This window comes from Stegastes partitus, unplaced genomic scaffold (assembly GCF_000690725.1).
Source record: "Stegastes partitus isolate 25-593 unplaced genomic scaffold, Stegastes_partitus-1.0.2 Scaffold408, whole genome shotgun sequence".
NCBI lineage: Eukaryota > Metazoa > Chordata > Actinopteri > Pomacentridae > Stegastes > Stegastes partitus.
Window position 1 is genome coordinate 429,091 of NW_007578139.1, and position 71,752 is coordinate 500,842.

General features: G+C 41.5%; 4 protein-coding genes and 1 non-coding gene across 6 annotated transcripts in view; all 5 read left to right on the forward strand.

Moving 5' to 3' along the window:
• cavin2a (caveolae associated protein 2a) overlaps positions 1–5,286 on the forward strand; it is a 19,718-nt gene extending 14,432 nt beyond the window's left edge. The window contains exon 2 of the mRNA XM_008285549.1: positions 720–5,286. Within this exon, the coding sequence (XP_008283771.1) occupies positions 720–1,595 (876 nt within the window). The 3' untranslated portion in view covers positions 1,596–5,286. The remainder of the gene's footprint in view (positions 1–719) is intronic.
• Positions 5,287–7,792: 2,506 nt separating this feature from the next.
• Positions 7,793–7,874, forward strand: trnas-cga (transfer RNA serine (anticodon CGA)). The gene has a single exon. It is a non-coding gene; the product is annotated as a tRNA-Ser (tRNA).
• A 566-nt stretch (positions 7,875–8,440) lies between these two features.
• Positions 8,441–12,721, forward strand: nabp1a (nucleic acid binding protein 1a). The gene is made up of 6 exons (XM_008285550.1): positions 8,441–9,534; positions 9,778–9,916; positions 10,050–10,121; positions 10,528–10,612; positions 10,722–10,791; positions 11,361–12,721. The coding sequence occupies exons 1-6, from the start codon at positions 9,441–9,443 to the stop codon at positions 11,561–11,563; spliced, it is 663 nt and encodes a 220-aa protein (XP_008283772.1). The 5' UTR covers positions 8,441–9,440; the 3' UTR covers positions 11,564–12,721.
• A 3,724-nt stretch (positions 12,722–16,445) lies between these two features.
• LOC103359963 (C-X-C chemokine receptor type 2-like) lies at positions 16,446–18,412 on the forward strand. The gene is made up of 2 exons (XM_008285551.1): positions 16,446–16,521; positions 16,687–18,412. Exons 1-2 carry the CDS (start codon positions 16,515–16,517, stop codon positions 17,757–17,759), a joined length of 1,080 nt encoding a protein of 359 aa, XP_008283773.1. The 5' UTR covers positions 16,446–16,514; the 3' UTR covers positions 17,760–18,412.
• A 3,249-nt stretch (positions 18,413–21,661) lies between these two features.
• Positions 21,662–59,581, forward strand: spegb (striated muscle enriched protein kinase b). 2 transcript variants are annotated; one of them, XR_520336.1, is made up of 42 exons: positions 21,662–22,760; positions 31,967–32,050; positions 32,586–32,646; positions 32,815–34,358; positions 34,521–34,664; positions 34,766–34,948; positions 35,827–35,993; positions 36,257–36,345; positions 37,718–37,893; positions 38,084–38,344; positions 38,457–38,615; positions 38,828–39,017; positions 39,142–39,371; positions 40,018–40,137; positions 40,287–40,391; positions 41,215–41,421; positions 41,501–41,624; positions 42,091–42,263; positions 42,357–42,469; positions 42,664–42,832; positions 43,380–43,476; positions 43,691–43,891; positions 44,090–44,147; positions 44,233–44,310; positions 44,481–44,653; positions 44,744–44,770; positions 44,913–45,065; positions 46,031–46,073; positions 46,196–46,264; positions 46,372–49,105; positions 49,214–49,363; positions 49,936–50,052; positions 50,431–50,598; positions 50,751–50,873; positions 51,037–51,201; positions 51,487–52,285; positions 52,720–52,959; positions 53,100–53,323; positions 55,151–55,226; positions 55,501–55,650; positions 55,828–58,329; positions 58,360–59,581. XR_520336.1 is itself a non-coding variant. In XM_008285552.1 (41 exons), the coding sequence occupies exons 1-41, from the start codon at positions 22,343–22,345 to the stop codon at positions 56,081–56,083; spliced, it is 10,818 nt and encodes a 3,605-aa protein (XP_008283774.1). In that variant the 5' UTR covers positions 21,662–22,342; the 3' UTR covers positions 56,084–59,581. The 2 variants fall into 2 exon arrangements, 1 of the variants encoding a protein (XP_008283774.1); XM_008285552.1 differs by having other exon boundaries at positions 55,828–59,581.
• Positions 59,582–71,752: the final 12,171 nt, after the last annotated feature.

Genomic DNA, 71,752 nt, shown 5'->3' on the forward strand with positions numbered 1-71,752 from the left:
GGGGGTTGGAAACTCTAGCTCATAAATCCCCACTGGAGGGGAACATTGGATGTGTGTGTGTGTGTGTGCCCGCATGTGTGTGTTATTGTATGATTGTGTGCAGATGAGTGGGCACCGAGTCAAAGGGAGGAAGAAAAGAAGACGATAAAACATAGAGAAAAGGCAAGAAGGTTAAACAAATTGAAACTCAGGATATTGAACTATTCCTCTCCATCTCACTCCATTTATGGTGATCAATGCGTTTAAAGATGGATGTTAGAGGCTGAGAGAGATATAAAAGAGAAAATAAAGAGAAGCGTTTGACTCCTGCAAAGAAACAGGTGGAATTCCTCAGATGTCTTGTGGAGAGAATCAGTTAGGCATGCAGAGACTGGTTTCTTCAGTCCTCAGGAGGCCGACCAAGCCAGCGTTTCTTTAACGCAAACTTTTAATTTGCAGTGAATACTTCTTTGACCATGTAAAAGTAGAAATTGCTGCCTAAGAAATATGCATGTGTACAAATGTGTGGTTGAAAGAAGCGTTACTTAAATCACCTTGGTTTACAATTCCATACATAAGATTCATGGCCTAAAGTCTAACCCCTGACCATAACCGGTTTAAAAAAAGATAGCGTTAAAGTCATTAAGCTAAACCTAATTCAATCAACTATATTTTTTGACAACTTAACCAAATGACTGCCCTCTAAATACAACTTCGTCTGTCTTTTTGTTTCCCAATAGGAGGAGAATGAGATCCCTGCCAGCGTGTTGGTCAAGGATTCCCTCAAGACCCCACAACCAAGCCAGTATGATGCAGAGTCCACCCGGCCTAACCCATCTGTCACAGGTTCTGTTGATGGCCTCCGTACCCACGAGGAGGGCCTGCAGACCGTTAGCCTGTCCTCAGATGAGGATGTTGAATATCCAGGACACCGCATCGATGAAGATTACCTGGATTGCGATGCCGCGATGGCCAGTTCCCGTACATTTGAGAGAAGGGCCGACAGGTTCAAGCGCTCCAGCCTGAAGAAGGTAGATAGCCTCAAAAAGGCCTTCTCGCGCCAGAGCATCGAGAAGAAGATGACCGAGGTCACCAACAAGATTGTGCCACCAGAGAAGCGTGAGAAGCTTAAGAAGAGCCTCACCCCCAACCACCCCAAGAGCCCGACCGCCAAGTCGTCCTCTTTCAAGGTGTCGCCAATGACCTTCAACGTCAAGAAGGTCAGAGACGGGGAGACCCCCACGCCAGACATGGGCTCACCTTTGGAAGCAGCCCATGTGGAGATTCCTCCTCTGGGAAGCATGGATGGGGAGATTCCTTTGGCGGAGGTGCACACCATGGAGGGTTATGTGGAGGAGATTCAGGAGATTCAGCTGAGTCCCTCCACTCCAGATAGCATGAAGGCAGAGCTGGCAGTAAATGGAAAAACACCAAGCATCGAGTGTGAGATGAATGGCGATGGTGTTGCTGGCCTCGCAGTTCCGGAGCATGACGAAGATCTTGGCGAGGACATGGAAGAGGAGGAGGAAGAAGAAGACAAACAAAAAAGCCCTGTTGAGATAGCTGCCGATGTCCAGATTGCTGGAGCAACATTTTCCGTGGAGCAAGCGTCTTAATATGTTGAGATTTTGAGCATCAGTCCTGGTTTCCCTTTTTTTTTTTTTTTTCTTTTCTTCAAGTTTCAACGATTACTGAACCCCCAGCTGACACAAGTTTTGCCTTACTGTAACCAGTCCTGTGTTATTGTCATTAGCACCCCTATACACTAGAAACACACTCTGGACTTCCTGACCCTGGACCTTTCCTACAACCACTGCCTTTAATTATCACCAGCACAGTCCTTGACAAACCTTGACATGGTCTGCATTAGCGACTACACCCGACAGTGCACCTCACTAAACGTTCAGAACAAAGCATCCAGTGCGAGTGCTTTGTGAATTGTGTAGTTAAGTGGTCCAAGGAGGACAACATTGCAGCAATACGCCATAACTTATTCTCGTCAACCGGTGCCCACCACTTCAATAGGTGCACATCTCCAGGGCGCTGGACCAACTATCTCCCTCCTGCTGTGTTTATCTGCCTCTGGCCCTCTCTTTCTCACTGACAAATAGCCTCTTTTGTTCTTTGTATAAAAAAAAAAGAAGAAAAAAAAGTAAATCTTTGGCAATGGTGGTACTGCCCACAGCCTGTTGAGGCAGCGTGTTGCCAGGTTGTGCAAGAGTTGGAATGGGGAATTTCTGCATTTTCAGTGAAAAGGCCCTGGGGTGTTTTTTTTTTTTTAGTAGTGGACTAGAGGTTGTTTACTGAGATCTTAGGGCCTGCCCTGCAGAAGCCCTGATCTTAACTAGCAGGTGACTTCAGTAGTCTGAGTGGCTCTATCTTGCCTCCTGTCCTTCGCTCCCAGGTGGGAAATTACGCGTTAGTCCCACAGTGAGATTCGTCTTTCACCTTTCATTGATACATGCAACAATAAATGAGCTGCATCCTATAAAATATACGATCGCCATTTGACCTCAAGCAACTAGCAACCAACATTTGCATCATGGAAAAATAAAGTGGAATAGAGAGGATTTGAACTAGTCAGAACTGTCTTGAAAATCACACCTATTTGAGAAAAAATGTTTAAAAATATTAGGTTACATTATGTTTAGTCACACGGATGCCAATGAAGGACATCACTGCAGGATAGAAGCGACTCTGGATGTAGACAACAATATGTTAGTGACGCAAAGGACCGTGCAGGTTTTAATAGTGAGACACTAAATGTCACTTTTGCAGCTCGTATTCTCCTTTTTGCAGGGCTGCTTTCTATGTTTATGTACAGAAATTGTTGCCTTTTTCTATGTGAGGCACACTACTCGCTAGGTATTTACAGGTTAAACACCATAAATCAGTACAGTACCTTTTTGCCTGCCTTGAGTGTGTGTTCTTATACAGTAAATGTTGTATCTGTGAATTATTTTTTTTTGCTTTACTATATGATTCTCGGGTCTTTATAAGTCGTATTCTTTCAGGCGTCCATAACTTACACGGTGAAGTGTTTACTCAGTTTCATGTTTAAGACACTATCTTTAAAAAAACAAATTGCCAGGGCACCATTACTAAAGCCTCTCTGTTTTATTGCATACACAAACATACTCCTACGGTGCCTTTACCTTGTGCGAGCTGGTGTGAGTAATTGCACTCCTACAGCGATGGATTCCTATGTTTTTGTAGATAAGAGTGAAGGTAAAACATGCCTGAAATTTTTTTTTGCTTTTCTGAGGAAGCCCTTGCAGCTATGACTTTCCCAAGCATAGTGAAGGTTTTTACACCAACTACATAAAAAAAAAAAAAAGTTTAAAGGACGTGCAAATACATCGGTCACAATCAACTTTATGTTTGAAAGTCATGTCTTGAAAGTCGCTATAAAGTGACCTTCCTCTTGTTGCTCACTGTCAGAGCGTTACCAGCCTCAGCTACAGGCTGTCTTGCGCTGTGACTTCCTAAAAATAATGTAGCGAAGTGATACCAGGTGCCAAGGATCCAGATACTAGAGAGGTCAATGAAGTGGATAAAGGCAGAAGGCAGCATTCCTAGCTTTGACGGATGACTCCTGCTAAGCCCATTTTTCATGCTCTTGGCCTCCTTGTTGAGACAGTGCAAAGGGAGGAAGACGCTCTGTGGAGCCACAGGTGTTCTGCCCCCGTAGAAGCTCCTGGGCATGGGCTGGAAGTGGAGGGAGGACAAGGGTGTTGGAGGGGAAGGACTTTGGTTGTTGGAAAAGAGGATGAGGTTGGTTTAGGCATATGTGCGTCTTAGCAGAAAGGTGTTTAAACTGTGAGAGTTTGCAACGCATTAGCTAAAATAATGGGAACTAAAATATGTTTTGTGGATGTAAGCCCGTAGCTTGCACTGCAGGTTTGGGAAACCTTTTTTTTTTCAGTGTGACAATACTCCACATCCTTTAAACTGCTTCTGAAAAATGAGAACAGATAGACAATAGATTCTTAAGTTGGTTTTATTGTGAAAATATGGTGCCCAAAATACTTTATATTTAAACTATGCAAGAAAATTCACTTGTCTACTTAAACTTTAGAGTACAAAAGTTACCCTAAGTGTAAGAAATAACACATTTATATAGCGACTTACTGCTAATTACAACTAAGTGTGTCTGATTGACATGAATGCTGAGAGAATGAATAGCCAATCACATATGTATTGATCTGAACCTACTACATCTCTGCCTTATAGTACATTTAGGGAGGAAAAAAAGTATGTTTTTGTGTAAGAATATAGATTATAATTATATTTTTAAAAATGTATTTTATTTGTGTAAAATCAATGGGAGTAATTAACACAGGAAAGGAAAAAACAATTTAACATACAAATATATGAGTAGGAGTGAAATAATAGGAAAATGGCTGAAACAAAATTGATTTTATTCTTGCTGTTTTACGCTCTTGAGAAATGTAAAAGAAATAAATAATGGTTTATTATTTTTTATTATCCGTCAGGAAACAGGTGTGCTCCGCTCAGCTCTGTCATTGAGAATCTACTCTGCAGCTCTCTTATATATAATGGCATTATTAAGTCAAAAAGAATTTTAATACATAGTTTTTTATCATTCAGTTTAGAAGTCAAAGTGAAGGATTTTCACCTTTATCTTTCACTCAAGTCCAAACCGGACAAATACAGAAGCTGGCAAACACAAGAGAAACGCAGCGCATGTTTTGTCCCTGTCCTTGTCAAAGTGCCTTATATGTTACAGAAAATAAACAGCCAACTTTCTCAGTGGGATCTGTAAGAAGATAAATATATAATTAGACATATATGCATTTAAATTACTTGTAAACTGTGTTTAATAAATGTGCTTTATCATTTTGTGGATTTTTTTCTTTTTAATTCTTCTTCTTCTTCTTGTGTATATCACCCAAGTTAAAACAGATCGAACGCTAGGCTCGTGTTTTTTTTTTTCTGCTTATCCATGCAAATGTCTTACTTGGTGATATTCTGTCTCCTCGTGTTATAAAAAATAAATATATACACGTGAATTTGTGCAAAAGTCTGCTTTTCTTTTGATTCACACAGTTAGTTTGGGTCGTTTGTGAGGACCGTGTTTGCTAGAAAGTTCCAACATTCTTTAAGCAATATCAGGAAGTGATACTGTACTAATGTTTTAGCCTGTTCGTTTAGTCCACCGGTTAAGCCAAAGAAGTTTCCCTCGCAGCAGAAGATTCCCTGCCATCAGAGTGTTTCAATGTGCAGGCATTTCTTTTCAAACTTTAGTACTGTATACATCAATAAAGCTTTTTTTTTTAACACTGAGATGTTGTTTTTGGGCTTTATTTGCAGCTCTCATGGCAACAGGTGATGATGTCAAAGTTACATAAATTACAGTCGTTCACGGTCTGTGCGTAATTCATGTTGTGACCTACAGACTCCAGGAAAACATGTAGTTAAACTTGCTGCAGCTTAACCCGCTGCCGGTTTGGAAATTACCGTAGGTCTGGGTGCTGTACTCTAGTGAACCAAAGAGCAGGTAATGGGGCAGTGGAGTCAAGAGAAAGGAGCGGTTCAGCGGCACAACCCTTATTTACTTTACATGGATTCAGAGTGCTCTATAAGAAATTAAGATTAGATATAGGTGATGGGACCTGAGCCAGGGTGGAGATTTGCTTCACAGAATATCATTTTTATTACTTAACCACAGCACTATCGAATCATAAAAATAGCTGAGGTGTTATTTGCTGACACGTTGACATCTGTTTCCGAAATTTCTGCTTCTGTGCCATTGCAAAGTAAATAGAATTTAATTTGCTCTATACTCTCAGAAGTGTTGCAGCAACCTGTCTTTGCATAATAAAGCAAAGAAGCACACTAAACTACTTCATACTTAAAAAGCCCACATGCAAGTCTGGTCCTCTGGGTTTGGTGGCCCCAAAACACTCCCAATGCATCACCAGCTCATTCACCGTGCTCATAACTGAATGAACCAACACACCCTAAACCAGGGGTCTCGAACTCCGGTCCTCGAGGGCCGCAATCCTGCAAGTTTTAGATGTTTCCTTCTTCCAACACACCTGATTCAAATGATCAGCTAATCATCAAGCTCTGCAGAAGCCGGAAAACGATCCTGATCATTTGAATCAGGTGTGTTGGAAGAAGGAAACATCTGAAACTTGCAGGATTGTGGCCCTCGAGGACCAGAGTTCAAGACCCCTGCCCTAAACAAAGATGGCCGAATCAGCAACAAATCTCTTCCTCTATGTAAAAACTATGTATGTTAGGAATATAAACATTTTGAAACGTGAAGCAATTAACTATTGCATTGTATTTGAAATAATACATAATAAAGTCAACATGTTTAAACTATAAAAGCAAAAAACCTGCAAATAACAATTAAGATAAGTAATGGCAATGTGGATGCAGTGGTTGATGTAGAGGGCTCTGGTCATTTTCTCTGCTTCCAGGCCCTAATTTTATTTTCAGAGCCATTTGCATGAAGTTACTTGGTTCATCCGGATAAGCTGCACATTAAGATTTATTGCCATATTAACCAGCAGACTCAAGAAGTCCAGATTGCGCTGCGACATGGTAATGAAACATTATGCTAGGAGTGAGCAAACACAAAATTTTGCACTGATTTGGAGTCCCCCTCCATAGTGATTGTGGCCCTAAACAATTATTTGTGTTTATGCCAGTGGTTGGCTCTGTCCAAATGAAATCTATTGACAGCAGGGTCTGGGGATTACTTAGAGGATTGAGGTGCTTTCTGGGATATAAATTGCTGCTGAATTATTAAAATGTTTTTTTTTTTCTTTCAGTACAATATAAACGAAATCCCATTAACCCCTAACGGTGTGGGGCGGCAGCAGAAAACTTCAGCTTTTTACATTATGAGCAGAGCTAGTGAGACAATATTTAGTTAGAATTTGGATGGTCCTGTAATATAGAAAACGTTTGCAAATGTGGTTTGCTGCAAAACTACACTTTAAAAATGCTATTTGACTGTTTCACTGTGTGCGGATGGCAATTTAACATGTTCATTTTGTTTGCTTCTTACAAACAGCAATACTGGGAGGATGAATTTTCTCAATTGTGCAACTTTTGACTACACTCAAAATGAACTACAATTGCTTTTGATTCTTTCTAATTCAATTACTATGTGTTCTCCAAAGAAAGTTATCTCAGGTTTCTCTTGATTGACAATGACAGCATCACTAAACTCCCAGAATACGGTGCTTCATTTACAAACACAGTTATTCTCCTCATTTGTGGTTCATTTAAAGTATTAGGGGCCTTTTTGTACCAAAAGAAGAGGCTGGTCTTGGGCAGCTGGTTTAAAAATATATGCTTTACTGGTCACCCAATTTCTGTTATCATACAGACAATAAAATCCAAAATAAGAGCTTTATATTAGAGACACACCTTCACTGTGTGTAGGGAATAAATATGTATTGATGCAAGTGTGAATTTAACAAGAAATCTGTCATTAAAAAATATGCATCCAATTATAAGCATGCATTGGATTTAAATCTTGAATTTAACATATTTCCATTTGAGATTTTTATTTAATTTTTTTCATCTTCACTGTCGAGGTGTTAAGATGGTGTTTGTCTCCCTCCTATGTCCAAATTGACGCTAACACCCTGTTCTTCTTCTACTACATTGCACATCGTCATTGTCAGATTCACAGTTTTATCCATCCAGGTTACAAATACAAACCTTTGTCGGTGATATTTTCCCTTAAATATAATCTGCAGAAACAGTAATTATCAGTCAGCCTTGTCTGCCTTTAAAATCACTGCTGGTCGCCATATTAGTTTGTATAGTCACGGTGGCCGAGAGGTTAAGGCGTTGGACTCGAAATCCAATGGGGTTTCCCCGCACAGGTTCGAATCCTGTTCGTGACGATGCTCCTTTTGCTTGACGGACACACATCACGAAGCCAATGCCACATGTACCAAACTCAGTATTGTTGTACAAAAAAAAAAAAAAAGTAACGTAGTGAGGTGTATTATACAAGCACACAGCTGCTGCAGATCTACTATTTTATCGTATTTTGCACTCCAGCCTCTCTGTGCTCAAACAGGCATACATTTGACAATAACGGCCACCGTTCGTCCAGATGACCAAAACTAATTAAAACCTTCATAGATTTACGCCGTTACTTTTATCGTTAAAGCGGAACTGTCACGTTTGCTCTCATCTCGCGTTGTTTGTGAGTGGAATCCAGTTGGTACGAACCAACTACTTTCTGACCTAACTTTAAACAGCTGGACATGTTGTCTGCCTACGTTTGTGACTGCAGTGTATTTACAACAATAGACGCTTTGTTAGCCGTGTCTCTCTCCTTGGACTTGTCTGTACAAGAGCACACCAGAAGAAATGTCCACCGGGATACCCCTTCTCCAAGCGCAATCATGGAACCGGCCGAGTTGAATAAAGTCGACCGGTTGTCGACGCTGACGTAGTTTTTGGGGCATTGTTAAAGTAGGCTGAACCCGTGTAGTGAACAGCTAGTACTGACTTTTAAATAGCATTTTGGAGCTTTAGTATTGCCTAGGTATAAAATAACCAGGACATTTAATATATAGCTTTCGAATAACTGCAACGTTGTAGGGGGACACAGGTAGACACACTGGTCGAGTAACAAAGCATTTGGCCAGACTGCGCGCTAACAACGCTAACAGTTCCTATACTTACAAGAGCCACACAAAGGAAAAGCGGTGGATTGGTTTGAAAGCATTAACGCCAAATTGACTTGCCGAAGAATACTGTTATCTCCAAATAGTTGGCAGCACAGACAATCTATCAAGCTGTAGTGATACTTGGGAGTCAGAGGAGTGGTATTTGTTAAAGAAACACTTCAGATCTGACAGCGAGTCTGGATTTGTCAGCCTGGATTGGCACAGTTTCATCTGATTTAGGTATTTTGCCCAAACGCATTGTTAAATCGTTACCAGCTACATTAGTGCGGCTTTCACGTTAACTCCTGCTATGTGAAGAATGAAGCTGCCATTATGGCGATAATCGTGACAAGCGACATGTCCAGAGACTCGTATCTTGAAATTAGAAGAAGGTAGCTAACTACGACCTAGCAAATATTTAGCGAAGTGTTCCTTAGCAAAGCTAGCTAGCTAGCAAATTTAGTCGCCCTGCTAGTGTTGGTTAGCAGTGAGGAGGGCAGTTATCTTTTAGCTCTTACGCCCACTGTCACTGGCGTTTTTAGTATTAACTCGAATGTAGTCGATGTCCGAAGAAGCTGACCGTTGTTTGTAACGTTATAAACAGTTAGAGAAAGTTGCAGTGAGTGAAGCGGGGTTTAGGTAACGTTCGGCTAGCAGGCTAATCGCTTAGCCGAGCTAAAGCTAACGCTATAGCAGCCCATTACAAAGTAACGACAGCCAGCACTCATAGCTGCTGAGTTTAAGTAACAGGAAGGGAACCGATAGCTTTTTTTTCTCTCGACAATAACAATGGCAGCCCCAACAACCGAGGCCTTGTTTTTGATAAAGGATGTGAAGCCTGGGTCAAAAAATTTAAATATTGTTTTCATCGTTTTGGAAATAGGTAAGTAGATGCTCTGGGAGACTAAAGCGGTCTCTCCCCAGTCAACTCGTGTTCTCTTTCTTAAAGCGACCGCTTCATATTACTTCACCAAAATCACAGTCAAATACCGTCAACAGGACTTTGCTTTTTAAATGACTTCATAACGTTTCCATCTAGAAGTTGGTAGTTTACCCCTGATCAGAGGTGTTCTAAGTACGTTTGCTCTCTTGCCTGACTTGTCCTTGTTTTGTTATGTTTTATCAGGAAGAGTGACCAAAACGAAGGATGGCCATGAGGTGCGCTCATGCAAGGTGGCAGACAAAAGCGGGAGCATAGCAATCTCTGTTTGGGATGAACTGGGCAGCCTTATTCAGCCAGGAGACATCATCAAGCTAACCAGAGGGTAGGGTTGTTCCTGTGCTTGGGTACTGAGTACATAAACACTACTTGCTCTGTTTAAGTTGTTAGTGTTCATAAAAAGATCGTGCGCGCGCATATATGTGCACACTTAGTTTAACGTGTGATTTCTGTGGCAGCTATGCATCCATATGGAAAGGCTGCCTGACCCTGTACACTGGAAGAGGAGGAGACCTCCAGAAGATTGGAGAGTGAGTAGCTGGCCATATATCTATTTATACTTAAGTAAAGTACTTGTCCCTCTTGGAATCCTGGTTGGCATATCTCCCCTGCACAGCCATTATAAAAGGCCTGAGCATTCTGTAAAGTGACACCAACATATTGGTTTGAAAACACACTTTAAGAACACCAATACACAACTTTGGTTTCATTTTTGAGTTATTAAAACGTTTAGACAGCTTAACGTAAATGATGTTGACACTTGATTCACTGTGGCTTTTAGTTCGTGAGCAGCCTGCTGCACAAAATCAAGTTTTAACATTTTCTTTTTTTGTAAAAGAGTAAAATTGTCTTTGGGTCAACTAATGACTGAAATGTCAACTCCTACCAAACACATCCTACCAGATCTTTAAATATTATGTTCAAATTATTTCCTAGGTTCTGCATGGTGTATTCAGAAGTGCCCAACTTCAGTGAACCAAACCCAGAGCTGCTAGCCCAAGCGAACCAGCAAAACAAGTCTGTGAGTAGCCATTCAAAACTCGACATCTAATGTCATCTCCTCCGTAGTGGGTGGGGATCAATCATAACAGTGCAGCTATGTTGAAAGTGACATTCTCTTCTGCTAACAGGGTAAGCCTGACCAGAACCAGAGAGGAAACTCTCCACCCAATCAGAATTCAGGTACACCTGCCCCACCAGGTGAGTATATTCTTCAGTATGCAAATAATGGCTACACTACTAGCAGCAGCATGTTCTGTGCAATAATGCTTTTCAATGGTGTTACGTGTTGCTGTAGTATTATATGAAGGAACTTGAGAAGCTAACTGTGTTTGTATCGATAAAACACTGACTCAACAAATCAAACCAAATGAAATAAAAATGTGACAAATACAGCTTAGTGCTGAGTTTAAAAAAAAAATGTAAATATATGAACACTGAGAGTCTTTAATGTGAATAGTAAGCAAAGTAGGGTTTTTACAGAAGACAGTTTGACTTGTCAAAGGAGATAAAGCTTTTGTGGGTTACGAATGTCATTATCAGTGTTGCTTCAAAAGACGTATCTCAGTCAGCCTTGGCAGCGTCATTGAGTCAGCGTGCACAATACTAAAGACCCTGAATCCAAGGCAGTTAAATAGACCTTAGCAATCATTATTATTTACATCTTTACTTCACACACTTCTGGTTCAAAAAAGAAAATTTCATGAAGGTGTAAATGTCTTAGGTTGCACTTTTTCTACGAGCACTGACTTGTACCTCTCCTCCCAAAGGTAACGGTGCCATGCCGCCATTTGCCAACAACAACCCACCATCTGGTGCGCCTCGTGACCCTGCGTTTGGGAACATTGGGCGGCCCAATGGCCGGTCACCTGGCAATGGAGCACCTCCAGTTACTGCTGCTGGACCCCCAGCAACCACAAAGTCCTCAGTTACCATTAGCAACGGCAGGGATCCACGACGTGCCAAAAGATGAAATTGGGTTTGGGGGGGATCATGTGAGAAAACTATGGACATCCCCGTTTTCCCCTGCCCTTTTTAACCCGTTTTTCCACTCCTTCTCCACCGCAGCCTGTGTCGGCTTTCAAAATACATAAAGTTGGGGACTATTTGCATAATTTTTATACAGGCTAACATAGTCAAATGTTGTTTGTCATGCATAGTGCGAGTAGTAGTGCTCTCAGTAAGCAGCACAGTGTGACTATGATCTACCACTTGATGCACTATCAGCATTCTTCTATAGATGAGACCTGGTGGTTATGTTAAGGTCAGCTTCTCAGTCTAAACCCTTGTCGTGTAAATCTCATTGCAATTTGCCACTTCTGTGCCAGTGTTACCTCTCGCCACACCTACCGAACCCCTACCCCTCTTGTTTTCTTTCAGACTATACACCCTACTTGAACACTTGATGCACTTTCTTCTCTTAATTTATGTTGAGGCTTGGCTGTCATTTGAATCAGGAAATCAATTTCTGCTTTTTTTTTTTTTTTTTCCAATCATAGAAAAGGCCTTATGTTGGTGAAAATGAGTTTTTGGACTGAATGGCCGAGTGAAATTCTTCAAAGGGTCTTCCCTCTTTTAACCAAACTGTATCCGAAGTGACTCTGTGAAAGGAAAGGTGTTAGTTTTGAATTTTTAATGATAGGTAGGTAGATTGATATGAAACTGTTTTTTTTCATAAGACTTGTTTTTCTTGTTTGCCATCAACTGTACCTTAATGAAGGTGGGACCACTTAAATACTGGCAAAAACGGTTCACCAAATAAATTTTAGAGTACTTTTGCTGCCACGTTGGATTTTCTGTAGTCTGTTTGAGAGCTTAAGTTACTATTAATGTCAATAAAGTGTATGTCATGTTGCTGATCCTGCACTTAAGCTGCCTTGTATATGGCAAAAAAACAATTCTTACATTCAAGGATGTTAGTTGAAATCCGTTTTCCCTCAGATGCGCACAGTTTCACCAGTCAAACCCTGACATGAGAACAGCGCAGGGAGGGTTTGAATACAAATCACCCCTAAAGCCCCACCATGCTGTGAACTGCCACATTCAGAGCTTCATACTGTTACTATCCTCTCATGATGATTTCATTGTACAGCACCATCTAGTGCCTAGAAAAATAAACTACCATTTGTTATTTTGAGAGGAGCTCCATGATAAGTGCTGTATCCGAGCTGTGGGTTGTGTACTGTTTGTCTGTGCTTTTTTTTTTAAAGCAGGTTGTGGTAAAATCCCACACTTATGCAGAAGTAGAAGGGCATATTTGAGCTTTTGTTTGTCACAGTGGAGTGAAGTCAATCGTGCTCTCAAGCAGTGGAAGCATTAGCATTAAGTATTTCCATTTTGAAGCAATACATTGCGTACAACAGAACCCCTTGTTTCCTCATATCCGTTGTTGCACCAAGCACCTAAACATGACGGCCTCTAGATGTTGAAGTTGATCCATTTTTTTTTACTTCTGACGCACTTTTTCTTCCTGTTGAGTCCGTCGAAAGGGTAAAGATGCTCCTCATATTTGATGAATGTACGCGTGACCTACATTTCAAGTCGCACAAAGGCGTCTTGTTTGTATGAAGCCGTGTTCCTGTTGTGCGGGCATAAATGGAACAACATTCTGAAGTGGATAGAAAGTGGCCAAGTAGGGCTCATGTGAAATGAAACCATCTGTCGTACTGATTCATCCGTGTGCCACTTCAGCGACATGACGAGACAGAAATAGGGCTTTATATGGGAGCAATTTTGTCTAAAGCTTTTGAGAAGACAGTCGTAATGTGACATCTAACGGGGTGATAAAACTGTCCACGGATCTTTTAAGGATGTGGGTTTAACAGAACCATGACTACATGCCTTTTTTTTTTGGCACCTTAAACTACTTCTTGAGCTTTAAGATGATAAATGTGGCAAATTCTTATATATTTCTTGAACAAGGCTCAGGCTGGTAGAACAGCAGTTACCCTCCCAGAGTCTCCCTGATGTTACAACACACCCTGCACCTTGGTAGCATTTACATCTGTAATTACCGCACGTCTTAATATTACTACAAAAAAGGAATTCATCCTCTTGTTCAACAGTCATTCTTCCAACCCTCCCTCTTTAAAGGAGTCCTCGCTGTCATCTGGTTAAGTGCCTGAATATTTAAAATCAGCTGTAGTACAACCGTTTTTTAAAAAGCCAACCCCTTGACCCATCCATTTACAATAACCTCCACTCAAGAGTCTAAACTTCCCTTTTAAGGAACAAAATAGGTAGCGAGCAGATCATTGATTATACAAATGGCAACAGGCTCTTTAAATAATTTCAGTCGGGTTTTAAGGTGAGCCACAGCGCCGAGATAACGCTTTTTTAAATCTTTAATGATGTTCTTTTCGCTGCCAGCCAGGTCAAACATCTGTTACATTGCTATAGATCTTACTGCGGCTTTCCGTACAGTTGACGCTGCAGTTTTAAATGAATGTCTTTAACATCTAGTAGGCACATCAGGTACAGTTTGAGTTTGGTTTTATCTGTCTATGGTAAATTTGCCATGGCTAGTTGTAATTCCTTCCCTCTTCCAGATCTATTTCTAATTTAAATCCACCAACAAGATAAAACAAGACAAAACACAACCCCACCTTTAATCCTTCTATAACCTGTATGTGCCCAATCCTGGTCCTCGAGTGCCCCTATCCAGCATGTTTTAGATGTTTCCCTCTTCCAACACACCTGATTCACATGATCAGCTCATCATCAAGCTCTGCAGAAGCCTGAAAACGATCCCGATCATTTGAATCAGGTGTGTTGGAAGAGGGAAACATCTAAAACATGCTGGATAGGGGCTCTCGAGGACCAGGATTGGATACCCTTTGCTGTAGAGGATCACAGGGCCTGACATTTGAGGAGATGCAGGGTACATTCTGTACACATCGCCAGCCAGTGGCAGAGCTAACACAAAGAGACAAACCATGCACACTAACGTTCACACATAGAGCCAAGTTAGAAACCACTAATTAACCTACTAAGCATGTCTTTGCAGGGAGAGCACACAAACAGAAAGGCCCCAGCTGACCAGCATGTTTGAAGCCAGGACCTTCTTGAGGTGAGTGCCAACCACTGCATCCACTCTTAATTCAATTCAAGTTGTTTTTTTGTTTTATATATATAGCACAAATTCGCAAGATATGTCATCTCACAACGCTTAGCATAGTGAGGTAGAGACCTTACAGATTTGGAACAGAGAACCCAACAATCCAAAGTTGCCTTTGGATTCAACATGAGCAAGCAGTCGGCAATGGTGGAAAGGAACCAAAAAACAACAACAACCCCCTAATAGGGAGGGTGGGGGAAAAAAAAGAGCCAGGCTCAGAGAAGGCGGCCATCTGCCTCGACCGTATGTAGGGAGAGTGGGGATGGGGGAGTGGGAGATAGCAACTTACACTCTTACATCTTACGGTGAAAGCTGGTTTTCTCACAACCTTCTTCAAGCAAAGACACATTAATCAGAAGCTGTGAGGCCCAGAATCTTTCAATCCAGGTGTTACCGTTGATTAAAAGGTTAATTTTGGGGGCAGATCTGTTGCTTATTCCTGCTTCTTCTTGTATCTTCAACTGGTCCAATGAAAGGATGCACACAGCAGCAATGTTAGTGTCCCTCCACTGGTTACCTGTAGGCTTTAGGAGTTAAAAACAATGATTGCTTTTAAGAGGGTTGGCCTCAGATTATACCTCCAGTACTTTCTTTTGAATGACATCCTCTAGCAGAGGCGAACATAAGGTCAGACAGCACTTTCCAATTGCATTCTTTTTTTTGTCTTGTGTTTGTTTTATGTCTTTACTTTTTTTTTTGTTTTTCAAAATGACACGTGGCTTCAAATCATATGTTCAAAACATGTTTATGTACTTCCACAAACGCTTAGCCGAAAAGCACCGCACTTGTGACACTGGAAGTTGAAACACATGAGAAGTGTGGCAGGAAATGTGATGCTAGACACTCATGTGTCAACAAAGATGCATGTCATGAGCTGGGAACTTCCTCTCAGCGGCAGCGGTCAATCAGAAGTGTCGCTCCATCATGTGCTTTGTGATATGCAGAATTTTACTGAGCTGACAGAGGTCCACGTAGAGGCTGACCAAATAAGCTTTAATCAACTAAATGGATATTTCCCAAAATGCATGTAGTAATTATGCATGCTATATATTTTTCTTTTATTTATTCTCCATAGAAACAATAAACAATTTAGCTTTTCCAACTGTTTTTTTCTGTTTTCTTTAGTTTGGTTATTCTGTATACTTGTATTTGCTTTTTTTCTATTTGTTTTGTTTTTATTTTTAACATGTAAAGCGTCTTTGAGTTTGTGAAAAGCGCTCTATAAATAAAATGTATTATTATTAAAGAGCATCAAATAAAAAAGACACATGTTGGATAACGTAGACAACAGGCCAACCTGTAATACCAACAGCACTAATAACATCTGACATACAGCATTACTTAAATATCTTCTTCAACATCACTGTGTTTATTTTGAATTTATAGACCTCATGACCTAATACTTTCTGTTTCAGTTTTGCGTATAATGTGATAGCTCATCTCATGACACCAATGACTCACAGAATGGACTGGGTTTGTTTTGGGGGAAGTTCTGTGGTTTAGGAACGACCAAACAATGACTAGTAAACATGATCAGCAATGATGTATAAACAAGAAATAAAACAGAATTGATCATTAAAAATCATTAAATATGAATAGATATAAGGATACAAAAATAAATCACGTCATCGTCTACATAAATCAAATGGGACAGGAAACATCTTCCTCCTTGACGTCTTGAGAAAATCCTAATCTGCATGCGTGAAGCAAACAGGAAAACAAGCCATGTGGGAGGGGTGTAGAGAAATACAGGTTGCTCTTGTCTCCTTGTGACAAACTCAGTGCCTCCTTCAGAGAAGACACCACAATGACTGGTGAGTTCTTTCATCCTTACAATAATAACTTACATAATAACTCACATTTTTGGATTATTTTGATGAACATATCCATAGCAAACAGCCACTTTGTAGCCCATAATACCTCACTCAGTTATGCACTATGAAATGAATCTGATATTTAATCTTGATTTTTGTCCTCAGATCCAAACATATCTGCCTTTGTCATCGACTTTGGCTCCATCTATGAAGAACTCAACTTCACCTACAATTACACAGAGTTTGACATAGACCCTGCCACACAGCCCTGCACCTTCGACTTCCCAGATGCTGTGATGACTTTTGTCAGTCTATTTTACATCCTCATCTTTCTGTTGGCAATTCCTGGAAATCTGGTCGTGGTGCTGGTGATTTGTCTCAGTAAGCAGGCCCTGACTCCGTCTGACCTCTACCTTCTCCACCTGGCAATTGCAGACATCCTCCTGGCCGTTACCCTCCCTTTCTGGGCCACCGCTGTCACGCGGGGCTGGGTGTTTGGAGACGGCATGTGCAAGATTGTTACTGTCCTCCAAGAGCTGAGCTTCTACTCCAGCATTCTCTTCCTCACGTGCATCAGCATGGACCGCTACATGGTGATCGTACGAGCTATGGAGGCCCGCAAGGCCAACCGACAGATGATCAGCTGGGGAGTTTGTGTTGCTGTCTGGGTTGTTGGAGCGTTTCTGTCCCTGCCGGGGCTCTTCAGTTCTTCTTCCTTGTCTCCAAACAGCAGTCGCACAGTGTGTGCTGAACAATATGATCCCAGCAATGCTGACGAGTGGAGGCTTGTCACCAGAATATTTCGCCACGCTTTGGGTTTTGTTATCCCCTTGGCCATCATGCTCCCCTGTTATGGAGTAACCATCAAGCGCCTCTTTCACATCCGTGGGGGATTTCAGCGGCAACGAGCCATGAAAGTGATCGTGTTCGTGGTCGTGGCCTTCCTGCTTTGTTGGACTCCGTACCACATTGCTGTGATGACGGACACTTTTTTCAGGACAAAGATAGTGCCCTACCAGTGTCCCGCCAGGTTGGCAGTGGATCAGGCCATGTTTGCCACCCAGAGTCTGGGCCTGCTTCACAGCTGTGTAAACCCACTGGTGTATGCTTTCGTAGGCGAGAAATTCAGAAGGAGGCTGTTGCAGATTATGACGAAGATGGGCCTCGTGGAGAGAGCATCAGTGTCGAGAAGCAGCAGGTCTTCGCTGTCATCAGAAGTCACATCTACATTCATGTGAGAAAGCCAAAGGGACACAATATCAAAACGTATTGTACATATTTTTTTTTGTCTTGGGTTGCCTCAAACACAACAAAGAGTTTTTTGATGCTTTGTTCTTCTTTATAATCTTATTTAACTTGGCATTCCAGTTCATACCAGAAAAGAGTTACGCTTTAACTCTTTGTTGATAGCTATTTAAATCCCTTCTCTTTATGCAGTCATGTCTAGTTTTAAGGAAACTGTGAAAAACCTGTCTGTCAAAATAGAATTTCAAATGTCAAAATATTTCAACACGATGATATTTGGTCACATCTGCTGATGAACACTTTGACATGCAGGTGAAAGCTGTGGGAAATGCTTCAGACTTTACATTTCAAAAATTCAGTGTTAGGTGGTGAAATGTTTGGCCTCTGTGCAATCTGTCAGACTGTGTATGATTCAAATTCCTTTACTTACTCTCCTTTTTTTGTACTTCCAGCTCAAGATGTATAAATTGTAGTATAACATTTAAAATGTCATGTACCATGTTAAGCTCTATGTAATTTTTCATACTAAGGATGTATTACAGTCATTTTTGAAGACAGCTGGCTGTCATTCACAGGCCAAACAATTGAAGTGTCTGTACAGTTGAAATCGTTGAAATTTAATTAAAAAACAACAACAACAAAAAAACGCCCATTCTGCCTTTTTGTTTGTGATTGATAAAACATCATGGAGTCGCTTCATATTTGTCTTTTGCAGTTCACGTGGACAGTTTCTCAGGAAGTTTATCTTTCAGGTTGCAACCTTACAGCTTGATGAGGGAAAAAAACAGAAGTTCTTGTGGCAGCAAAGCCACAGTAATTAGCAGAAAGAAGGTCAGAGAGGAAACATTTTCCCCCCTCTTGATTACAAAATGATCACTGAGAAGCGCAACTGACGAACACTGCAACTTATGAAAAAGAAGAAGTCTTATCACCATAGTTTAATATCTCCCACAAAATCAGAATACTCGGGTGGTTCAAGACATTTAAAGTCTTTGTTTTAGATTTCCTTTCCGGACATAATATAACAGTTGATCATGTATTTGATATTTAACAGGAAAATCCAAAAAATAAATATGTCGACCCACACAAAATGAATTCAACAGTACTGTGGATTTTGTGTTGGCGATAATGTATTGAAGTTATTGCAGTTGACTCATTTTCCAGAGGAACTTATACATTGTTTACTACCACGACTCGTTAATACAACCATCACTATAGCTACAACAGCCCCTACCACTACCAGCTGATACTGTCACTACTGCAAAAACTACCATTACTGTAATGCCGCTGTTATCAGTCATACTAATAATTAAATAATACAACTATCATTACTACTACCCCTACCCGTGCTCGCAAATACTGTCACCACAGCTACCACTACCACAGCCATTAGTAGCTAATACCACTACAACAACTACTAGCTATGACTATTGCTATAGCTGTGACTACTATTACTACAGCTGCTACTACTATCACTACCAGCACTAGAGTATACTACTTTTGCTATAGCTACTATTAGTACTACACACCCACAACTACTAGCTATTACTACTATTACTTCTACAACCACTAATACCAGTAGTAACTACTACTATTACTATTACAATTACTAGAACCACAACTTGCTAACGGTATTATTACTACAGCAACTACCACTACCAGTACTAGCTAATTCTACTACCACTACTCGCTATGAATATTACTGGCTATGAGTACTATTACTACAGCTACTACTACTATCACTACCAGTTCTAGAGTATACTAGGGGCGGCTGTGGCTCAGGTGGTAGAGCGGGTTGTCCACTGATGGCAAGGTTGGCGGTTCGATCCCCGGTTCCCCCCACATGCCGAAGTGTCCTTGGGCAAGACACTGAACCCCAAATGGCTCCCAATGGCAGATTAGCGCCTTGCATGGCAGCTCTGTCGCCATTGGTGTATGAATGTGTGCGTGAATGGGTGAATGAGAGACATTGTAAAGTGCTTTGAGTGCCGCAAAGGTAGAAAAGCGCTATATAAGTGCAGACCATTTACCATTTACCATTTACTACTTTTGTATAGCTACTATTAGTACTACACACCCACAACTACTAGCTATTACTATTATTACTTCTACAACTACTATCAGTAATAACTACTACTATTACTATTACCATTACTAGAACCACTGCTTGCTAACGGTATTATTACTACAGCAACTACCACTACCAGTACTAGCTAATTCTACAACCACTACCACAACTACTAGCTATGAGTATTACTAGCTATAAGTACTATTACTACAGCTGCTACGACTATCACTACAAGTACTAGATTGTACTACTTTTGCTATAGCTATTATTAGTACTACACAACCATAACTACTCACTATTACTATTGTTACTTTTACTACTACTAACTCCAGTAATAACTACTAATATAACTTTTACCATTACTAGAACCACGACTACACTACAGCGACGACCACCACCAGTACTAACTAATACTACTATCACTGTGGCATCTATGGCTACTTCCACTACCACATCTACTAGCTAATATTACTATTACTACATCTACTACTACTGTCAGTACTAGCTAATGTTATCCATAGCTACTCTACGAACACATCTGCTGCTAGCTATTACTATCATTGCTACAGCTACTGAATTCCACCTTAAGTACGTTTATCTTGTCCCTTTCTTTGAACTTTAACAGTTACCAGACATTAAATCTAATATTTACAGTCAGCTAAGGAGCCTTAATGGTTACCACACACTGCATGGACTACAAAAATTAGTTTTCAGTCCTACTGAACCGACATTTACAAGCTAGTTAACGTTGTCTGACGGGTTTTCTGCTTGTTGTTTGTTTGTGAATGTGCTTGTGGGGCGTGCTTTGATAGCTACAACATGAATGTAAAATTCCCTGCTTTTCTTCATGAGGTAAGTCTAACTTCACGACATTAAAATGTTTAATTCAGGTACTGTATGTTGGACTTTTTGTCTCTATTTGTATAAAGCAACTAAGACCAATATTAGGCACTTCTTGTTGGGAGTAAGGTTTGTTACAGCTAGCAAACGTGACGTAGCGTGCTAGCAGCAGAAGCTAGCAATTGGTCTGGAGTTATCAGGTTTTGTTGTTTGTGTTTCTCCTAGAAGTTTGATAAGTAAAATAATTAATACCAAATTTGTTTTTGCTTTTTGTGAGTTTTAATTTTTACTCGTTTTATGGTACAACACTGAACTGCTGGATTCAACTCTGGTCAACGAAGTATGTGTTGTACTAAGATAGCGATTTAAAAGTACATTCTAAGTTACACTAGTATGTTGAAATTGAGTTTTGAGCCATGATAGTGTTTTTCTTAATATTTTTATTAGACTTTAAATCCACATTTGTAATGTGTAGTTGTAGCAATGTTCTCGCAGTAGTTGCACTTGTTTAGCTAAATGAATGGTAACATTAGAATATATGTTGTTGTGACCAAGCTCGGAAGATTTTTTTTGGTGTGGTAAATACAGCAAATTGTGAAAACGCACTTGTTTTACGCCATCAGTGATACTTGATTAAATGTCATAAAGCTCCGGCTGCTGCTTCACACTGTTAAGGCAACGATAATATTGTCTTTCTCATGATATCTGACCACCGACACAACTGAGAGACCAACGTCAGCTCCTACATGTGACCTACAAATTAAAAATCGGCCTGTTCCGACCACCCCCCAACTCCTATGCGCCAAGTGTTGCGCCCTCTCACATGTTCTACTGACCTCAGGTTGGCTAAAAATGACAAGAGGGCGGGAGCGCAGCAGTGACTGGGCAGAAGGATCACCATGCAGCTGTCATTGTAAGGCTTGCTGTGCTGTGACTGTCATTTCCCCCGTCAGACTGACTGGCAGAGGTAGGGGGAGATCATGAGTGGGGTGGTTTAACTCAGGGGACTAGGAGTGGGGGGGAACTGCTGTGCAACTTGCTGGACAGGACTTGATGCATGCATTCAACAGAAGCCGAGGGAGAACAAATCTCAAGGCCACCAGGGGGAAAAAAAGAGGAAACTCGTCGACGACCATGCTTTGCGAAGAAGCTACACGCTCCTGGGAAAAGGTTTAAAAAAGACGGAAAAGTCAGAGAAGATCAGAAGAAGGAGGAGGGGGAGAAGCAGGGCCGTCACTTCCAAGAGACAAGTCAAGGGAGCTGTTAATGCAACATGATCCAGTGGGTCTTGCCCTAAAAATACCTCTGGGCAGAAGAGTAGCAGCTATCTCGATCTGCTTAATTACCTGGTGATCAACAATTTCTTTTTCTTCTTTGGACAACAGCTGAGGTCAGACACCAGCGATTTGCGGAGACTTAACCGTTGCAGATATGTTTCTAAAAATCCTAATTTGCTTTCACAAGTACTAGAAACTCGTAGCTAATCTGAAGTTAAAAAATGTGACAACCATGTTGACCGCAGTTTATGTGTAAGTCTTGCTCGTAGACTAATGCCCTGATTGGATTTAGATTGAAATCACTACAAGAGGGCCCAGCTGGTGTTATAGTCACCTAGCTCAGGTAGACTGTTATAGAATCTGCTGTAGGGTCTAACAAGTTGGTTGAACCATGAGAAAAGCCGAGGTGCAAATGACCCTGAAAAAGGGGGCAGACGAAGCAGGGGCCCCACCGAGTCCCATCATCCCCCCGAAACGGTCCAAAGCGAGCCCGGAGCAAGCGGTTCCAGAACCTCGAGGACCTGGTTATCCCACCCCGACGCCGCCCGTTTTCGTGCGCAAAATGAGGAACGCCGCCGTGGGGACGGGCTGCGATATCCGTCTCAAGGTGACTGTGGTCGGGGACCCCCAGCCCTCTCTGTACTGGTACCACAACGACGACCTCCTCAACATGGAGAACCAAGAGTACGGAGGGCTATGGATAAGGGATTGCAAACCCAGTGATGCTGGTCTCTATACCTGCATCGCCAACAATCACCTGGGAGAGGCTCGGAGCAGCGCTGTGCTGGCTGTCTTGGATCTGGGTGAAGGTAATATCAGCAAATACACTCACTGCACAGATTCACTTGCATTTAAGCGTAGAAAGTGTTTCTAGATTGAGTTTGTTGGACTCCGTGTGTCCATCAGCTACCAGAGGAACAAATTAGCCAGGTGTTCACAAACCTATGGGTTCATTTGAAGTATAGCATATAATTTATTAGACTATCAGCAGCATCAAAGCCAAGATGGCTGTTATCAGAGTCACCAGAAATCTATTTTATGTCATTTCTATGAAAATTACCCAGCATGCAACTCTCATCCAAAATACCCACCCCCTTGGTTACGACAGAATGTGTGCTTGTCTAGTGTCTCCTTCCTTTTTCTGCTTATAAAATACCATCTAATACTTTAAGCAAGACATGAGCTGCTATATCCGCATCATTCCTATATGATTGTCATTATATCGCCCTGTGCATTTAGATGATGGTCTAATGGTTTTGTTCAAACATGTAGGTACAAGTCATCATTGATTTTATTCAGATATTTCATTTTATTTATCAGAAAGTGGCCCAAATTAAGAAAAAATACTGGAAACACAACACTTAAAATATACAGTGTTTGCATTTAATCAGATATTCAATCATAGACTTCTACACAGTTTCCACATGCAGTCTATTTATACATGGAACTCGCTCAAGTGCCCATTTTTGCTTAACAAAATGTGTTTCTCTTTTCTCAAATACACGTTTCTCTCTGTATTCCAATCTGCTATAACAGGACGTTACTCCCGCACTGCATTTCTTCATTTATTTCTTTCAAGGCGTACAGTTAGATATTTCACCTGTGAGGGCGTGTAGCTGTTTGAGATTAGAATATATCAGATTTCCGCCGCGCATACTGAATTAATTCATTGCTCAAACAACCACTGCTTTTGACAGATGTAGCCGAAGAGAGTCCCTGAGTGCGCGTGTAGTCAGATTCCTCAATGTCTAGCCAAGGATGCTCAGAAGGCCAATGCGGCATGCATTCTGATCAACAAAACCTCTTTCCTCTATGCTTCTTATCTTCTCCAGCACTGATCTAAATTCAGCTCACCTGAGTAGTTTGACCACCTCAGCTGCTTTGAAAAATGACATTACCAGCTCCTCAAATATGCCCTTCATATATCAGCTCAAGCACTTTGTCATTGTTCTGCGGTGCTCAGCGTATAGTGGAAACTCTCTTCCATTTGGAAGTGCCTTTTCCTGCTGATAGAATATATGTGGCATGCATTTTGCATGCACAGCGATGTCAAAACTCATCACTGCAGAATACTGTTCAATCGGTTCAACATAAGTGAAATTCTGGCAAATGAAAGCTTTCTCTGATGTTGTGGAAAAAAGGGACTGTGTGCTTGCGTAACAGGCCCTTCTGATTTCAAGCAATAAGATGCTTTATGCAAGCCGAGGACGCAAATTAGGAACTAAGAGCTGTGATGTCTGCAGACTGAACAACATGATGGCAAAGTTCCCTTCTAGTGTAGGCAGGAAGGAACCACAGTGTGTTACATTTATTTTCCTATGTAAATGCTGGATGAGAGTCCACATAGGAGACAATCAAATGTGGTAGGACTCCACCACCTAATTTCAGGAAAACCAGTAACAAAATATGTTTATTTCAGCATGATTGTTGGAGTAATGGTTGAGATATTCCTCTAAATTTCAAATATTTCTTACTTAAATGTGAAAGACGTATTCTGTTATGAATGTAAATGAAACACACCAATGAAAACCTACAAATACAGGAATTCTGATGTCATTTTGCTTCGAGTTATCAACTTAAACAGATGTTGAGCTCGACGAGACTTCAACGGATCCTTGACACGCAACATCGCACATAATACGACAGGATAAATATGTTGCTTTCAATTTTTAGAGTTCTATAATTGTGTCAGCACTTCGCTAAAGCGCCGCATGCGTCAGGTCGGGGCGGCTGCCTTATTTAGAAATACACTACAATGGAGAACTGCATTTCGAGTGCTATTTCTTCGTACCTGCATGATACATGTATATTAATGTCTGCAGGGATAATATTAGAAAAAAAAAAGTGGTTTCATGAAAGCAGGCAACACAATCGTAAGTCTATCAGGTTTCCAACCACAAGAGCTTTGCTAGCATTTACAGTAAGTGAGGATTATACTGGTCCTGTGCTACTGGGGTGCTTTATGTTGGGAAGTTTCCCTTTGACGCTCCATTTTAACCTTCAGTTTGATTCAGCTCTCTGCTGCTTCGCCATGTGCGTAGTCTACAGCTGTCACATCACTCAGTGATACTGCTTGAACCCTTTCTCTCTCTCTCCGTCTTTGAAAATGTCTCTCTGTCCCGCCCCCCTTGTCCAACAACTCTCCCTAGTTATTTATACAGTGGAATGTGCCAGGCCTTAGATTTTTGTGATGTTAGCAGGCCAGCATCTCTCCTGTTACACAGGAAGACATCACTGCTAATTTTAGCCCAGCCCTGTGTGACTTCCCCCCTCCCGCCTTCGCCGATCAGAGAAAGGGCCCAATTTGAATCCACATCACCTGAAGACACAAACATAAAATGTCTGCCGCATGTTGTGCGACGCCGTGCAGCTTCCACGATCCGGATCATTTGCACAATAACATCTCTGCTCTCTATGGAGTTCTAATGATCATATCTAGCTGTATATCTGCACAGAGCCACACCAGCATTCGTTTGTAGATGTGTTTTTGGCCACCTGATGAACATAACAAAAACATTCATTCTCGTTTTTTAACTTAGTTACTACCATCCATCTCCTGTGTGAAACTCTTAGCTGTTAAATGCTTCCCTGTGTTCACTCGCTAACTCTGTCAGTCTGTCATCTGGAGCTGGTGAGGTGGTGTATAGTCGGTTTATCAGTTTTATGTTTTGTAAGTTTCAGGTATAAATCAAACAATAATAAGACACTATACAGCTGCGTTATGAATCTTTGTACAGTCAAATTTATTCAGTCCCTCCCATTAAAGAAGGAAAACAAAACAGCTGTCACTGAAATAAGTTGAAATTGACAAAAGTAATAATAAATACAAATTGTATGAAAATCATGACATTGCTTTTGAATTGTGGTTCAACAGAAATATATATATATAAAAAGAAAAAAACAAACATGATGGGTAAATTAATATTCTGTTGAACAACCCTTTGAGCCAATCACTGCAATCAGGTGTTTTCTGTAACTCTCAATCAGACTTCTGCTATTTTGATTTTGGCCCACTGCTCATTAGCAACGCGCTCTAATTTATCTGAGACACTTTTGTTTTTTTTTTAAATTATTCTTTTCAACCACAATTCCAAAGCAACATCTTACTTCACTAAATTGTAATTTAGCAAATTTTTATTTATTATTATTTTTTCCACTTTCTAGCTATTTGAGTGACTATTGTGACTTTTGCCTTTTCTTTAATGGAAGGGTGTGAATACACTGTAGTTGTGTCACTAAATGACACCTTGATCTTTATACATAATCATTTGACCCGATCAGCTTGCAACCTGCTTTAATGGCTTTTTTTTTGTGCCTTTTTGGGAACCGCAGACTCAAAGCTGTAAACACGACGCTGACATATCATCAACCTTTCGAGTTGATGTGGCAAACCTGTTAGCCAACGTTTGTCTGTTGACACATTGGGCAGATGCGGAACATTAACTTTCCTTTTGAGCTGTGCTTTCTATACGAGTGCGGTGAGACTGAACCAAACAGCACACCGCAGCCTGCAAATCGAAAATGAGCTTAAAGATGCTGAAAAGGTGCACGGGCGCAAAACTGCGGGCGGAAAGCCGACTGATAGTGATTTCATGAAGCAAATTATGAAGCCTGTCTAAAGGGGGCAGAGTAATTATGCGACTTGGCAAGGCTCATTTCTGGGAACTTTAGATGTTGCCACTGAGCGTGACCGTGGCCCCTTTCCAGTGCGTTTGGATAGTTTCCTCACCATGTTGTCTTCCTCCTGAACCGTGAATGTGAGTGAACAGGTGGGGCCCACAGTTACTCTGTGGAAATCCCCCGCACCGCCATGTTGCTTCAATAAGGAGATCAACAAATAATGTTTTTCTTCACCGGACAAGAAATCCTGAAGGGTTTTTAGGGAAACTACTCAGAGGCTGGGTTCTGTCAGAATCACAGTTGCCCTAAAGCTGAGGGGTTTTTTTTGAGTGTATTAGAGGTTTCTATGCTCACATTCTTTAAAACATAATACCAAAGCAGTAACAACTCATAAAAAATAGAGAGAGCATGGCTATGAGTAAATGTGGCTGAAATACTGAAATGTGTCCCAGGGCTTGAATTATTAAACCTCTCAGAGACCAGTGGCCATCTTCTAAAGTGGGGATAGAAAAGTAGCTCATACATCTGTGTTGTGTGTGATAAATGCTGCATTTAATAGTGGTTTTCCCTTAATTTGAGTAAGTAATTTGGCCTGTGTGGATTAAGTAAACACTGTGTATGAGAATGATCGTCTTTTTTCTGTCACCGATTCTCTTGGAGGTTTGTTGTATGGTATTGTATGCTCAAAAACATGTTGAAAAATAGTCTTACAGGCTACTTTTTACCCTCACAACTGCAAGTGAACAACAGTAAAACTTCCTCATACTTAACCGTATTATGCAAGCAGTGCTGTTGGGTTCCTCCATCTGTGTCGTGGTTTTAATTTTCTGGACATTCACGGACGAATCCAAACAAGGCGAACATCTCATTCATCTCAAAGACAAAACTGATTTTGCTGCAGCACCCTGAAATTTATTTAATTTCTTCCTTTTAAAATTAATTTTAACGCCGAGCACATAGCACACACTTTTAGCTTTTTGGGGAGTATCAGAAATAAGTATCAGCTGGACGAATCTTACAATCAAAACTAAAGTGCAGAAAGAGGCTGAAAATATCTGTAAAGATAACAGGGAATGCAGAATTTGACAAATCCCCGTGGGCTCCAGAACCACTTTCACATTTTTATTTTATCAGCCTTTAATAAGATTTTTTTTTTTTGATTAATACTCATTTCTAGTATTGTAGCATGAATAAATCATTCAAACAGTCCATCACAATAAAACACCTCAGAAGACATGCTCTATATACTGGCAGCCACCAGCAGGGTAGAAAATAACACGCTGTGAAGCATCACGTATAAATGTACAACACATTACTGAAGCCATCTCATATTTTATACAGTTACAGTCAGAGCATGTGACTACTCTGAGCGACTATTTGCTGTGACTAACACGATAATGTTCAAATCAATCAGTATATTAAACAAAAAAACGTGCAGCTGCCACGGAAACAAAAAGGCACTCTCCATGACCTGACATTACATAATCAACAAACCATGTAATTAAGCCTGTGGGCATATATTTTATAACTTACAGTGTTTTTTTTCCCAGCATAGGTTTGTTTAAAAAATGCACATTTCCCACAACCTGCTGGCTGCTGTGTTATTCAGTCCTGAGCTCAGTGTGATTCTCTGTGAAGTGAAATGTCCTTTTAAAGCGTTGCTATTTCTGATTTATACTCGAAAACGAAACGTGTGAGCAGGATCCCGTCAGAAATCTTCCATCCTGAGCCATTCAAAACACAACATGTAGTAACGGAATATCCTACAATTACTGCACCAAACGAGTCGAGCATCAGCAGAAACGATCGCGTAGAGCAACACAGTGCCTTCATCGTGTTTTAAAGGTACAGCAGTGAGTGCAGCTCTCGTACTCGTTGTGAGCAGCCAGTAACACGTTTGCTGTGAGCTAGCAGTGTTCCGGCAATGCAGAGGAGTGAGGAGGTCCCTTTAGCTGTTGCAGCGATTCTCTCCCCCCCTCTCTCTCTCTCGCACAACATCGGCTCATTACACCAGTTGAAGAATAAGACACAGACACATGGGGAGGAAGGGAAAAATGAAAAATGTCAACCAATGCTGTAGAACACTGATCTCAAGAGGGCTGGATCACTCCCACTGGTTTTTCTGCCTATCGGTGTGCACTGCCTGTGGGGTGGAACACAGCGGGGGAAGATGCTCACACTGTCGCTGGCTATTGTGTGGACATGGGGGCTCCCTCAGAGTGGATGATATGCATTCAACAGACATTTCCACCTGCGGATGGAGGTCTATGCTCTATGCTTTCCAGAAACGGATTCTCTCAGAAGAACTGCTGAGACTCTGACTTGTTATATAATGGACCAAAGTGCCTTCTTTTCATTTTTTTTTTCTCTTTGCGTTTGATTGAGAAGCTTTTACCTGTAGGTTAGCAGAGTTAGAGCAGATTACTACTTCCTAATTGCTGATATCTTCATAGAAAATCTCCATATTTAGGCGCATAGTAATGGCTCGGAACCCCCAGTGTATCTCGGGGAATACCCTGCTGCTGAATGTAAGCCAAGACAAAAAATACCTGTCGAGGACATACCAACAGTGGCCATGAACAAAAATTCAGACCAAAGAAAGAATCAGGCAAGTGCTATCTCAATTTATCTTTATCTCTTTATTTTTATTCTGCACTGGTTTGACCATTTTCTTTTTGCATATGGAGCATAAAACCTTGTAAAGGATTCCATTTGAAATGTTGACAGAAGCATTTTATCAACATTACAGCAACCGGTCACACAGTGTTTTCTCAGCTGACAGTGCCAGATGCAGTGGCGGTGCTTAAGGGAGCTAAAGCTGCTCTGTTCAGCCTTCATTGAAGAGGAGCAGTTTTACTGTGCGACATAATCGTATTGATCAGTAGTCTTCTCGTTAAATAATGACCAAGCTCAAAGCTCACACTTAGCTTCGAAGCAACTTCAGAGAATTGCAGAAAACTTTCCAAGTTTCACTAAAATGTTGTCAGACAGCACTGTGCTATTAGAGGGGAAAGTTCTCAAGTCTCTTATTGCACTTATGTTATTATTTATTGGTAAATATAGTATCCTGAGCAGTATATAACAGAAGAGGGAAACTTAAAATATATGTATATATACATGTCACTTAGCAGAATTTGTTTCCTTGCACTTCTCTTAACACCGTGAGGTTGTACTCACCAAAATATAAATCTCTTTTTGGAGGCTGTAACTTGAGCGTTGTGGTTTTCTGCAGGGTTACAGAGTCACAGGCTTATGAACCACACTGTCCTGGGACCATAGTGGGTTATTTACAGTAATGCCCAATGCAGCCGCTTACAGTATAACACCACCATCGCAGCCTTGACAGGCTAATTTAGCTGTGAGATGCCGAGTCGCAGCTTCTTCTGGAAGGAGTCCTTTAAGGCAGACTTAAAAAAAACCCAAACCCTTCATCTCAAGAAGTTAATCATAATCAAATGTTCTACAGGGATTGTTTGGTTAAAAAATATGATCACTGCTAGCAAAAGGTGCCCTGTGTGGTTATGTTACATTCAGAGTTTCTCACTAAAATTTTCTCAGTCCATCAATTAGACCTTAAACAAACATTCTTTTAAATGTACATTCATGTTTGCTATAGGTTCCTGTCTTCTTTGTCTTCCTGCCTGTTGCATACCTGCATTTATTATTAGATTACCACCATTAGCGATCAATTACTAGAATAGCTTAAAACCACTGACAGGAGTGTGTAACACCACACCTGTGTGTGTGCATGTACAACCAAACAGGTATCTGTTCATAACATTGCTCCACTGCACGTTTAGTTGTCAGTTGTAGTCGTAGACAGTAGGATAACCCACATGGGAACTAAATGCAAAATTTAATGGCAATTTTTATAGTCTTTAAGGCATCGACCATAATCAATCCCTAATATAATATGATTGCTGTTGTATCCATGATGACAAAAGTCCTGAATGATAAAAACGCTTGTTGTGGAGAGCAAACAGTGTATTTTATTTATTAGGTAAAATGAACATTTGTGTCATTTTGGTATGTGAACACTGCTTGAGTAGTTCAATCTTAGATGAAATCTACTGACACCTATGGACGTTTTGGGGAGACAGATATAAACGCTATGTAAAATGTTTTAGACTGTGTACAGCACTCTCATGGTCTTGTTAAGGGCTCATTAGCAAAATGTTTGCATTTCAAACAGCTCTTTTAGATATCTGCATGCTTATTTAGAAAAAAATACAAGACTTCATTACTGGGGAGTTTTACTTTGAAATCTAAAAGGTATTCATTTGGTATGAATATTGCATGACTGCAGTGTGATGTTGTCGTGTAACTGAATTTAGATTTAAGAGCTGTGTCGAAGATAATGAGCTGGCCACATAGACAACAAGTAAATCTCTTCAAGAAAAAATAAGTCACTGATGAACAGAAAAACAAGTCGCCTGTGTAATATAGAATGGATTCTTTCTTTGCAACTGTTTCATACAAGGTTTCTCAGCTTTTCTGTGCCACATTCAGTACAACCAGCATTAGCCTATTGTGTTCTTTTACTGCAAGGGAACAACAGATAGACTGTTTTTATAAGCAATTCCACCTACTGTGAAGCAAACACCTCATGAGAGCTGCTGGGAAGCCAATGACTCAATAGTGCTTTCTATTTTAAGTTGTACCGATGACTGAATATTCTCTCATTCTGAGAAGAATAGTCATAGCTGTCAGTTGGAACAAATTTTTAGGATTAAAAGGATAAAATAAAACAATGCTGTATTTCTGTGAAAAATACTGACACACTTGTTTATATTTTCCTCCCTTTCTTCTGATAATATACAATCTAACAAAATGGAATGGAAACTTCAGTTTGAAGACAGTTTATTTCATCATGGAAATACAGTGTTTCAGAATAGCTTACCAGTTTTTTTCAAACCTGTGATTGTTTTATTAATTATCTTCTTGACACCTTGCTGCTTCCTGCAAAGTATAGGACACATGTACATCCAGAAGACAAACGTGATGCTTCTAAACAAGGCTTCAGAGTTATGCCCAGTGTCAGAAATATTGTTTTTTTCAGCGACACAATGAAAATGTGTCTTCTCCAACATGCATTGGAATCGTCAGTTGTCTTTCACCAAGCGTCATCAAAGTGTCAACAAAATAAAATAAGCTGGCCCACTGGTTCCTATAGTAACAGTGTGCTCTCTTTGCATCTTCTGCTGCGACTATGGAAACATCATTTTCCATTAGTGTCAAATGTTCAGATATGGTAGACTGTTTCATTGTGTAAATGGTTTTATACTGTCCCTGAGCTGCTTCTTCCAAATAATTCTCAACAAATACTGTTCTTTGGAAACTGCAATTAAAATGTAATTCAGTGACAAATGGTGTCCCACTTTTCACACATTTTCAGATTCCGAAACAACAGAAGATGAAGGTGGAGACCAATCTGAGACCAAAGATAGCGGGGATGTTGAGGACCAGGCTGTGCACACAGGTATCCACCATGTTTCCAGAAAATTTACCTTGGAATGTCTTTAAAGTCTGCTTTACAGTTTAGACTCCCATTATCGCCACAGTATTATTAAAGCTGCATTCATTGATTTTTGCTTTGTTATCGACACTTTGTGGGTCATGTGAACAACTCCTATAAGCACCCAGGAGACACAGAGCAAGGATAGCATGCATTTGATAAGCTTATATTGAGCTGTCAAATGTAAATTCAGTTTCCATCCTCCTTCTAGCTCTGTTTTGATCCCCGACCAGCTTCTTAGGAAATATTTGACTCTTTAAATCCTATCTCTCCAAAGTGTTTACCAGCTAGTTTCCCCTCCTGCAGTCGGTAAAGGTTTAATGAAAGCAATGTGCTGTGAAATTGAGAGAACCTTGCAGCTACTATGAGCAACACCTTTACAATTACTCTTGTGACTGTGATTGTAGTTGTCCCTGTTCCCCCAGCCAGTATCTGATTCTTTACCTTCATGAATTGCCAATTATTCTCTCTCTTTTTTTTTTTTTTACATGACATACAGTGATGGACAAAGGTGCAGAAGATGACAATAGAACACATGGACATGAGGATCACTCTATCAGGCAAGCAAGAAATATGCAAATAATCGTTGCACTTTATAAATGAAGACATTGGTGTTTTTAGTATACAAGTGGACTCAAATTCTATACTAAACTACAGTGGTCAGCAAGTTGTGAATTACTAACCGCCTACTGACTCCAATAGAATTTGCTTTAAATCCTCTATTTCAGACGCCATTCAGAGGATTTTTCAACAGACTCTCCCCCACAAGTCCTCCCACCCCCATCCCCAAGACTGGTCAAACGTACCTCCACCTCTCCGATGCCAAGTCGTTCTGGTTCAACTACTCCTCTCAGCTTGCGGAAGAAAGCTGTTGTGCCAACTGAATATCAAGACACAGTGCCTGGGGAATTTGAAGAAAAGGTTAAGCAGCCGAAATCTGTGTCCCAAAGTAACACTCAGGACTCCCGACCACAGACTCCACTAAGTGAGTACTCCCGAAAAGAATTTACTCTCAGACCCTCGCCAAAGCTTACAAGGGCAAGCTCAAAGGTTTTTGAGAAGGTCCGTGGCTTAGAGGAGAGGAGACGAAGTCTCGATATTCCAGAAGGTTCCATTTCTGGAAGATCCTGGGCAGGGTTCAACCGTGCCGGATCTGTAGATTCAGATGATGGAGGAAGCCGGCTGGGCATCTCGAGAGAAAGTTCAAGGGAAGATCTTCGGGAGGCTCTGAAAGAGGATGCTGCTGAACGGAGATCTATGTTTAGACAGAGAGCTGCCTCATTGGAGGAGAAACCTCGCTACTCCCAAAAAGTTCAGGACATTGAGAATAAGTTCACTGAGGAGCTCCAGCGCATTAAGAAACTTGTTGGAAAACCTCATCTGAAGAAATCATTTTCAACTGAACAGCTCACCCTGAAGAGCAAGCAACGCCAGCCTTTCAGGAAAATTGAACCTATTCCCCCACAAGTCCTACAAAAGCTCCAAGAAAGGGAACGTGTCCAGTGGGCAAAGGAGCAGAGAGAGAAGGAATTAAGTCAGCAACCAATGCAGCAACAACAGCAAACACAGGAGGAAAAGTATAAATCTCAACCCCAAAAGACAGCAGGTTCAACAACTGTAACGGTCAGTAGATTTGGAGAGGTGGCAGGCACCCCAGAGTCAATGCAGTTGTCTGACTTACCAGGACAACGGTCAGTGAGAGAATTAAGTAGAGGCAGTCCAGTTACAGAAATCATTCAGAGATCATCGTCACCAGCATTTTATCATCAACAAAGGGAAGATTCCCCGAGCAGAAATGTTGCGGAGATGACATTACGTAAGGTTGAACGTAGGCCACCGAGTCCACTTGTACAAAGGGTATCTCGAATGCAAGAGTCCCCACACATTCAAGACTCTCTTGTGCAAACATCACAGAAGGATGAGACTTCAGGGAGAAAGACGCCAATAGAAGTAGTATTAAGAAAAATTGAAAACAGACCCGAAAGTCCACTGGTACAGAAAAGGGCTATCAATGTGCATGATCTTCCTCAAGTTCCTGCAAAACCCCCAAGAACACCAGTTACTCCAACAGAGGACATCATGGAAGTGGAGCTATCCAAAGCAGCCTCTAAGATAAAAGTCCCTGCAATTATTGTTGAAGATGAAAAAATGGAAGAGGACGTCCCTGCAAACACAAACGAACCTCATCAGAAGAGCACTCGTGCCAAAGAGGGACAACAGCAGAAGACCAAAGGGAAGAACCGTCGCCCTCGACCCTTGTCTCCAGAGTTAGGTTAGACTTATTGTGCCTCTTTCCTTAAGCTTTCTGTGTCAGTGTGATGCTCCACTCTGTTTGCTTTTCATGTTTACCACATTCTTTACTAGTGTGTCTTATCCTCTAATGTGAGCAGGGGAAAATGACTTTAGGCTTTTTTTTTTCTGACAAAATATGCAGATTCTTCAGATGATTCTTATGTGTCTGCCGGAGAAGACCCAATGGAGGCTCCTGTGTTTGAGTTTCCCCTCCAGGACACTGTAGCATCTGCTGGTGCAGATGTGCTACTAAAGAGTATAATTGCCGGAACCCCTATTCCTGAAGGTAACATTTTGTGCTTTGTGTTTTAACAGTAAAACCCTTCAAGGTATCGCTCTAGCAAAAGATTGGCGAGGGGATTCATTTCTCTGTCTTCTCTGTTCAAGTTACCTGGAGTAAAGACAACACTGAAATCACCGGATTTGCAAATTACGCAGTCAAAGTGGAAGGCGAACGGCACACTCTGCTCATCAAGTCAGCCAAAATGAGTGATGGTGGAAAATACTGTGTAACTGCTGTAAATCAGGTGGGAAAAGCCTTCAGCAGTGCTACACTTATAGTTAAACCAGGTAAGTTTGACTTTGGAGACATCAGATGAAGTATACAGAGTACTGTGTTGTGATGAGTGACTTTTTTTTTTATTATGTTGAGGAGGTCCTATCATTTGCTCGGTCAGTAAAAATGCAGGTTTAATTGTGCGTCCACCAAAACAGTGGCTACTTGTTCAAACATTAGTTACAAAACATCCCAGAAATCCACATGTAAAGGAATGTTGTGTTTATGATTTTAATGTTATTCACACTGTAAGAGCTGTCTGCCCATTTAACTCGGAGAAAGTCAGTTGTTAAAAGTAGGAATTGTTGTAGTCTCTCAGAATCAAACAGCGCTTGTTTCCCTCTACATTAATTTAAAAATAGCCCATTCAAAAGCAGGTCAATGTACTTAACGATAATTTTCACTTTGCGCTATTGATTTGAAAAGCCTCTTTTTCTACATCATAAAAAGAAACATATTGTTGTCTCCTCCCACACGGGCATTGTGTTTCAGCTGATTTCTCTCCTGCTGCCTTGTCATTATCTCTCTGAGCAAAATGTGTGTGCCATATATTCCGGCTGAATAACCTCACTTATAGTTACCATAGCAACTCAGAGGCGAAACTGAACCTATAAATTGCCCACTGAGGCTCACTGGCTCCACTCACTGTGAATCCACTATTGTTTGGATTTCACATTTGGCATCTCAGATTCTAATTATATTTTAAGGGGTTCTTTGTTTTTTCTAATACATGAGCTCTTTGAACTCCTGCGTTCTTACTGAGCTGAGCGCTCAGTCATAAAAATAAAAAAGTTTACAGAGGTAAAATGAAATGTACCAGTTTGACTTGATTGTAAGCAGCATTGCATTAAACAACAACAGGAAGCTTTATGGAGCCTCTCTGCTTTTACAGAGTCTGTGCAGGAGCCAAAGGGAAACCTTGGTGTGCCGATGGATATCAGCAGCCCTATTACATCTGATGAAGAATATCTCAGTCCCCTGGAGGAAGCCATGGATTATGGAGGGCCAGAGCTAAGGCGAACTATTGATACACGATTCAGGAAACCCCCGGCATTCCTGGTGAGGCTGCACTGGGCCGATGGGATAAATCAATCTAACTTCCCTTTAGATTTTAGTATGTTTAGCTTTGACATTTAACTGCATTTTTGACTAGACTGTTGCAAAAATACTGCATGGAAACGTGTTACTGTACGTACAGGTCGGCCCTGATTCTGCCGACGTTAATTGTCCTGTATGAACGTATTATCTGCCGTGTGGTCATTCCATCAGCACATCGGTAAAATGCATCTCTCAGCTTCTAACGTGCATTACATTTGAAACAGGTAACAATGAGTGATCAAGCTGTCATTGAGGGACAGGAAGTCACCATGTCTGTCCGAATAAGTGGACAACCCAAACCCATGCTCTATTGGTAGGTCCCTTCACTTCATCAGACTACTTCAACTCACTGTTTGCATGGGACATGGGAAGGCTTTCCTATCATCACAGATCATAAACAAATTCACTCGACTACATGGCTTGTTTTCGAGCATGCTGCTTTCATCATCTCTCAAAGGAGTTGGAAGTTTATTGACCCTAGCAATCTTCAGGACAACAGAAAGAGTGTTATAGGGAAAACGGAAGGATTGCATGCTTTTTCCATTTACCACGGAGCTGCTCGGTGCCCAGAAACACAAATCTGGCTGAACTAATGAGCTTTTAGACAACAATCGGGAATTCACATGCAGTGCTGAGACCACTGAAAAAGAAGAGCTGATTGCACTTTTTCACAAGGCTCAGGTCTTGCAGTGTTTGCAGAACACTTCCTTATATGTTAAACCAGCCACTGGTTTTAAATGGCTGTTGTCAATTGCAACAGCAGCAGCTCCAAATGATAAGGCTGGCTTTCTTTATTATCAGCAAACCCCACAAAAGACCAAAGCCTTACACAGTTTATTTCTCTGTGCCATAGAGTTAAGCTTTTGTTGAGAAACTACAAAACACACATCACAGAGGCACGCTGTTAACTGGGCGGTGTGTTCCTTCATGAGCACCAGCAATGTAATTGGTTTTGAGCCAGCACCATATGCTAATACTATACAGTCCAATCCATTCAGCAGATTTTGTAGGAGCAGTCCTGTTTGGTATCTGGTTTCATTTGGTAATGATCTGTTACAATTTACAACAAAAAATGCTGATAGAGCAGTGCATGACCACTCAGAATAATAGGTGTTTTTTTTTTTCTGGTCTCCCCATTGTACTTACATGAATGTAGCATTTGTACTTGATAGTGAATGAGGCTGCCGCTTTATCAAAAAAAAGGAAGTCTGAATGAATTTGGAAATTAAGGCTGATTGCTGAAACGTTGATGATGGATAATGTTACATAATGTAAAGAGACAGCGATGGTCGGGAAGTTTAAACGAACCGAGAAACATCGGTTTTGTTTTTATTGTGGGATTTGTTTGATGATGACAATAAGACAAATATAGGATATTGCCAGCCTTATCCTTTAATATAGCAGACAATAATAGGCTGAATCATACAGGCAGGTTCTGTCATAAGAGTTAGTCATGACTCCTAAGAGACAATAGCAGAAGAGAAAATCCTGGACAAGTAGTCCACCACCTACCCCTTTCTCACCAGCCAGAAGAGAGCTGATGGTAGAAAGAGTGTGCGCTTGGCCATCCTTCATCACATAAATTACATTTAAAATCTCTGGGTGATAACTGTGTGAATGATTTACCACTTTTTTTTTCCCAACACATAGCAACAAATTGTTCACTTTCTTCTCCTCTTTTGCAGGCTGAGAGACAGAGTTACAGTAAAAACAGGCCCACGCCACGTTGTGCGTGAGACAGAAGACGGCACTTTTGAAATGACAATCAAGTCGGCGGTGAGGTCAGACTCTGGGGTTTACACGTGTAGGATCATAAATGAGTATGGGACGAAGCAGTGTGAAGGAAGGCTGGAGGTGAAAGGTACGGCTGATTTTTAGTATTTGTTGTCACTTTTAAGGATGTACAAATTCACATTTGACTCTCCCTCAGCGATCATTTTGTGTAGCTGTAATCTAAAGGCGCTGATTGTGACCTGTCATTATTTCACGGCAGTACCATTTAGGTATCGCTTAACAGCACTCTTCAGAAAATGTCCTCTATTTATCCCCAGCACCACCAGTGGAGCCAGGTTTAGCTGTCATCCGCCCGGTCAAGGACATCACTGCCAAGGCTGGCGATACGGTTTTGTTTGAGTGTCACGTCATTGGACCGAAGGACACTGATGTGGACTGGCTGGCAGATGGGAAACTGATCCAGCCGGCATTGCTCAACTGTAAGATGCACTTCGATGGAAGAAAGTGCCGACTGCTGCTCAACTCCGTGCATGAAGATGACAGCGGAACATACATGTGCAAGCTCAGCACGGCTAAAGGTTTGGTCTCAAGAATATCTATCACAATATCTGGAATTTAAAATGAAGAGGAATGTATTTTATGTCCTTTCCATTTCTTCTCCTACTAATAAAACTGCTTTTTTCTTTTTAGAGGAACTGACTTCATGTGGCAAACTCAAAGTCATTCCCTCCTTGGAACCTCTGTTCACTCGCAAGTTGGATGTTTTAGAAGTGATTGAGGGACGCAACGCTCGATTCGACTGCAAAGTCAGCGGGACGCCATCTCCTAAGGTCATCTGGAGTCACTTTGGTAGGACCATACTTTATGGTGCTGTCAGGATCTGTATTTGATGTGTAATTTATTTATTTTTTTTACATATTTACATTCATCTGTTCATCTTAATCATCTGTTGATATTGCTTTTGTGATGCTGTTCTGTCTCTGCTGTTAATTTTAGGTTTTATTACACACTTGAACCCGAATATAGTGACATATTGAACATATTCTCCTTTTTCTCTTCAGACCATCCACTCATAGAAAGCGAGGACATTCGTATTCTTCAGGAGGGCGGCCGACATTCTCTGATCATTTCTCATGTGACCAACGAAGATGAGGGATTCTACACCGTCACAGCCCGCAACCCTCACGGCGACGCAGAGAGCTCCGCTGAACTCTACATACAAGAACCAAGGCCAGCCATCTCCTCACAGATGTAAGCGTGTGTTATTTCTGCTCACGTGTGCTTCCTGAACTTTTCTACATTATGAACTACAGAATCCACTAAAACTTGTCTATAGTTCATTGTTATTTTTGCTTCCATCTTTCCTTTCCTTTAGGGCGAAACTTGAGAAGATGCCTTCCATCCCAGAAGAGCCGGAGGTCCCAGAGAATGAGGTGGAGCGTTTCACCATGCCGGACTTCATCAAACCCCTCTATGACCTGGATGTGATCGAGGGAAAGGAGGCTGTGCTCAAATGCAAAGTGGCAGGTTTGCCGTACCCGACCATCGTGTGGTTCCACAACGGCAAGAAGATCGAAAGCACAGAGGACAGAAAGATGACACAGTGTGAGTGTTTTAAAATGGAATACCGTCCAGGCCATCACTGTTACGCAGCTTTTAAAAAAACACAGCTGCACCATTTGAAATGTGTTCCTCTAATTTAGCATTTCTATTGAAAATCAAAGAAAAAAAATAATTAAGCTTAGACTAACTAGAATTAGAAGAGAACATGCACTCCACTTAATCACTGAAAATAACATTTGCACTTTTGTCATCTCCTTTCTCAAACCTGACGAATGCGACCTTTACAAAATAAATTAAAATTAGCTCTTTTTTTTATCTACTACCTCTTCTGTTGTGTAGACAAAACTACTTTGTCAAAGTTACAAAAAAATCTTTGTCATGGTTTAAAGAAAAAGCCCGACATAACTGATATGAGAATATGTGACACTATCAGAGCACCGCACGACTTCTACCTTATGTTGAGAGAGATCATCACTGGCAAGGGCATGGGGTCACGTTCAAGAACACTTGGTTGTTTTAAGCACTTAAATAAACCCCTGTGGTTTCACCTTCCATGATGACAGCAGTTTAATTTCTAATGCCTAACTAGCTCTGATACTCGTGTTGAATGAAGTAAGCAAAGTTGCAGAAAGATGCTCACATACCACTTCCTGTCCTGTTACCATCCCGTCTCTTTTCCTCTCTGCAGTCCGTGATGTCCACAGCCTCGTCATCCGCTCTGTGTGTCACGCTCACGGTGGGGTCTACAAGAGCGTCATCTCTAACAAAGTGGGCAAGGCCACCTGCTATGCTCATCTCTATGTCACAGGTGATTTTCTTTCTTGTTTTTTTTTTCACATGCCACTTGAGAGAAAACACATTTTGACTGCACAGGTGTGATGAACAACACACAACAGATCCATGGATTCTGTAACACTGCCATTCGTGGGTCTCTAACTCTGTCTCTGTGGTTTCCAGACATCCTTCCTGACCCTCCTGATGGGACTCCAGTGATAGAGTCCATCACTGGCAAAACCATTGCCTTAAGCTGGAAGAAACCAAGGAGGCTGGACCCTTCCATTGGTATGCAAGGATTTTTTTGTTCCCCAGATATAAATTATATTATTAAAGGTGTTATCGCTGATAATAATGCAAAGATATCTGACATAATGCATAAACAAAAGCCCCTTTCAGACATACACCCGACTGCAATTTAACATGTCAGTGTCATTGTTAAATAATTACCACTTTTCCATGTACGTGACAACAGCACTCTTCTGTATCAGCTTCAATATAGAACAAGTCTGAAATAAATGCCATTAGATTAATGTAAAGACTGCTGCTGTGCAAGGTGATAGACGTGAAGAGAAATAAAGAACGTACAACCCACGAAAGGTCGCTCTAATTAATTATACCAATCTTCTACCCTCAAGCGCAAAATCAACTTAATAAAACACCATGAACGAGCCAATTTTACAGCAATGAGGAGATTGTTTTTAGATTAGGCCAGTATATAAAGACTATTATCCCCTTACAGAGCAACAGGAGCAGATGAGGCTTTGAAAAACAAAAGATCCTCTTGCAGTAGCAAATTGATCAACAGCCTCTGCATGTGTTTTTAATATTCATGAACGTCCAGCAAATATATGAATATTTATGGGACTTAAAGGAGACACCCAACTTTACATCCTATTATTTGATGCTTGATTTCACTCTGAAGTAGCTTTAAACATTTAAAAACACACTGCAGCACCTCCTACGTTTGCTCAAACTCTAGACCAGATGATAAAAAAGGGTGTTTTTTTGGGAAATGTGAGCTACACATTTGTACTTTTGAGGATAGAAAACAATTGTTTTTTTGTGTTGTAGTGAAGTATTTTGCATCAAAATCCTTTCTTTCTATCAGATCCCAGCTCCCTGATGTATGCCATCCAACAACAAGCCCTCGGCTCCATCCAGTGGATCATCATAGCTTCTGGCCTGAAGGAAACCACCTACACCATCTCCACTCTCTCCAAAGGTGTGCGCTATGCTTTCAGGGTCCTGACCATCACCTCCAAGGCCTTCAGCAAGCCCTCAACTGCCACCGACCCGGTGCAGCTCCTGGACCGAGGTAGGTTTTCAGAGCATCTATTAACCCACCAGTATGCATTACAGGTTTATTAAATATTATCTGTTTGATGTTTCTTTAGGCCCTTACCTTCAGGAGGCTCCAGTGATTGTTGATAAGCCAGAAATTGTGTATGTGATGGAAAACCAGTCAGTCACAATCTCTGTTACTCTAAATCATGTCAACGCTTCAGTCATCTGGAAAAGGTATCTGTGTTCTGTTGGCAAGTTTCTGTCAATGTCAATTTAGTAGTTTTTAGAAAATAAATTGGTTGAGTTAAAGTATAACTGCACAAACACGCTATACTGGCATTTTGCTGTGATACTTTCTTCTTTTCAGTCTCGCTGAAGAAAAAATAGGTTTAGAAGCAACACTGAAGTTGCATTTGTAGTTTTCAACATTACATCAGTGTAATTAGCATGATTAATTAATTAGTGTGGTAAAGTCCCCACCGTCAAGGCCTGCTGCATCTCAATACAGAAATACAGTATGACAGTGCACACAAGCAGCTGTTTTATTCCAAGTGATTATCAAAGATTCCAGAGCAGTGAAAAGAACTCTTTTATTATGTCCTGACTCCCACTCACGCCAGAGCCAAATATGACCACTGACAGACTGTTGCCCTCCTACATATACGCGTATTGATCCTGGTTTAAAATACACTTCCCCCAGGAGAGGAGTGATCCTGGCCAGCAAGCCGGGCCTGTATGAGATGACAATGCCGGATGATGACCAACACACACTGAAGCTGCTAAAAGTGAAGAGTACTGACATTGGAGAAATGACGTTTGTGGCCTCCAACAAGTATGGCAACGACAGCTGCACCTTTAATGTGGAGATGGCAGGTAGGCAGTACATCTATCATGATAGCTATCTATAAATCCGTCCATCCATCTAAATGCAATCTGACTTTGTGCTGTGTCTTTGCAACTCAACAGCGCCACCAACATTTGAGACCATTATGGAGGACTTGGATGTTTGTTCTGGGGAGACCCCTCGCTTTGCTGTGGTTGTGGAGGGCAAACCTATTCCTGACATCCTCTGGTTCAAGGTTTTAATAACTTTTCCTGTGTAGTACAATCAACCTGTAGGCTTTTTAGACACATTTTTCATATTAGTTTTCAGCTGAGTGCAACCGTAAGTCAGGAATACAGTTGACTAAACTGGGAATTTACCTTAAACACATTTTGAAAGATTGTGTAATAACTCCAAGGAGAGATTGTAACGTACGGTATTTGCTTTCAGAATGACATCCTGCTGTCAGAGAGCAGTCATTACACATTTGTGTATGATGACAATGAATGTTCCCTGGTGGTGCTAAATGCTCGCCCCGAGGACTCCGGGGTGTACACCTGCACTGCTAGGAACTTAGCAGGCTCTGTATCCTGTAAAGCTGAACTCACCATTCATGAAGGTAAGAGGTCAATCTGTTAGACTGACAAAAAATATCTTGATTGCTGCGCCAACAATAGAAAGAACTCACATAAATAAGCACCCCAGCTTAAGTTTGGTGCCCTACGCCTAACCCTGATATACACCATGTGGACGGCAATGCAGATGAAAAAAAAAGTACTGATATGCCGTGCTTACAGGGCATGTTAAATTATCTTTGTGAAAATCAATACCCTGTGTTTACATGACGTGTTGACTCAAGCAAAGATAATGCTTCTGCGAAGAAAAAAAAAAAAAGCAACATGTAATAGGCTGTAATTGTGTCTGGCTTGCTCATAATGCAAACGCAACAGTCAGACTTGAGCCAGTATAGCCATATGTCGTTTTCTCACTTTCAAAGCTCTACCAATCTGTGTACAGATTGAATTAGCCTTGATGTCCTCACTTGTGCGTAGGCTATGGCATCAACTCTGATACAGCACAGGAGTATAAATCAAGCTTTACTTGTAGTCATTTGGAGTTGACGGTACAGTTTATTTGCTCTAATTAATACTTGCCGATTACTGCAGCTAAAAGTAAAGAGGATCCGATCGACGACGAGCAGGCTATTCGCAGAAAAATGCGCAGACTGACTGACTACTACGATATCCACAAGGAAATCGGAAGGTAAGCCCTTTTAAAGATCTTATAAATGCAACATGATCGGATACTACTCTCTGCACTGGAACCAGTTTTTAGTGAATGTCCAAAACAAGACTGTATTTCTTCATGTCTTCCAGCCTCGTTTTAATTTTACTTTAAATTATTCAGAATTTAAAAGATGGTGAACTAAGATTGGAATTATTCCTTCCTCATGATTTTTATTTATTTTTTTCTCCAGAGGGGCATTTTCCTATGTGAAACGTGTGACCAAGAAGGCCGGCAAAACGGAGTACGCTGCAAAGTTCATCTCCACAAGAGCCAAGAGGAAGGCGTCCGCTCTGAGGGAGATGAACCTGCTCTCCAAGCTGGACCACGAGAGACTCATTTTCTTTCATGATGCTTTCGAGAAGAAGAATGCCGTCATCATCATCACTGAACTGTATCCTTACAACATCACGTTTGACACAGAGCATGCAGTCTGCCTTGGGAAGCGAAAAGGAATGCAAATAAACTGTGTTACATTTCAAAGAAGATATCAATATTTAATATATCAAGTGAAACAAATCATTTACGTGTTGAATTTGTTGAACAATGCCCTGGAAGTAACAGAAAGAATATCCTTAATTAATCTATAAAGATGCCACGAGGAGCTGCTTGACAGATTCACAAGAAAATCCACAGTGATGGAGTCTGATGTAAGTCCTACGTTTCATGACTTCAAACATTTAAAAATGAATTTACTTTTAAAATTCATATAATTAATACATTTGGGACCTTCAGGTACGTTCATCTATAAGACAGCTGCTTGAGGGGGTGGACTACCTTCATCATCTAAACATCATACACCTGGACATCAAGGTAGAATGTCACACTTTCATGATCTTATTTTGGATTAAAAAAAGTTTGTATTAAAATCAATGTTAAACAAAACTGAAACTGTTTATTGTTGTTTTTTTTTGTTTTTTCACATTCTGCAAATGATAATGCAAAATATATTCTGATGTTAGAACATATCATTCTTTTATTAGCCTGAAAACATCCTCATGGCAGACCCCCATGGTGATCAAATCCGAATCTGTGATTTCGGCAACACGGTGGCGATCACACCCGATGAGGCTCAGTACTGCAAATATGGCACACCGGAGTTTGTTGCACCAGAAATTGTCAATCAGACCCCTGTGTCAAAAGCAACGGACATATGGTATCTAGAACGAACAACATATTTTTAACGTTTCTTTATTTGCGTTGTCTTCAAACCTCCTTTTTCTAACTCTTCTCTTTACTTTCCTAGGCCAGTTGGAGTTATAACGTACCTGTGGTGGGTAAAATTAGCATTATTGTTTATTTAATTCATTGTTAAATTTGTCTCACAATGCTAAATATCAGTGTCGGTTTTTGACGCATTCAGGACTATGTGTAGGTTGATTTTTTTTAATGAAACTATTTGTCTCTGTTGGCAGTCTGACAGGAGTTTCTCCATTTGCTGGGGAGAATGATCGCAGCTCTGTGCTGAACATCAGGAACTATAATGTGGCCTTTGAGGAGAGCATGTTTTCCGACCTTTGCCGAGAGGCTAAAGGTTTCATCATAAAGCTGCTGGTAGCTGACAGGCTGTGAGTAACACCACTGGATCCGTATTGGATTTGATCGTTTCATGTAAAATTATTGTATAAAACACATGTGTAATATTGATTGCAGCAACAGCCTCGGGACATTATTTATAAGTATACTGAAGGAAACAATTTCAGTCAGTTCTGATGTCTAACATTCTTACACTGTTTTGTGTTTCACAAAGCTTGACCCTAGATGTGTCTGAATGTGTCTAGCGTATAACTGAGTTGTTGCAATACTCGTTATATGAATGACTGTCCTCATTTAATATGTGTCAATAAACTTTACATACTTGGCAAAATGCACACAAATACAAACCACATCAATAATGAAATGAAATGAATGAAAAGTACTTTATCCCAGAAGGAAAATTCAATCTTGTAAAAGCTCACTTTTTTTTTTTTTTTTTTTTTACAACAACAATAATAATAATAATCATTCAGTCAGTCAATTGTCAGTCAGTCAGATTTGTTTTTTTTTAAAATAAAACCGAGGTGATTAGGTTTGTCCATTTAATGTCAATACCACTAACATTCAGAGGATTTAGATATATATATATAAATATTGAGATTTTTGAGTCATCTGTTAAATTTCCAGAATATGTTTAAACTAATGTCAAAGCTGTGTGGCCGTCATTACAGTCACAGCTGTGGCATTTTCTTTTAAGAGGTTGTTATAAATTGTTCTTCAACCTTTTTTTTCTCCCCCATTTGCCATTTTTAACTACTTCACTAACCGCTATATCAAAAAGCAAAGTCATGGTGGTGAATTTGTCTCAGTATTAGATGCTTCTTAGGTATGCTTCTGATCTGTATACTTCAGTTAATCTAATCCCAGTCTGAAATTCCCCTACAGTCTTCCTCTGGTGCTCGTCATCACATAAATAGCTGCTACGGCAGAGTTATGCAAAATAGTGAAACACTTGTAGAAAAATGGAAAACTGAAATATCCCACCTTTTTCTTTTAGGAGACCTGATACACAGGAATGTCTCAGACACCCTTGGTTCAAGGTAAGACAAAGCCACTGGCATGTAATGCAATTGTGTAATTCATCCATAACTTCTTTATAGTGAGTTCCACTTGACAATGCTAAGTCCTATTCCCTATTTTTTGTCTTGCTCTAATGCATTAGACACTTAGCAAGGGGAAGGCCATCAGTACGGAGGCCTTAAAGAAGTTTGTGTCTCGCAGAAAATGGCAGGTGAGGGATGTCTGGCTTTTTACAGTTTTCTATCTTGCACTATGTGCATAATGCATTTTAAATTGTCACACTGCGGTGCTTAATGTGTCACATTTCCACTTTTTCAGCGTTCTCTTATCAACTATAAATCTAAAATGGTCATGAGATCCATACCTGAGTTGCTGAATGATTCCTCCAGCCATATCTCTATCGCAGTCCCCAGGCACCTTAAAGAGGGTTCACCTGTGCCATCATCATCCTCTGATTCTGATGAAGACATTGATGAACTTCCATTTATCCCAATGCCACTTAACATGGAATTCTCTGGATCAAGGATGTCTTTGAATGACCTTCAGACCAATGAGCAGGAAGCAGGGAAGCAGAATGGAACAAACAAATGGTCTGGATCTCCTGTTCAAGCCCAAGAGGCAATGGAGTGTGACCCAAAAGAAACGGACAAGGAAGGAGTTGAAGCAGCTGGCAAAAGCCGCCAAAGGAAAAGATCATCACAAGACAATGACAAGGGTTCCTCAGATGAAGAACCACCTGCTGATCTGCCCCAGAAGTCAGAACTGACTAGAAAACCATTGAGAAGGGGGTCCAGCATGGAATCTGACAAACCAGAGGGTGGACGACGAAGGGGAGAGCTAAGACGGGGCGGGTCAGCTGACAGTGCGTTGCTACTCCGGATTACACCTGAGGAAGGAGCTGTCGAGGGAAACCAGGAGGATGGCAGGAGAGTTCTAAAGAAAGCTGTCTCTATGGAACTTCCAAGGAGGAGCACCAGTCCAGGAACTGCTAAGATGAGTCAAGAAGATTATGCTCTCAAACTGGAGCTGATGAGACAGCGACTACTTCGTGGTGGCTCTGTGGACAACAAGATGAGTGGACTGAGAGGACCTCTGTTGGAAACATTAGGGATGGGAGATGAAAATCGTGCAATATCCTCCTCAGATCGTTACTCTCGTACCAATCGTCTCGGCCCACCTCCACTTACTAGAGCTGCATCTAGTGATTTCCCAAGGGATGAAGTTCCCAAACCTAAAGTTTTGCGCAAAAGCACCTCTTTCAGCCAGGGGGATTCAGAACCTATAGCTTTACACCGCCGGTCAGGAGCTCCTCTGGAGATTCCTTTGGCACAGGTAGAAGAGAGAAGGCTCAAGGAGGCCATATCTATGTCGTCTCTAACAGAGCAAACTAAGTTTGACTCCCGCCCAGTGACTCCGAGGGAACCTTCACCAAAACCGCCAACCCCAGAGTCTGTTATGCAGGAGAGCCCCACCAAAACAGAGAGTGTAGAATCATTAATGGAGAAGGAGACAAGGCCCGATGATACTATAAATGAAAAGATGGATGGACTCACTACAGATAGTAACTTTGATGAGAGATCCAGCACAAGTGGTTTCTCAGAGAAGGACATGAGTATTTCAGAAGAACCAATGATTGAATCAGAGTCTATGGGCCAGAGAATTCCTACACCTCCTCTTGTGGTCCAAAGCTCTAAACTAGAAGAGAAAATGGAAGAGGATGAAGAGGGAGAAAAGGAGCAAGAAGAAAAAGAGTTTATTAAAGAAGAAGAAAGAGTTGACAGTGTTGATGAGTCAAATAAAGAAAATATAGAAGTTAGTTTTGAACATGTAGAAGAGGAAGTAAATGTGCCTGTGAAATCTTCTGAGATGACCATATCCACAAGCTCAGTTATGGTGAGGCCAACACAAGAATATCCCCCTACCCAAGGAAGTGTTGTCTCAACGTATGTAACACCCTCACCTGCATCCCGAGTTGTTCTTCCTGATGGAAGAACTTCAGCATATGCCAGTATTATGCAGACCATCATGGTCCCTGCACTTCAGCCTCTTAGTGACCCACCCTTGGGCCCCTCCACACCTGTTGTTGTTCCAGCCACTTCATCGTCCTTAGTGTCAGCTGGAGCATCTTCCCCAGCAGGCTTATCCCCTGATTTTCCTGGTCCATCAAAGCCAGTCACTGTATCAACCACAGAGCACCCTGCTGTATACTCTAGGGTAGCATCACCAGAAATGATGACAAAAGAACCCAGTCCACCAAAGGATGTCACACATTCCTCATCACAGCAAGAGCTCTCAGCAGGAGCTGACTTTGAGGACATTTCCTCTGAAGAGGTCTTTGAAGCCCGCTTCAAAAAACGTGAATCTTCTCTCTCAAGAAGTCTAAAATTTCTGTCAAGGTCAAACAAAGATGATAGACCACAAGTTGTTTCATCAGACGCTGCAGAGACAGGTGAAGAGATGTACAGACCAAGGCCAACTGGTGCACCTTTGGAATTTGCACCAAGGAGACTCGAGGAGAAGTCAAAATCAGTCCAGGACCTGCGTGAAGCTCAAAAGGACCAAGGCTTTATGAGAAGGCTCTCTATGCGGTTGAAGAGAACTCCTTCAGCAGAGCGCAAGGACGAAGCAACGAAAGAAGAAGATTCAGGTGCTTCAAGACATAGGCTTTCTTGGACTCTTGGCAGAAGAGGGTCTCAGGAGAAGAAAGATGTAGAGATGGCGAGAATGGATGGCGGAGGTGATAAATTGGGGGAACAGGATGAAAAGGAGCTTAAGAAACCTAATGAATCACCGGTGTTGGCAATGCGCAGGAAGATTGAATCAACAGTGGCTGGGATCTCCACAAGAATTCGCAGCTACTCAGAGGAAAGGAGAGCATCAGAAGAAAAAGACACAAAGAGGACACCCATTCTTTCCATGCTTCGTCGTTCGACATCAGAGAGCCGTGCTATGAAGGTTATCAATGTTCCTCAGAACCAGCTGTCAACTCAGGCCAGTAATGGCGCCTCATCAGAGTCTTTAGACTCTATGTCCAGCCTTAAATCAGATAAGGGTAAGGGTTAATTCCCTTTCTTGACTGTATATTTGACCTGAGAACTATCAGTTACATGTTCCTGAAGGCGAGATGATTTATGGAGCTGTTGTTTTTCATTCTGTGAAGGTGCGGAGGGTGAGCGCAGGTCCCGCTGGGATCGATGGGGCCTGACCAGAGGAAAGCGAGACAAGACGGTGTCACAGCCTGACATACCATCAGCCATCTCTAGAGAGAACAGTTCCTTACGTTCACGCCAGTACTCCAGGCTGGCATCTGGTAAGTCGTACAAGAGTGTGCAACCAAAGAACAGTGCCGCTCATCTGGTTCTGTTGCTGCTTTTCAGAATGCAGTAGCCGAGCAACCAGTGGAGATTCTAGGAAGGGATTCCTAGACATAGTCACCAATTGTAACAGTCTGAGGATTTTACATGGTCTTTTCTTGGATTAGGCAAACTAGGTATGAAGTGTTAATTGGCAAGATTCAGAGGGGAGCAGAGTAGGCTAACTCCTGCTGTCAGTCTTTTTGCTAATCAGCTGCTGCTTGTTGTTTCATATTCAATTGTATTTTAATTGCATTTTATTCATATGATCGTAGGTCATAGGTATGACAGTGATCTTGATCATCTTCTCTAACTGTCAGCAAGAAAGTATATTTCAGAAATGTCAAACTATTGTTTTAAGTTATCTTTCTTCAACAGACTGAACAATAAAACTACAACATTTCCTGCTATTGTGAATGCCTTAACTATCACTGCTTACAGTAAATGATATATTTTAGGGTCACCTACCATAATACTGACATAACACTGATTGGTGTGACTTAACCGGTTTTATGTCTCTGTCTCCCAGATTTCCCTCCAGTATTCCACATTAAACTGAGAGATCATGTTTTGCTGGAGGGGGATCCAGTGACTCTCAGCTGTCTGCCAGCAGGAAGCCCCCACCCACACATCGCCTGGGTGAAAGGTAAGGATGTCGAATGTAAACAAAGCAGTATTAGCAACTGAGGGTATCACGGACGGATAATCAGAAACACTTTACTTGCTACTTACAGTAATTTACATAAATGTTTTTGGTCAGTGAGTGCAGAGACATGTTTTGCATATTATACATATTAACATACGGTGTCATGATTTGTATGTAGTGCAAATAAATTCAGCTGAAGATAATACAAAAAACTGAGATTCCTTATTACTGCAGAAACAGTTTAAACCCACAGTCATGTGTCTATATTCTAATCTTTTTGGTGTTGATCCTCTAACATGTAAATCTAAAACATAAATCATCATATTTACATATAACAAAAATAATAACAAGAAAGTGAATGCACATATGCTTTCTCAGATAAGAAGCCCCTGGACATTGATGCCAGGATGAATATGATCGCCTGTCCTGATGGCCGGCAGCTGCTGATGATCATGCAGACCACTAAAAAGGATGCAGGCGTCTACGAATGTGTTGCTACAAACCCGCTGGCCTCTGTGTCCAGCTCCTGCACAATATCCCTTGCTCGTAAGAATCGAGACATTGTTTTCATCAAAGCATATTAGTTATATATGAAGTATATACTGTACATAAACATGCTGTATATTCTATACGAGGTGGGTTACTGATTAGATAAAGCAGTTTTATAAAGTAGTAATACCATTGTCTTTGTTTTACAGGCTTGCCCAATCGTCCTGGGACCCCTGAGATTCCTCAGAAGTATAACAATACAGCATTGGTGGTGTGGAGGCCCTCAGATACCATGGCCCCTTGCACATACTCTCTGGAGAGGAGAGCAGAGGGTCTGTGTTTACAATGATTAGCTGTTAATTTCTTATTTTATCCCAAATAGTAATGTCAAATAGCCAAATGCTTTTTAATTTTTTTGTTTGTTTGTTTTAGCTTGGTGTTGCTATTTTTTACTTAAATAAATGATTCAAATACTTTTTCCACCACTGTTTCCAGGTGAGACCAACTGGCTGATTGTGGCCACTGGTGTGGCAGACTGCTATTATAATGTAACTGACTTGCCAGCTGGGGGCTCCTTCAGGTTCAGGGTGGCGTGTGTGAACAAAGCTGGCCAGGGCCCATACAGCAACCTCTCAGAAACCGTGAGCTTGGATGCCTCAGGTAGGTACTGTCTAAAAAAAATCAAGACAGATTTGAATTTATTTCATATGAGGCCATCAAATATACATTAAATAGAACTGTATGTGCTGTGTATAGTATACGACAAATTTGCAGATATTGAAAGGATTCAATTTGTGTAGTTGTTCATCTTAGGCTGTTATGTTTATATGTGTGTGATATTTTTGTCTGGTGATAATGAGGTGAAAACAACATCACCGTGCTGCATATTGTATTAATTGAATCAAGTTTTTGATGAGCATCCTGCCTCTCATTGTCCTCCATTAGAACCAGCTAAATCCAGTGCTACTGTAGTGGTCAAGACTGTTCCTTCAACTACACCTCCTCCCCCTGTGGTAATGATGTCATCCATGAAAGTGCCTCCCATTAAACCAGCTCCTGCTAAATCCACAACTGTGTCAATTGCCCCGCCTGCTGCTCCCTCAGCTTCAGCTCCTGCTCCATCTATGGCTAAATCTGCCTCTCCAGTAACCATCAAGCCTGCTGTGCAGGTTGATTCCAGCCATCCTGCTGTTACTCTCCCAGTTACTACATCCTCCGCTGAACAAGCTCCTGCTCAGACCACCACAGCTGTCCAATCCACGCCAGCAAAAGCCAAGACCACTCTGAGCATCAGTGTAAGCAAGCCCCAAACAAAGCTGACGCCTCCGCCTGTTGTTCCACCTAAACCTCAGAGTCCTGCACACACAGTCCCCCCTAAAACTACCACTCCTCCTTCTTCTGTACCGACATCTGCACCTGCCATCGGGAAACCTATTTCATCTGTACCGATGTACGTGCCAGCTGCGACCGCTCGTGTTACTCCGCCTTCTCAACCTCCTTCCACCCCGACAACTACCACCCCCTCAGTCACTCCTGTAACCATTTCCCCACCTGTGGTGGTGGTACAGAGCCTGACACCAGTGCTGCAGGCAGGGGACAGCCGCAGTACCCCATCTGGACGGGTCACCCCGTCAGGACGGGCCACACCTTCAGGACGCAGGACGCCATTGGGCAAACCTGGAGATGGATCTTTGCGCCAGGGAGTTCCACAGAAACCTTATACATTCATGGATGAGAAAGCAAGGTAATGATTACTGGTGGAACAAGACTCTAATGTACAAGTCAGTCAAACAAAAATAACTGAAATGTGAAGTTGCCAATGGCATAGCTTGAAAACAAGATAATACATTCACCATGTTAAAATAATCTGGTACTCTTAGAGAACATGGTGCAGCTAGAAATAAAGAAAGCCAATGTCCGGATCTACTGAATACAACTTTTAAACAAAAAACTAAATAGTATATGTTCAGCTGAGATCTTCTGAGGAATAAAATATGTTTAAATGTTGCACATTCAGTCACAGTATTAGTGGTGCTACTGTGGCATGTTTCCATTTAGATTTTTTTGACCAGACATAAAAATATCAGGGATGTCAGAGATGGTATTGGTAGCTATATTTTTATAAAGCATTGTCTGTGCTGTTGCCTGCTGAATTTATGGTATATCTTTATGACACAGGGGCCGGTTTGGTGTGATCCGTGAGTGTCGGGAGAACGCCACGGGCAACCTCTTCATGGCTAAGATTGTTCCATACGAGGCCGACAGCAAGCAGGCAGTGCTGCAGGAATACGACATCCTCAAGTCCCTTCATCATGACAGGATCATGGCTCTGCATGAAGCTTATGTCACACCACGCTACCTGGTGCTCATCTCTGAGTACTGCAGTGGGAAGGAGCTGCTCTACAGTCTCATAGACAGGTGAAGCTGTACTTGTAGTGAAAAGCTGGTGGGAATTTGCACAGTACATATACAAGTTATTTTTAAATATATCCATAAATTATCATCTTAAAATATTCTACTTGGAGTGGTTTAACAAGCTGCTTTCTGCTGTTTTTCAGGTTCCGTTACTCAGAGGATGACGTGGTGACCTACATCGTGCAGATCCTCCAGGGTCTGGACTACCTCCACACTCGACGTATCCTCCACCTGGACATCAAGCCGGAGAATGTCATTGTCACCTACATGAACATCATCAAGATCATTGACTTTGGCAGTGCTCAGACATACAACCCTCTCTTCCTCAAGCAATTTAGCCCTCCTATTGGAACACTGGATTATATGTGTAAGAGTTTTGTTTTTCAAAGTTCACTTGGAATCTAAAATCAAAGCTGCTGCAACGAACATTTTCACTTTTTACTTACAAAATGATGGCACGTAATACAAAAAGGTGTCACTTGTTGTTGTGAATGTGCCAAAATGTGACAGCCAAAGATAGTGACCAGTAAATATAGTCGAGCATTAAGAGCCAAATCATTTCCACAGTAGCTGATGGAGACCACAACAGAGCTAGAGGAAGAGGCAGTATTGATCTTAGATTTACCAGGTCGCCATAAGCTCAGTGCTAAATGAATGCTAACGCCGTTCTGTATCAGTTGGAAGTGTAAGTACACACGTGCCAACTTCATAAGGAATGTATTTTATTACAAGTTGTGATCACAAAATTTCAAGACTGCACCTACAAAAAAGTAGAAACTGTATCTGATATAAATTTGGTTGCTATCTAATTTAAAACAGTCTTCTTGTTTAGCGATACTGTTCCCAGTGCTCCTGCCATGTTTGAAACGCTCCTTCCCGTTCTGACCACTTGCATGCCCCCATTTGCGGTTTCACTATGAAATTCAAACTTGCAGAGAGAATTAACATCAAATTCTGCTTCAATCTGACCCAACCATTGTGTCAACGGGTCAGTTTGACTCAGAGACCAAACAGCAGAGGAAGAGCCCCAGATCTTCAATACTGGAGTAAAGCAGTGGTTAGCAGTGCAACCAACCTAGTCGTCGTATTGTTTAACATTCACCAGGTTGTGCATCGTAAACTGGTCCGCCTGTGTCTATTGTAACGCACCTGTAACATTCAGCACAAACAGCCTAAACTGTGGCATGCGCCATCATGCCAATGTCCAACCTCTCAGCGTGTTTTGGCCGCACCATCGTGACAGTCGTCGCTCTCCACGCTTTACTCGCCAGCTTTGGCTTGCTATGACTTAATCCACTTGTCCAAAATGAATTCAAATTGAAGGGTGGCAGTTTTTGACACAGTGGAGGACATCCAGGTGGTGCTTGACGTGCTTACCGAACACAAGTTCCAGGGTGCGTTCCAAACATAGCAGTAGCAGTGGGAGCTGTGTTTTAGAGCACAAGGAGGCTACTTCAAAAGAGATATCAGCCAAATTTAAATCAGGAACGAGTTTTTTTTTCTTTCTTTCTTTTTGTGAGTGCAGTCTTGATACTTCTTGATCGTACTCAGTCAAGCTTGTGGCATGTACTCGTGTGGCCAAAGACACATCAGTTATGACAACTAACTCATGTACTGATCATATTGTTTGGTCAACAAGTCATTTATATGAAGACTCAGAGCATTCATTCACACATACCGCACAACCTCAGCCTTTACTGCAAGTTATTCTGCACTTTATTCCAGTAGTAAGGTTCACATTGAATATAAATGTGTTTGGTTGCTGTAATAAATAACTAATGATGTCAAGGTCAGGCACCTAAAGAATAACAACTGCAGAATTCACCTCTTTATACGATATAAATATTACAGTATTTTTATGCACTGGCGATATAGGAGTATTGTCTAATCTTAACTGTGGAAAAGAATCGAGTACAAATGACAGATCTTGCTGATTGCGATAGTTTGTTCAATTATTCTGTTAATACCGACCTTCATTAATTAGTGTTTTTGAAGAGGTTTATGTAACTGTGTTCTCGGTGGGCGTGCACCAGCTATAAAAACAAAAGAGAATTGGAAACTCAGACCGTGCATTCACACATATTTAGCTCATGTAAATGCACAAACACACATGCCACATCAAAAGTCATGAACCGCTACGAAGTCTACTTGCAGATAACAAAGGCTGCGCATTTTTCCTTTCTTCTCCTCGTAGCACCAGAGATGTTGAAAGGGGATGTTGTTGGCCCTCCAGCTGACATCTGGAGCGTGGGCGTACTGACTTTCATCATGTGAGTACTGTTTTCACAGCTTCCACCCAGCAAGTCCTCTTTAAATAGAAATGTTTTGTGTGTGTGTGTTCGGGCACATGATTGAAAGTGGCCTTCTGCATTTGTATGTTTGAGTTTTTATATATGCTATACATGATGTGGACGTCTTGCTTTTCCTGTAATACTGATGTAATATTACACTTACTCTAAAGCAGCTTTAAGTGTGCGTTGTTGATACGTTTTGGGGGCATCTACGCTGTTTTGTTCGTGTCACAACTTCCCTCTGATTTTCCAGGTTGAGCGGCAGGTCACCTTTCATGGAAAACGATCCCCAGGAGACTGAAGCCAGGATCCAGGCGGCAAAGTTTGACCTCTCTAAACTCTACCAGAATGTGTCCCAAAGTGCCTCTCTGTTTCTCAAAAAGATTCTCTGTAGCTACCCTTGGTAAGCTGAAGATCTGTCCTACCTCATACCATCTGCCATTAAGTTTAGAGTTAGATAAACTGTTCACTTGATACAAACCTATCAGTTAATTTATTATTCATTTAGAAGGATCTCCTCTTTTTTACAAAATACTGGACGAGGCACATATTTAAAAGTCTTCCATGTCATTCCCAACAGGGCCCGTCCATCCATCAAGGACTGCTTCAGTAACTCCTGGCTTCAAGATGCCTACCTGATGCGCCTTCGGAGGCAAACTCTAACCTTTACAACAACCCGTCTCAAGGAATTCTTGGCCGACCAGCAGCGTAGGCGAGAGGAGGTGGCCACCAAGCACAAAGTTCTCCTGCGGTCCTACCAGAGCTCGCCGCAAACCCCCACCAGCCCCGTCACGTTAACTGTGCCAACGTCGCCCACCACACCTGTCACACAGTGAAAACAGGCTTCCAAACACCGGTTGGCAGGACTTTTCGGGGCAAAAGGGGGGGGGGAGGGGAAACGAACATCCTCAGAGCGAGACCAGACTTTGGGCCACTAGGTGGGGTGGTCCCTTCAGGTCTGAGTTGTTGAACTCGGTCAGAAGAACAGAAACTCTTGAAACCAGCAGTGGCTGAGATCTACATAGACATCATGTCCTTTTCTTTTGTGGTTCTGAAAGAGAATCTAAAAAAAAACAAACATGCTTTTATGCATAAGGGAACTCTTACAAAGCTGCAAGAGCGTGACTGCATTTTATATAGTGAGCCTTGTTCATACAAGGCCAGAAGGTGTCTTCAAGTTAGTACCTCAAGGTTTGTAACTTTGCATACATTTTGGATTAACTGCATCCTTTCTCACTGTTACCTCCACGCTGATGAGAGAGGAAACACAAACACAGTGTCGCAACCATGAAAGGCCTGAAGCTGCAGAATATTCATGTCAAATTTGGTTTAAGAGACGTAGAATTAATAAGTTAATTAAATACCAAAATATAGCACAACTTCACAACAAGAAGTACTCTACACAACTCCTTGTCATCAGAACACCTCTACTGTCTCAGCCTCATATTCAGTTTTATATATTCCTGACCAGCTAAACGACCAGAATTTCATTCTGTGTCCTTGATTAACAGAAACCTTGAACGGTAACTACTGCTCTTCATAAACTCATAAACTTAATCCATCTTTTACTAAAGTAGTGACTTTGTGCTACGTGAGTTTTTATACTGCTGTAGCACCTCAGTGATTGTCAAGATTGTAGCAGTTCCAGAGAGGACTTTTGTTTTGATTGTTTTTTAGCTATTGAGTTCAGAAGAAACACCGGCGGCTTCTCTACAAGGGCTATTAGAATAGAACAATTTGAATCTGTGCATTTTTCCCTTGTGCTATTAGAAAGGGTTGGAAATGATTCTGTCGTCCTCAAAAGCAGAATTTATTTTTGAAATTCGTTAATAGTCATCTTCGAGCTTCCAATCAAAACTTTTTGTTTTTTTTTTCTCCCAGTGATAAAGTGGACGGCATGATTGTGTCCCTGCAGGGCTCCCAGGCGCCGGTTCCTTCAGCACAGATAAGCTAGAAACCTGCCCATTGGCTCCACTTCAACTAAACTCTTCCTCTCAGACCAGTATGAGATTATTCAGAGATATTTATTTATTTATTCATCTTTGAGGTTTATAAAAAAGGAAACAGGTTTACAAGTTTTCACAGTAGATCCGTGGCCCTGCATGCAGAAGTTTACCTGTTAAATGGAGCTTTATTCAGGGGATTAGTGGTAAACTGAATCACTTTACAAACCCACCGGGGATGTCGGGGTGCCTCTAAGTGCCGTTAAAGAGTATCGTCAGCATAAAACTAGCTGAGGAAGCATGTTGATGAAGACACTGCTGAGGGTCGTGTCCTAGCTGTCATTTTCAATTACTATCAGCTACTGCTTTGAAAAGGGGGGGATGCTTAAATGACAGAAATTTGTATAAATTAAGAGTAATTACACTTAAAATTGTTAGAACTAGCATTAGATTTCAAAAAAGTAGTTTATTCCCCACAGTTAAGTGCCATATGCCTGTTTGGTTTCTAAGCCGTATAAGGTATCTAGACACAGCCATCCAAACAAGTTTCCTGCATTTAATAATAAATGTTAAAATCTAAGACAATCCATACAGCTCTAGGAAACACTTCTTACTCTGTTTACTATATATTTAGATACATAAATAAAACGCCATAATAAAGGTCAGGTCCTTGCTCACCATGAAGGGAATGTAAATGAGAAGATGCATGACTCCTTCACTGTTAAAATACCGACTATCTGAGAAGGGTCCAACTGCAGACCTCCCTCCTGAGCTTCCTGATCTGTGAGCCAGTAGGGTTCCAGGAGAACGAGTAGTCGTCCGTCGTACGAAGCAGACTACGCAAACTTTGGTTTATTTCACCTCAGCAATCCGCCGAAATCTGAACAAATCTGAGATGAGAAATAATCACAGTCTTCACCCGCGTTAGATCCACAAGGCCAAATTAAAAAGCTTGTTCTGGGTTTTGTTTGGGAACTTTCTTGGCCTTGCTTCAGGCTTGTGGGGAAGAACAAAGTGAAACAACCAGTGACGTCAGTTGAATAGGTGTTTTAATGATATTAATAAAATCTGACCATACCCAGCCACACTGAAATTAGTATTTTTAAAAATCTGCTCGGTTTTACATGAGTGGAGAGACAATTATCAATGTAATGGCAGAAGTTTCAAATATTATCCCATGTAGTTTGGACTGATTGGAAAGTGACTCAAACATATTTAAATAATATTATTAGAAACGCTTTGTATGTTAGTGCGCATTACAAATTATTTTAACATCTAGTGTACATCCTCCAACCAGCAGGGGGCGATAACACCTGCATGAGAGAGGTCTGGGGTGCTGCAGTTGGACCGTCTTGTAACTTCCCCTAATATTTGTTTTGACATCTGTCCTCTGCTATACTGAAGCGTCTACTCCACTACATTCAACAAATTTGTAATTATAAATCAGTGACACTCTGATGGTAAAGAAATGGCTGTAGGGTTTTACGTACCTTTTGTGTATATTTCTTTCCCTTTAACTGGTAAATACAGTTTTCAGACCAGCATGTGAAACGTTTTTTGATGCTGTTGCTGCCACGTGCGTCGATATCAAGCACACATTTGCACACGCACCTCACACTCACAGCATAATGACAGTTTGGATTAAAGTAATATTCAGCAGACCGGAGGAGTCACAAATAGACACAGATGAGTTTTTTTTTCGGTTGATTTGAAGCTGCATCATACATCAGATCTAGAGTTGTTTTGATATGTGTATTGACTTAACAGAGGTTGTTGGTAATTCTATGAAATTATTTTAGTAGTTCTATATATTCAGATGCTATCGCTAGATAAATACTGCCCTTTTTCTGCAGCTCTTTGTCTTTTTTTTTTCTTTTTTGTTGGCTCAGTTATTTTCCTATGCAGAGTAGAAGTGAACTAGTCGCAGAAGGAGTTGTTTTAAACCGGAATGAAAACGTGCAAGATCAGCATGACGATGCAGCGTTGCATTAAATTCTACACGTCTGTGCAATATGTTCTTCAATCATACAAAATGAAATGGTAACTGTTTGTAAGCAGACACACATGGGTTTTGAAAAAAAAGATGTCGAACGCTCCACATTTTGTATTAAAATCCTATGCCGTACTTCGTGGAATGTGTTGCAGTGCCTCGTGATGGATATTAGACCCACAGAGAAAATAGTTTTGTTCAACGAATGACTAGTTCTTCATTTGGATTCTATGAATGTGACTGCTTCGTGTGCGTGTGTGTGTGTTTCGCAAATTGTTTATTTATTGGGTGACTGTGTTTGTTACGGCTTCCGCTTTTTATTTGTGAAATTTCTGAATCTGGCATGGAACCGGCATGACAGGTGTTAAGGTTATGAACAATAAAGGAAATATGACAAAACATGTGGATGCGACGAGCGATTTGTCGGATGGGAAACTACGACTATGACGGGCAGGGGCAGGACACTGTAGTAAACTTCACCATTAACTGTTCTTAGAATTGGTGCAGACATTACAACTGACAATTATTGGTGCTTTTATAGACTGCACTCCCTCTGCGTGACCCTGAAGACCAGCAATTATGTGCTTATTCTCACTGGGGATGACTCATGTTTAAGCATACTCCTTCTACTATACAAACAACAACTAAACCATTAACTGCTCCACAGATTCTCGAGAGTATTTCATGTGGATTCTACATAAGGACGGGAAAATATCTCTACATTATTTGATGCACATCTTCAATCAATGTTGTCAAGTGTTTCCTACAACCCTAACTTGCTTTCATCCTTGAAGACCTGCAGAGCTTCTCCTGACGTCTACACATAAAGCATCAAGTCCTTTAGGTTTGCTGATTCTGGAGTGGACCCGACAGAGGGCATCTTTGGGAGGATCTCCAAGGTAAGAAGTGTTGAACTGACATGCAATGAAAGCTGTTGGTAGAAACAAGTATAATTTGTGGTCTGGCGAGTTTGGAGATGCTTCTCTATGTTCCATGTTAGTGCTAACCTCCTCTGACTGCTGCAGATGTCCACAGCAAAGACTGCACCTCCTCCTGGGTGCACTCCGAACATCAGTGATCCTCGAGTCCAGGAGGCTGCTGTTCCAATCCAGGCCCCACATCTTCCCAATACCGCATCTGACAATTGTAACTTTCCGAAACCAACAGTCCAACAAGCATGCCGACTGACAAGATGTGGAAATACCTAAACTTCTCTGTTGTTTGTGGCAGGTTCACAGCACCACTGGATGCCTTTAGTGCAGGGGTGTCCAATCCTGGTCCTCGAGGGCCACAATCCTGCATGTTTTAGATGTTTCTCTCTTCCAACACACCTCATTCAAATGATCAGCTCATCATCAAGCTCTGCAGAAGCCGGATAACGATCCTGATCATTTGAATCAGGTGTGTTGGAAGAGGGGAAACATCTAAAACATGCAGGACTATGGCTCTCGAGGACCAGGATTGCCCACCCCTGCTTCAGTGCAAGATTGTCCTTAAGTGTGCACCACCTCTCCCTATTAGGTCAATTATAGTCTTGCCCATCTATGTAGTGGCAGACTAGACAGTTTGAAGCATTCTGCAGCCTTTCTACTTGGCGTTGTTGCCATTTTCATCCAGTTTGTAGAGTGTGTTGCTTTTCTCATACAGGTCACGCAAAGAGCAGTGAGAGAAAGATCCTCCTGAGATCCTGCAGGAGCTCAGGTTCTTGTTCAAGGCAGCGCTGCAAAGCTGGAGTCAGTGTTTTCACAGATCCTTTCATCGTCTGGTACAAGGAACTGAAAGATGGTCCCAGGTATTGCTTTGTTTTTGAACACCAGAATTTGTAGCGCTTGTGGTCCAAGATGGGGTTCTGGATGATCTTGGAAAATACACAGAGATTTGCATGTATTCTAGCAGAAGGTGTGTACAGACTATAGGACTATTATTTGACATTTGTTCTATCTGTACTTTGCAGTGAAGCGTGGTTTTAAGTTTTGTAGATTTGTCAAGGTTGGTGGAATCAGAAACCATCAGAAATCTGTTTTCCAGAATATGCAGCAAAGAATTTGTTAAACATTCATACAAGATGATTACTACCTGCACCACTGGGAATAATTTGATGCTAATGTTTGTTAGAAACCTTGTCAGAAATGCCTGATATGAACGTTTCCTTCTACTGATTACAAATGTCTCTTATCACACTTTATCTTTAAGGCCGTATCTAGTAGCATCTGTCATGTTCATTAATTACATGGCTGACAAAGTGATTGCACTATGCTATGTCCCTGCAAAGGTTACTCAAGGTCCAGACAACATCAAGGCTAAGAGAGGGACAGCACTGGTACTCACGGCTGACATAAGCGGGGAACCTCTTCCAGATGTTACTTGGCCCAAAGATGGAGATGACGAAGACGACAGGTTGGTTCACTTAGAGAAACTCTGTACTTGCTGATCAGCCTGTGACAAACAGTAGATTGCAAATTAAGTGATTCAGATCCTGTTCCTTAGGAAACGTCAAATAATGATAATTGTCATTCAGGGTTCCTTTGATGTCGGAGAAACCAACACAGTTCTGACCATCAAAAATGCAAATTCATCTGATGCTGGCAGGTATGAAGTGTTTGTGGAGAATGAGCTGGGTACAGACCAGTCCGTTAAGATAAGAGATAAGATAAGATAAATCTTTATTGTCTTTGTGTAGTCATACTTTTGTATGATGTTACAACGAAATTTGCTTCTCATCCACAATGGTGCTAAAAAAGAAAAAAAAGGACATGCAATTGTCAAAGATGAGCATAAACAGCTCACTTAACATATCAGATATGTCAAACTTTGCATGTGTGGACATCCTCGGATGAAGCCTCACAGAGCGGACACCATGAGAATATGTTAGATTAAGGAGCTGATTGTGGACGACAGCAAGAAGCAGCAGAGGGCATACCACCCACTCAGGATCAGCGGGACAGAGGTGGAGCGAGTGGAGAGCTTCATGTACCTGGGTGTCAACATCACGCAGGACCTGATGTGGTCCTGTCACATCAGCACCCTGGTGAAGAAGGCTCGACAGCGTCTCTACCTCCTCCGACGCCTGAGGGACTTCAAGCTCCCTCTCAAGGTGCTCAGGAACTTCTGCACCTGCACCATAGAGAGCGTTTTGGCTGGAAGCATCACCACCTGGATGGGCAGCAGCAGGACTTCTTGGCCCTGATGGGGTGGTCCACTCGGCTGAGCGCACCATCAGAACCGCCCTCCCCAACCTGCAGGACATTTACACCAAACGATGCAGGTTGAAGGCAGGAAGATTTTGAGTGAGCCCACCCACCCCAGCCACAGACAAACACAAACACAGAGAGGATGAGGAGGAGCTTCTTCCCTCACGCTGTCCGCCTGCTGAACCTGAAACAATAGACTCAATAGACAATTCAACCGGTCACGTTGCACTTTGTATATACACATGTATATAGCATTATTATTTTCTTTATTTATTCCATCTCCTTTTGCACTGTTTGAAAATTTGATGTATTTATTTTGCTTATTTTTTATCCCTCTCTCTCTCTCTTGAATCCTATTACAGTTTGACTGCTACATTCAAAGCTGTACATAATCGAATCTATGCTCAGAAGAAGTTTAAGATTTGTTTTTTCTAATGTCTTCTTTTTCAGATTTCTTTAATATCAAACGCTACAAAGTTTGATCCTTTTAAGTTGCAAAAATGACAGATTAACAAATATACAAACATGATTTTACATCATAACTGACGCACAGTTACACATTTTTGTTTCTCATTAGGATGAAAGTTATTAAAACGATACGTGGGAGTGGTCTTTAAAAATAAGTAAGCATTCATTTATGCACTTAGTGGCTCATCTGGTTGGACTGCATCCGTCCTGTTCGCTGATAAAATCTGTTCAAACCAGAACTGCTGTAACAAAATGTACAAATGTTTATTGTAAACCTTCACTGTGGGTTTATTATGTGCTGCCACACAAGAGTCACTAAATCTACCCTAAAGTGTAAGTGATGAACTGATCAGAGAAATGATAATAAGACTATATTTTTGTGGGGATGTGTTGTTTTGTTAACAGCACTTTGACCACACAGCCACAGAAGAAGAAGGTGGAGTCAAACACTTGTGGTTGCAAGCATCTAGTGGCCGTCAGAGAAATTACAGCTCAGGAAGTCAAAGCAGGAACTTCAGCACAGTCTCACTCCACAGGTCACACACACTGGACCAGGCTACTCATTTACAGCAGTGGCTTTAAAGTGCAGCCATTGTTGTCCCTCGACACAGACTGCACCAGCCTCTATTAACTGGTGGCAGCGATCGCGTGTAGTCTCTTGTGTGATTTAGATTGTTTCTACAAGCTAGATGAGATTTCATATATATTCATACATTACCTATAAAAAGCCTTTCAGTAATATGATATCAAGGCCCGTCTCTCTAGTTCAATGAAGGTCAGACAAACACTGGCCTACAGTGGCACTGTTACACCCAGGTGGTTGTTTTATGAATAGGCCTGGATCTCACTAATGTTTATTTTTCCTTTCTCTAGAGTCAAATCTTCTAATTACTCTGGAATAAAACTCTAAAGGCAGAAGAGAAACGAAAAGCCACGATAACACACATAAGGTGTTTTGTAACAACAAATGGGGAAGTGGCACAACCACACTTAAGATCAACAACAACAACAACAAAAAAAGTAGATAAGATCAGAAAGAGAAGTAGAAAGGCTTCTTCACACAAAGGGCAGCTTTGAGAAAACACTTTTAAGATGATACTGACGTCTACAATTCTGGGGACCTGTTAGAAAAACAAATGGCCATCAATGACATTTACTTTTAAGGAACAAAGTTGTTGAGCTTGTAGAAGCAAAACACTGCTCAGTGCAACACCAACGTCTATCCATCACCTCCAGGCTGCAGACTATTATTACTAGTTATCTATTTTGGAGGTTATGGGGATTTATGTGTGAACTTTTTCGAGCATCTGCATGTCCAGCTCACCCAAATTACTATTAAATCAAACTATTAAACAACCTTAATGAGTGTTAATAATCCATAAGATGCGACAAGCTGATAAAGCTGCCAACTGGTTTGCAAGCACATTGTTCACTTTAACCGTGATTATAGCTGAAAATCATCATAAATAACAGAATTTCAAAGGCACACAGTTAGAGAACCACAGTGCACCGTGATAGTAATGTTGACACTGGAACCCGGATGACCTCTTGAGCTGTGTCTCACATTTTAAACTCATTTAACTTGGAAATAACTTCAACACGGTGCAATTAAGAGGCTAAAATGTTCAGATTTGTGGGCCTGAGCTCCAGATGTGTCAAGATCCTAACAAGGCCTCTGCAGCCATCGGTCTTTTCTGTCTCTATAAAGTTATTTTTATGATTCCCATCACTGGAAACGACGTGTAATGAAAAATAATCTCACATATTGGGTTTGATGAGTCTTTATGGCAGTGTTTCAAAAAGAGGAGAGGAACTCAGATCTTATGTGTGGGAACTTTACACACTGTCCCTAACTCCCTCCTTCAGTCGGCCGGTTTCAAGGCGGCCCCCCCTTGCGTCAAAGTTGTCCACGAACAAACTTTATGGAAACAACTAAGATTCCACAGAAATGCAGGGAAACCGAAACATGTGCGCTTTTTACGCAAAAACAGAAAGTAAATCTAAAGTGGGGTTTTGGCATTTAATTCGCCGAATTCACACTCAAATGTAACTTAAAAGTAAAACAAATGATTGAATTGTCCAAACGGCTTTTTTTTCTCTCCCCCTTCTTCCTCAAGCACAATGTCAGTAAACGGACGGAGCGTTCAACTCGCAGCCACCGTGCGTAAAAAGCTGCACATCCTGCATTGTGGCTTTAAGAACCGGGCTTCCTTGAAACCGTCAGCCCCCATGTTTGCATGGTCAAATTGATCAACTTCTACCTTAACTACTTTTAGAAGAAACTTTTTCTTTTTAATTCTTTAAACCTCTGAATCTCACAGCACTTTCGCTCCGTTGCGCTTAAAGTTTCGTTGTCGCTTCCAACTTTTTAAGCGACTTTTTTCTGCGTTTTTTTTGTTTTTTTTTTGCGCTCACTATGCGCAGACAGGGAGTGGCGAAATATAAATCTTTTTTTTTGTTGTTGCCATAACTCCCTCTAAGTAACTTTAAACAGCGCCGTGTTGTGCCCGTGTGTGTGGAGCTAATGGAGACTTCTTCGTCGGTAATCACGCAGGTGAGGAGAGACGAGGAGGAAAACGCGACGAGTCGTGAGGAAGGTGAGTTTTTTTTTTTTTTGGAGTGAGGGGGGAGAAAAAAGTTTTTTTTTTTCCGGCGCTGCGCATGACAATGTGAGTGTTGCTGCGCCACCGTGTCACAATGTCTCCGGGAGGACACCGTCCCCCTGGAACCGAGCACCGACGACTGTTCTCACAACACACTTTCACCGGCTTTCACTGAGTCTGAGGCCGGCTTGGCTCGGGTGAGGTAGGCCCACAGCCTGGCAGCCAGCAGCCCGCAAGGTTTTGTAGGTGAGGACAGGAATGTGGATTTAAAACGAGTCCAAGGCGCAAACAAGTTAGTTGGAGAGTTTTTACGCAGAATGAGCGCTGAATACCAGAAATAAAAAGTGTCTTCAGAGGAGGGGGGGCGGGGTCACAGGCGCTTTGACAGCTCCTGTTTTCGACTTTGATGCTGAGCTACATCCCTTTTCATTGCAGATCAAACTCACTGTGATCTCCTAAAGCCCGCGTGTATTACCAGAGTAAACAGAGAAGTGTCAGAGCAGGTGGAGAAGTTAAAGAACTCATCTCAACTTTACACATTCAGTAGAAATGTTCCTTGAAACTGGTCCCTTCACATGTTGAAATGACATCTCACATGCTGTAGGTAGAAGTCTGCTGTTACCATTTTGAAAATCTGCTTCACTACTAGAAACAGCAACTTATTACCCTGAAAACATTTGCCCAAAATTTGGATCGTGCATTAATGCCGCCCTGTTTTTCAGTGGATTATCCATTTTTATTGACGGTGCTCATCCCCCCCTGGTTGCAAAATGCTCCATCAAAACAGCCTCACTGTTTTGAGGAAACACCAGAGCCTTTTGCTTAGCTTAGCCCAAAACAAGTGTAATAGGTTTAAAGCGTAATAAGCCAGACTGGGGTTTTTGGCAACGAAGTGCAGCGAGATGATTATGTGCTACAGAAGATTAGATTATAAGTAACTTTATATTGTTGCTTCCTTGAGAATGCGCCTCTGAAAAGGCCAATTCATGCTTTCCACGCCCACAAGGATCATGTAAATTTCATCATTCACCCAAGTCCCAAACGTCATCCTGAAATTGGTGACCGCTTAGCACCACACATGTACCAGTAAAACAAATATGTGTCGTGGAGAAAGGCCGTACAGTGACATTCTCCATCATCCACACCTGTAATGAAAGTGACCAAACACAGCAGGAAGTTCTAAATTAAGAACAATCACGATGCTACAACCTAATCTGTACCCAGCTGCTCTGCCCAAAGTGGAAGTTTCAGAAACATGGAGGAGCATCCCGCATGTCTGTATAACCATAACGTGGCCCTAAAACCACCCTGTGCCCCACAACAAGTCATAATATTGACAATAATAACATAATGAAGATACAGAATGCTCCACCGTGCAAGTTGGTAGGATTGGTTCTTTGGCTTTGCGACGTATGAAACCCTGGAAATTCTGATCAAAGTTTTCAAGACCGCCATCAGATCAGAACGCTGCAGTTTCAAAACGGAACAACTCAGTCATGGTGTTGGCTGATTATTTCACTCCTGATGTGCCCTTCAGCATGTACAAAACAAACCCCAAACATGTTAACACTATAAAGAAAGTGATACTTTCATCTTGAGCAGAATATTTTTCTGGTAAGTAATGAATGAAACATAAAGAAAATGATAATTAAAGCCCCAGATTCCCTTGATATGTGATCATCGCCTGTTTGATCATATTTGACTAATTAATTCACTGAGGAGCAGCTTCACTGACATCCTAACGTCACATTTGTGTACTTTATTTTTCTTGTATCAAGATCCTGTGTAGACTGTTTTATTCAGACTAATTAAAGCAGCTTAAACTATCCTCCTAAGGGCCACTTCGGTGCTCCTTGACATCGATTCTCCAGGTCTCTGGAGCTCTGTTGGAGGAACTGACCACCATTCTTCCAAAAGATATTTCCTCATGTGGTGTTTTTATGATGATGGTGGTGGAGAGTGTCATCTAACACGTCGGTCTGGAGTCTCTCATAGCCGTTCAGTTGGGTTGAGATCTGGTGATTATGAAGGCCGTACCATAAGACTCACGTCATCTTCATATTGAATCCATTCAGTGACCCCTCGTGCCCTTTAGATAGGAGTTGTCATACTGGAAGAACCCACCCCCATCAGGCAGAACTGTTTCATCACAGGGTAAAGGTTTTTACTTTATCTTTGTATTGATTCGCAGTGACCCTTCCCTCTGAGTGGACCCAAACAGAGCCACTAGATCCTCTCACTGGGTCTTTCTAAGTATCCGAGGTTGCAAATGAATGAACTCTTAATTAATTCAGTTTAGTCTACACAGGCATCATCAGTAGAAAGACCTTTAGAAAGCAGCACCACATCAAATATATATGCAGAGTGTGTTTCTTCACACTGCTGCTGTATTTATCACTGTTTCACACTCTTACAAAATGATGTGTTACCCAATAAATCCTTCCTGTGAGCCTCCTTTACACGAGCTCAGTTCTTCAGAACCAGATAATCACATTGTTTGCTGGGAATCGGTTTTCCCCGGCAGCTGCGACACAGGCTGTGCCACAATCCAACAGCCATGCGGTTGATCCCGGTGTTGATGAATCAGTGTTTGGACGTTGGTTTTAAAAAGTCACATGTAAGGTTGTCTTGGTGCAGTAGAGCCTGACTGACATATGAGATGTGTCAGCATCAGCGAGTATGTTGTACCATCACTTAACATATTTTAATTTTTATTTAAATCAGAACATAAAACAGAAAAAAAAACATTGGGTGAAATAGTTTGTCCAGCAGAGCAGCTCTGACTCCACTGTTGACAATATTGACCAGCAGCGCATGTAACAGAGTATGAATGACAACTGAGCATGCTTTATGTTTGGTAAGATACTAACTAGTTTTTAATATACCACTAACACACACACACAGTGTAAGGTTGATGCCACAGATGCCCTAAATTAACAGCAGTGGTAATTACCTACATTTCAATCATTTTTTACGTTTCTGTCATGATTAATACCCCCGTATGTAGAAGGTCTTTAACAGAACATATATTTTTAATGCTAAAATATAATTGTTAACCAGGAATTTTTAATGTACTGTTTTACAAATAGAAAAAATAGTAAAGCACATTATTATTTCTTGATTAAGCTGTCAGATTGTAGTTATTTACATGCATTTCTGAACAGACAAATGTAGTTTTAGTGGTTGAATGTTTTGCTTTCTGACTTCCCTGAGAAGCCCAGTGGCTCAGATTTGGGTATAAAAAGGTAAATTCAAATTAAAATTCCTTGTTTGTGTTCAAAATGGTAAAACGTTGAGAGCTGAGTGTGAATTAAAGCACTTCACGATGCTGGATGGTCCATGTATACAGTGCTTAGCAAATTAGAAAGGTGATCTGATAAATTAGTTTCCAGTAACTGCAGAGAAACACTGAGGAGAACGCTGGTGCAGGATGAAGTGTTGCTTTTATTTGGACTTGTTAACACTCTGATGTGAGGAGGGGCTCAATTAATGAGAGTTTTTGACACCTTAACTTGACTGTTTATTCAGTAATAATGCGGCTCATTATGCAACCCAACATCATGCTGTTGCACCGCGGTGAAGGAGGCCCGAGGCTGCCGTGGTGGCTCTGTGGTCTCCTTCCTGAAACACTGTCCTGGGTTGATCTGCTCGGCTTTCATTAGCGTTCCCATTCACACCAGGAAACATAAAGGTTAAGTGTTGGGAATACTAATGCTATTGCTCTTGAAAGAAGATCATGTTGATAGTTGGGGAGTAGTGAATTTGTAATTAAATGTTAATCATTCCACCCAGTAATGCGATTCGGTGGAAGTCCTTGTGGCTTTCTCCTCAGCAACGGAATCTAAATGAGCTGATTAATAGAATTGAATGAATCCACTAGTAAACACTGTGGCAAAGGGCTGCATACGAAGGAGCAGCATGAATAAAAAGCCAAACCAGTGCTTCACCGTGCATCTCTATGTGGCGCTTATTAGCTATTCCCAGCTCGGTCACAAGGTGGCAGCACTGTCCAGCTCACTGTTACAGGCCGACTCCAGCCTGCTCTCACATTACTTCCCTTTGGCCAAGAGGTCATGAGTCCAAAACATGGCTGCCATCCAGAAGTGAGGGGCCAGAGAGGAAGGAAAGGGAGAGCTTCACTTCGGCCTTTCTTTAGTTTCATGAGTCGCTGCAGCCAACGGAGGCGTCATAAAACCTGAGGGCAAAATGTCTCGCACGGTTTTTGCCAAGTTGCAGCTGACCAAACATCACCTTTCTTGACATCTTATTCTATGTTTCGCTGGCATGTATATGTGTATATGTATGTCACCTCTGCAGTGATATGTGATATGCAGTTTTATAGGCACAGTTACACTGCTGTTAATGTTTAATGTGTATCACATGTTCTTCAAGCGGCACCACATGTCTCCCAAGTCCAAGCAACTCTACCTCTACAGTGTTAGTTTTTTTATTAACCATTGGACTTGAGACCGACTGTTCGGCGAATATTTTCAGACGCAAAAATTCTTAAACCTTGATCCGACCTGACCTGCGACCAGCTTGGCCACCGTGAACCTGCCACACCGTTCGCTCCGCGGTGGTGTGAAGCAAGTTGTCAGATTGTAACGGAATATCAGGTGTCAAAGTGGCGGAAAAGTCGGTCGTGGGGGGCCTCATTCTTTCTGCGTCTGGATAGGAATAGAAGCAGCCAAGCACACAGGCATGCCTCGCCTGAAACGGTCCCAGATAAGCCCGCTTTCAGCTAAGTAGGCTGAAACATGCTGATGTGGCGCGAGGTCGTTGCTGCCCCTCGGAAATGCTGTAACCTCATTATCAGTGTCTGAGCCGACTTGGACAGCGACGTGTGAGGAATGCTGCGGCAGGGTTTGCTTCGTGCTCATTCCTGCCCACTATTAATACATGTGGCACGGATTAAACAAAGACACCAGAAGAAAATTAAGGTGCGACTATAGAATCCCGCTGCGGTCACAGATGCAGAATTATTGATAAATCGTACAAACTCCGCTGAAGTGCGTTTGTAATCTCCTCGCTGCTCTTCAGAATCCGGTTGCAGAGAATGAGATCAGTGTGGAGCACTTAAATACTCGTCAAGTGTCGGTGTGAAAAGGTTGCCCGTGCTGCAGCATGCCTCGCAGATGAGCCACCTGCAGATCGGGATTCAAACACGTCGATGGGCTGCTGCTCAGTGAGAAACTGTTAATGCTGCAGAGGCCGTTTGTGCGAGGCACTGTCTTCACAGCGGATATTGTGCTCTCTGGTAGTCGACACTTTTAGAATACGCGGAGTCCACTTTCGAGCAAAGAAAACAAACTGTAGTACGTAGATTGATGTGTACAATATTAATAACAGCTCGATATCTCTTTAGCAGTAACACAATCAGTATCATCAGCAGTAGTTTAGGCCATGCTAGTATCACTGTTTTGTAGAACCCTATTCCTTTGCTTTTAAATCTTATTAACTGCTGCATCCTGTTGTGTCAAGGCACTGGGTACACCCACTTTATTTTTAGCCATGCCAGTGTTGGGCTTTTGGGACGGTAACGTAATGCTCAGTTAATCCACCACTTTAGTCCACACCAGTGGCTGTTTATAAAGATGGAAAAACTCTCTGTTCCATCACCCAGAGGTTTTCTAACAGCAGTTTTGAAGCTCAGGGTGTGTTCAAATACCAATACTACCATACTATATAATATAAAGGAGGTCTTAGTAGCTCTGGTCTCGTTTTGCAGTATGCAAAGACAGCATGACTTTTTGCCCACAATCCTCCACGCAGCAAAAGATGCATCGCACTCCTTACAGCGGAGTAACAAGCTTGAGTCAGCAAAAGCACACAGCAAAGTGAGACGACCATGAATGTGGAAGCTATCTATACACAAGAGTAGTATGCTGTTTGATTTTTATCTCCAGCTCTATAGCTATTTCAAAAAGAGAGTACATTATAATATTTGCTATACAAGTTTTTTTTTCTGTAATTTTGCAAACCACAGCACAGGTTCCAACAGGACGGGACATGGGAAACCAAGGTTCATGTTTTTCATAGCGTTCGGAGCACGCAGCCGGTGCAGCCGAAATGTTTACCGCCGTGTTAGAATGTGCTGCCTGAAGTGAGCTTGATGTCGTTGAAAGCAAGCGAGAAGCATGGCGTGTGACTGGATGCACACTGCTGCAGAGCTGCCTGAAACCCACAGCCTGCAAAAAACAGCTCTGAGCCGAGGACCTTATAGCCGCACAGAGTGTAGCGCATAACCCCAGACTCAACAACAATCATATAATGTATATTTGTTGTGTGAAGTGAAAAGAATATAAGTATA

Coding starts and splice junctions, on each gene's coding strand:
- spegb (XM_008285552.1), top strand. CDS start 22,343: ATGAGAAAAGCCGAGGTGCAAATGACCCTGAAAAAGGGGGCAGACGAA. Junction 41,625..42,090: donor GCTTCAGTCATCTGGAAAAG/GTATCTGTGTTC, acceptor CACTTCCCCCAG/GAGAGGAGTGATCCTGGCCA. Junction 51,202..51,486: donor CGTGAGCTTGGATGCCTCAG/GTAGGTACTGTC, acceptor GTCCTCCATTAG/AACCAGCTAAATCCAGTGCT.
- nabp1a (XM_008285550.1), top strand. CDS start 9,441: ATGGCAGCCCCAACAACCGAGGCCTTGTTTTTGATAAAGGATGTGAAG. Junction 9,917..10,049: donor ATCATCAAGCTAACCAGAGG/GTAGGGTTGTTC, acceptor TTTCTGTGGCAG/CTATGCATCCATATGGAAAG. Junction 10,613..10,721: donor CGAACCAGCAAAACAAGTCT/GTGAGTAGCCAT, acceptor TTCTGCTAACAG/GGTAAGCCTGACCAGAACCA.